Genomic DNA, 72,089 nt, shown 5'->3' with positions numbered 1-72,089 from the left:
AAGGCAATGATCAGTATTATTTGCAGATCATTAAGGTGAAAATAAAAAATAATTTGTTTTTAAAGTGCTCTAAGCTGCAAAAATGAAAGTAAGGTCCCCCCACCAAAAAAATAATAAAACTTAGTTACTCTGCTATAAACAGCCAGACTGCAAATAGTCCAATATGGAAAACCAATATATATATATTTTTAGGAAAGTTCAAAAAAGTTTAAATAAATCGTGGCCTTTGGTATCAACAGAAAAGTCAACCAAGCTTTGAAAGAGGTACAGTAAAAGTAGGACCCCAACCATATAATGGGACCTCAAGGAAAGTGAAGGACTCCAGAGTTGAGAGCTCCCCACACCAGCTTCTGGTGCTGGTTTCCTCAGAACAGATCTTTAGAATGCTGTTTGGCACAATCACACCATTAATGTAATAGGTGTAAGATAAGGAGCAGTCAAGGAATTCAGTGGTGAATGTAGAACAGAAACAAAACTGGAAAATACGACACTAAGGTTTTTTTTTAGGGTCCGTCCTGGTGTGGGAGATGGGCAGTGATAAAAATATGACAGACAAAAAAACAAACAAATGAATAAATAACTGCAGAGTTTGGGTATGTATAACTGATGAAAAGAAGAATCCCAAAACATAAATTCTTCTTTTGAACATATTCTGATTTTATTTATTTACAGACATTACCTCTTTCCATCTGTAACAAGAAATGTCCTTTGGGCCATAGCAGGATAAAAGTGGAAGGGAAATTATCTTGCTGCTATGACTGTAGACTGTGTCCGGAAGGGAAGATAGCTGACCAGATGGGTAAGCAAAGGAATATATTGAATATATCAATGATTTAATAAGTATAAATTGGGGCTAAATTTTTAATCAACCTTATGGTGACTAAAAAATCTTGAGCTTTACCTTAGGTTGTATAGTTTATCAATGAAGAAACTGAACTGTTTATTCATAGTTCAGTGAGATATTTGCAGCTACAATAAATCAGTTCACTCTAAACAGGAGGATCAGTAGATATCTGAGATTTGGATTGCCCCTTCTTAAGTTTGGTTTTATAGGAAACCAAAGTTTGTTGGTAGAGTTTCCACGATACTTCCTTTGTACCTTCATTTTGGAAGTAAAGGTGACTTTGCAATGGTAATGTTTTTCCACTGGCTTCTATTTGTTCTTAATTCCACCCTGATGTACTGATAGATAGATGGACAGACAGACAGACAGACAGACTGATTTACTTATATAATATCTATGGCTTCCTATCTGATATATGGATACTGTGTGGCTCATCACAACCCAAAACAAAACAAAACCACACTTCCCACCAGGCACTGGGCCAATCAGCCTCATGATTCAACACACATTCTATCCCACAGTTTGGGAAGATCCTGGGCTTCCCAGACTTCCCAGACTACAAAGATTAAAGGGCAGGTATCCCTCCAAACTGATATAGGAGAGTATTGCAAAGGGCTGGGGCAGATGGTGCACCTCCCAGGTCCCATCAGTTAACAACAGTTATTAGAGGAGACCTGGAGTGTGCTGACCTGTTGGGATAGGCAGAGACCCTTGGAAACGGTTGAATTCAACAATAATGTGGCCTGGTGACATGCAGAGCATTAAAGGTGAACCTTTAATTGCACCTGGAGAGCAACTGGGAGCCAGTGCTGCTCATGCAGCAGTGGAGTGACTCTGGTGAGCCATGGTGAATGAGAACTGTACATGCCTCTGCATTGTGGAACAGTTATGTTTCCAAATGGTCTTCAAGGGCAGCCTCATGTAGAGGGCATTCCAGTTATTTTGTCTGCAGCTCACTAAAGCTAGAGATAATAGGAAAAATTAGGGCATATTGAAATTGAACTGATGATGCTTCAAAACAATAGTGTTTCTATGAACTGTTTTGTTTTTGTCCTTTTTTCCGCTAGATTTAGATGATTGTTTCCCATGTCCAGAAGACCAATATCCAAGCAAGGATCGGGATAGTTGCCTTCAAAAAAGTATAACCTTCTTGACTTATCAAGAGCCATTGGGGATTTCTTTGGTAATGATTGCAGTCTCCTTCTCCTTCCTCTCAGCTTTGGTGCTGGGGATCTTCCTTAAACACCAGGACACTCCCATCGTCAAAGCCAACAACAGGAACCTCACTTTGACCCTTCTCATTGCCCTCCTGCTCTCCTTCCTTTGCACTTTGCTCTTCATTGGCCAACCTGACCAAGTGAAATGTCTCATGCGACAAACTGCTTTTGGCATCATCTTCTCTGTAGCTCTTTCTTGTATTTTGGGGAAAACAACCATTGTTGTTCTTGCTTTCATGGCCACTAAGCCAGGTTCCCAAATGAGGAAATGGGTGGGCAAAGGGCTGGCCAATGCTATCGTCCTATCTTGCTCCCTGGCACAATTCACCATTTGTGTAGTATGGCTGGCTATTTCTCCCCCATTCCCAGACTCAGACATGGACTCAGTGTCTGAAGAGATTGTCCTGCAATGTAATGAAGGCTCAACCACTATGTTTTATACTGTCCTTGTCTTTATGGGGTTCTTGACTGCTGTCAGCTTCACTGTGGCCTTCCTAGCTAGGAATTTACCTGACAGCTTCAACGAAGCCAAATTTATCACCTTCAGCATGTTGGTCTTTTGCAGTGTCTGGGTATCATTTGTTCCCACCTACCTGAGCACGAAGGGGAAATACATGGTGGCAGTGGAGATCTTCTCCATTTTGGCTTCAGCAGCTGGGTTACTGGGCTGCATCTTTTCTCCCAAGTTGTTTATCATTATTCTGAGACCTGATTTGAATAAGAAGGAGCAACTAATGAAATGAAACTGAGTTTTATACCACACCCGTTGACTGAAGCCAAAGTGGTAACTTTTATCATGTTGGTTTCTTGCAATTTGAGGTTCTGCATTCTTCCCTCTTATCAGTATCTCAAGGAGACATAGAAGGTGGTAGCTGTGACAATCTCTTCCAAAGTCACTTCAGAACCTAGAGAACTGCTCCTCATCTTTTCTTTCAAATCTTAGATAATTATTCTGAGCCATCATCAGAATAGAGGAAATAGCTAATCAAGAAGAAAGTGCTGCGTGAAAATCAATTTTTAATGTTATAATGTGCAATAATCTTAAAATATAAGGCTTTAATGTCCTGCAGCCCGTGAAATAAAAGAGAATGGAAATTCATCTGTTCAGCTTGTCTTCTACCCCCTTCTTTCCAAGGGTTTTCTTGTTTGTTTGTTTCTTTTAAATGATGATTGTGGCTTTATCTTTAGGGTGAAAACAATTATTGTAGACAACAAGTTCACTGTTGCATTTATTTGGGAGTATCCATGTGAGGTTTGTGTGTGGGAGAGAGACAGACAGAGAGATCTATAATTATATATATTGGCCTGGAACATATTGGTTTGACAGAAAGTTTTTTCTCTGGGTTTTGTGACTTGTCTTGAAAGTATTTCAACTGCCAAAGAATAAAATAAAATAAAGTGAGATAAATAAAATAAAATTAAAATTAAAAACTGTATATCTTGTGTGGTTTTCTTGTTGTTTATTTGTTTAGTCACATCTGAATCTTTGTGACTTCATCGACCAGCTCAGGCCAGAGCTTCCTGTCAGTTTTCGCCACCCCCAGCTCCCCCAAGGACGAGTACGTCACCTCTAGAATATGATCCTTCCATCTTGCCCTTGGTCGGCCCCTCTTCCTTTTGCCTTCCACTTTCCCTAGCACCAGCATCTTCTCCAGGGTGTCCTGTCTTCTCATTATTGGCCAAAGTATTTCAGTTTTGCCTTTAATACCATTATCTCATGTGAGCAGTCTGGCTTTATTTCCTGGAGGATGGACTGGTTTGATCTTCCTGCAGTCCAAGGCACTCTCAGAATTATCCTCCAACACCACAGTTTCAAAGCATCGATCTTCCTTCTCTCAGCCTTCCTTATGGTCCAGCTCTCGCAGCCATATGTTACTACTGGGAATACCATTGCTTTAAGTATGTGGACCTTTGTTGTCAGTGTGATGTCTCTGCTCTTAACTATTTTATTGAGATTTGTCAATGCTTTCCACCCAAGGATTAAACGTCTTCTGATTTCCTGGCTACAGTCAGCGTCTGCAGTAATCTTTGTGCCCAGAAATATGAAGTCTGTCACTGCCTCTATGTTTTCTCCCTCTATGTGCCAGTTATCAATCAAGCTGGTTGCCATAAACTTGGTTTTTTTGAGGTTTAACTGCAAGCCAGCTTTTGCACTTTCTTCTTTCACCTTCATCATAAGGCTCCTCAGCTCCTCTTCGCTTTCAGCCATCAAAGTGGTATCATCTGCATATCTGAGATTGTTAATGTTTCTTCCAGAGATTTTAACTCCAGCCTTGGATTCCTCAAGGCCAATTGTCGCATGATCTGTTCTGCATACAAGTTGAAAGGGTAGGGTGAGAGTATACAGCCCTGCCGTACTCCTTTCCCAATCTTAAACCAGTCCATTGTTCTGTGGTCTGTTCTTAATGTTGCTACTTGGTCATTATACAGATTCCTCAGGAGGCAGACAAATGACTTGGTATCCCCATACCAATAAGAACTGTGTGGGTTGAGAAGGGCGATAAAAAATGTCTGTTAATAACAATAATAAAAATAATAATCAGTAGAATTAATATAAAACTGTAAGGGAGGCTGTTTTGTTTTAACTGTTTTATTGCATTATAAGCTAAAAAATACGGAATTATTTTATTGGGTACAGTGGTATTGATACAGTATTAACTAGAAATGCTTAACCGTATGATAATTCATATATCTTAAACCTTTAATGATAAGAAAAAGTTCATGTCAATATTAATGATTAATGAACAAAATTTTGGTTAAATTGTACATTTAAAGATAAGTGTGGCATTGTTAGACAATTGCAAAATGCATTAAATCATTTTGTAACATAATAAATCTTCAGCAAAGAATCGTTACCTTGTCGTGGTGCTGGAGCTTGAGCACTTCAATGAGGCCATGAGCTAAACCATGAAGGGCCACCCAAGACAGGAAGGTCATGACAGAGAGGTCAGACTAAATGCGATCCCTGGGGAAGGTAATGGCAACCCACCCCAGTATTCTTGCCGTGAAAACTAAATGGATCAGTACAACAAGAGATACGTCGGTATACCATCAGAAGATGAGACTCCCAGGTCGGAAGATGGTCAAAATGCTACTGGGGAGGAACAGAGGATGAGTTCAACTAGCCCCAGACGTGATGACGCAGCTAGCTCAAAGCCGAAAGGACGGCTAGCGGCCGACGGTGCTGGTGGTGAACGGCGAATCCGATGTTCTAAGGATCAACACACCATTGGAACCTGGAATGTAAGATCTATGAGCCAGGGCAAATTGGATGTGGTTATTGGTGAGATGTCAAGATTAAAGATAGACATTCTGGGCGTCAGTGAACTGAAATGGACTGGAATGGGCCACATCACATCAAATGACTACCAGATCTACTACTGTGGACAACAGGACCACAGAAGAAATGGAGTAGCCTTCATAATTAATAGTAAAGTGGCTAAAGCAGTGCTTGGATACAATCTAAAAAAACGATAGAATGATCTCAATTTGAATTCAGGGCAAGCCATCTAACATCACAGTGATCCAAATATACGCCACAACCACAGATGCTGAAGAAGCTGAAGTAGATCAGATCTATGAGGATCTGCAACACCTACAGGACAACAAGCCTAAAAGAGATGTTATTTTCTTCAAGGGAGACTGGAATGCTAAAGAGGGCAGACTTTGGGCGAGCTGGGGGTGTTGATGACCAACAGGAAGCTCTGGCATGGGCTGGTCCATGAAGTCATGAAGAGTCGGAAGTGACTGAACAAATAAACAACAACAACAGACTTCAGCAATTCATGGAGCGAGAATTGCCATATGTACAAATGGTATTCTAGAGGTGATGGACTCACCCTTTGGGGAGCTTGGGGTGGCAATGATCGACAGGATGTTCTGTTGTGGGCTGGTCCATGAAGTCACAGAGAGTCAGATGTGACTGAACAAATAAAAAACAAAATTTTCTCTGAGAGCAGTTAAGGCAGGCAGAGAGCCAGCGTGTGCCAGAGCACCCAGTATCCAGCAGCTCTTAAGGAAAGGTCTCTCTGGACAGAAAATATTGCAAAGCTGAGTTGGAACATGACTAAATACACACTAGAACAGTCCAGGAGTCTAGGTGTCATGAAGGTTACTCAGCCATTCTGCAGTTGAAGCGCTGAGGTACTGGAAGCACATAAGACTCACCTACACTAGAGCATGAATCAGAGATTTGTGCATTTTTTTTTTTTCTCATGAGGGCTCAGTTAACCTGCTGACACCTTTTTTCTCAATTAGCTGAGCACTGTGTATCTATTTGGCTCTCCAAATTTCTCAAAATGTCCTCAGGATGGTTTCCATTTGTGATTGTTGACTGATTTCTCTTACACCTTCTCTGGCAGATAAGTGATGGAATCAGTCTCAAGTAACTGCCTGGTACCTGAATCCTGACACTGTGCTGACAGAAGCTCACAGAAGCTATCCTGCTTTTCCAAGTCAGAGAAGATCTTGACCTATATGGCCATTATATGGCATATTGCCCAGCTGTCAAAGTAAGCAATTCAGGAAAGAAGAATCACTAGGATTTCTGGAATGACATTTGCCGTTAGTGAAATAAGGGGAAAAGATTCAAAGCTATTTTATGGATCAACCTATTCCTAGTGTAATTCAGGCAGAGATACTATGAGTTCCATTTTTCACCCTCCCCCTTTCCCTGTACTAAGGAATCTCTTTTGTATCAGTCATGGTTGCTCCTCTATGTTCCTGGGATCTGTTAAACATGCCTTTGCATGTGCAAATCTTTAGATGAATTTCTCTGGTAGCTCCTTTACATATGGAATTCTTATAATTGTGCCAATAGGTTGTCCGTTATTAAATGCCCATAGAATTTATGTCCTTAGCTGAAATGGAATCATTATCTTACATTTCAAAGAAAAGCTGCAGAGCAGCTCTCTAAGTTCTGAAGTGAACTTGGAAGAGATCATCAGAGTTATGTGACTTTGATGTGCCAACAGAGAGAAAAATGCCGAACCACCAAACTGGGGTGGGGGGAAGATGCTGAAATAACAATTTTGGCTTCATTCAAGGGGTCTGGTATGAAAATCAGATTCATTTCTTTATTAGTTGTTCCTTCTTATTCAGATCAGATCTCAGAATAATGATATACAATTTTGGAGAAAAGATGCAACCCAGCAATCCAGCTGCCGAAGCCAAAATGGAGAAGATCTCCACCACCACCATGTATTTCCCCTTGGTGCTCAGGTAGGTGGGAACAAATGATACCCAAACACTGCAAAAAACCAACATGCTGAAGGTGATAAATTTGGCTTCATTGAAACTGTCAGGTAAATTCCTAGCTAGGAAGGCCACAGTGAAGCTGACAGCAGTCAAGAACCCCATAAAGCCAAAGACAGTATAAAACAGAGTGGTTGAACCTTCGTTGCATTGCAGGACAATTTCTTTAGCCACTGAATGCATGTCAGAATCTGGGAATGGGGGAGAAACTGCCAGCCACACTACAGAAATGGTAAATTGAGCCATGAAGCAAGATAAGACAATGGAGTTAGCCATCCTTTTGCCCACCCATTTCCTCAATTGGGAGCCTGGCTTGGTGGCTCTGAAAGCCAGAACGACTATGGTTGTTTTCCCCAATATACAAGAAAGAGCTACAGAGAAGATGATGCCAAAAGCAGTTTGTCGCATGAGACATTTCACTTGGTCAGGTTGGCCAATGAAGAGCAAAGTGCAAAGGAAGGAGAGGAGGAGAGCAATGAGAAGAATGTAGGTGAGGTTCCTGTTGTTGGCTTTGACGATGGGAGTGTCCTGCTGTTTAATGAAGATCCCCAGCACCACAGCTGAGATGAAAGCAAAGGAGACTGCAATCATTACCGAAGAAATGCCCAGTGGCTCTTGATAAGTCAAGAAGGTTATGCTTTTTGGAAGGCAATGATCCCGATCCTTGTTTGGATATTGATCTTCTGGACATGGGAAACAATAATCTAAGTCTATGGGTAAAAACAAAGCAAAATTGTTGACAGAACCACTGGTGGTTTTAAGCATGAAGAATTAATCACAGACTGGATCTACTAAAGGACTATGACTAAAGTATACACTAGTGATTAAAAAGTCAGGCCCCATTTATATTTATTAAAACACTGATATAATCAATATTTTCCTTTGCTTACCCATTTGGTCAGCTATCTTTCCTTCTGGACACCGTCTACAGTCATAACAGCAAGATAATTTCCCTTCCACTTTTATCTTGCTATGGCCCAAAGGACATTTCTTGTTACAGATGGAAAGAGGCAATGTCTGCCAATAAATAAAATCAGAATTCTTTCACATGAAGAATGTATTTTTTTGGGAATGTTCATCTCATCAATTACACATACCCAAACTCTTCATATCCTGACCCAAACCCTGGTGTTCCAATTTCCAGTTTTCTTCTGTTTTAAATTCACTACTGAATCCCTTAACTCAGTCTTCCTCAAAGCTCAGCAACGTTAAGAGGTGTGGACTTCAACTCCCAGAATTCCCCAGCCAGTATGTTGAAGTTTGGAGTTTAATTCACACCTCTTCATATTGCTGAGGTTGAGGATCACTGCCTTAACTGCTCCTTATCTCACACCTATTACTCTAATGGAGTGATTGGTCCAAAGATGGTATTCTAAAGACCTGATCCAAGGAAATCAGTGCCAGAAGCTCCTGTGGGAGAGCTTTTTTTAAATTTTTAAATTTATTTTTTTAAATAAAGCTTTCAACTCTGGATCCCTTGAAACACGCTTTCCTTAAGACACTTACCCCCCACCCCGCCACAGAGGGTGGGTGCGTTCCTACTCTTACAAAGAGCTCTTTCTATGCTTGGTACTATGTGGTAAAGTTGATGTCAAAAAAATATATGAAACAATTCATAATTAATGATAGTTAAAAAAACAGACTACCATGAAATCAATGCATTAAAGGCTCTTATATTTACTCTTTCCTAATAAAATTTATGAAATGGTGCTTCTTACATTGGACATGTTCACTTTTCCATCGATACTGAATGCGATATTTGATATTAAGTTGTGTGAACTTTTCATGGCAGCAGTCTGATTTTCAAAATTGAGCTGTTTTCAATCTGCGTGCTGCTAGCAGAGTAACTCAGTTTTCTGAGGTTTGTTGGTTTCTTTGAAGCTTGGAGCACATTGAAAACAAGTGGATGACATAGGGACCCTCCTCTGTTTCCCAAAGATGAATACTTTAGGGCACAAGCACCATAAAGAGTTCCTTTTTGTTCACAGACTCAACAATCTGGGGAATATGATTCTGTGAAATTATTGAGATAAACTGGGGTATGATGCCATTTATAAATCAACTTCAGAGTTCTCCCTTAGACCTGTGGGATCAGGTCAGAAAGTCATTTTCTGTGTCATATTCCTTCCCTCATTGATTGATATATGTTTTATTTAAAACCAAAAAAGATATTTGCCTCCCCACCCCTTTTTAAATGCACTTCCTCAAGGCAGGGATAGTAAATCCCTATAGCTGAGCATATCTGCCCATGTGGCGAAGAGGCAGTTGAAACCATCTCACACCTAAGTTTTATAGGGTTTCAGGTCAATCTACATTTTGCCCCAATAGATAAAACTCCCTGGGAATCCAGATAATTTTTTATGTGGAACATCTTCAGGCTCTAACACCATTCATAACATATGAAGTAGCCGGATATTGTGTCGCCACTATGAAGACAAAATCGGCTAAAGAAGTAATTATTCTTGTTTAAAATATTACTTCTAAATTGAAATATATTAATTAATAAAGTGTTAGGGTGTGTGTGTGTGTGTGTGTGTGTGTGTGGGCATTTTACTTATTAATGTTTTAATATTGGTAAAACATGTATTGACATAGTAATAGAGGAGTGAATTCTATACTATTCTGTGATGTATTTTATTCGTTGGTAGTATATTGTTATATTTCTTTCTTCACCTTGTTTTTGTCCTTTTAAACTTTGCTGGTCATTGACCAAATGAATATTATTTGGTCATTGACCCAATACATAAAGTGGAGTGAAATATTACTCCACTTGGATTAGCACAATTAGTTAGCTAGACAGACAGACAGACAGAATCTCCAGCATAACAGTTTTTTGTTTCATGTTTCAAACCAAGCTATTTTGCTCCCTATTTCATCTATTTCAGGGGAGACAATTACAAATTTAATTCTAAGGAGATGAAATAATGAACCATGTGTATGCCATTTCTTAAAATATTTTCATTCTGTTTCAATAAATTGTTTGCTTCTGTTAAGCTATATAACTTCCTTGATTGTCATTCTTTGCTAATCAGTTTGAAACACATCCTGCATAGCAAGATAGCTTTGCATTGGAACTAAAGAAGTATTGTAGGTATTGAAATCTTAAGCCACCTCTTTTACTTTAATAGTTTATGTTCATATCACACCCAAAAGAAAAATAATTAGCCTGAAGCTGCTAAATTGTTTAATCCAAGTGTCGTTGTTGTTGTTTTTTTAAATCATTCCGTGACATGGATCAGTGGTTACATGATTTCCTAAAAAGTGAAAAAGGAGACACACCTGATTAAATAAATGGGGCCAAATGGCATCCTTGGCAGAAATGGTGAGGGTCTTGTCTGGAGGAGCCATGGGGTCAATCTTTCCAACTTGGACTCTCAGAAAGGACTTGTTTGGGAATGTGACCCAATTGAAAATATCAAATCCAGTTTCTAATTCCCCTTTTGAGCTAAAAGAAACCTGTTCTCCAGCACTGTTGTTAAAGGAGACTTGCTGCAGAAAATGGTGGAGCTGAGGGAAGAAACAAAGAAATAGAAATATTAACTGGATTCCTTGAATTGTATGGACAAATCTCAGTTATTTCAGTTTGGCCTGTAATCAAAGGAAAGTAATTTTTTGTTTCAATCTACAATATTTAAAATAGGAGAAGAATTGTGTTCTCTATCACATGCATTTTCTACTCTATTGCCTAATATTATTATTTTTTTTAGTTGAGAAAATGTCAGGTGAGAATTCCAACACAAAATGGAGAAAGACAGATATCTGGCTGATTACTTTGCTTTGATCAACTGAGCATTTTAGAAACGGCGTATTTAGTTTGCTGGCATAAAAGGTAGAGAAGATAAAATTCTCCAACATAGAAAATTCTTGGCCAAGATGGCCTTTCCTTCCAACTAACGGTTAACCTTTTGAAAAAAATAAAAATAAATAAAATATAATTCAAGACAAATTAATATATAAATTTCCTTCATGCAATTCATTGACTCTCTATTTGAAATAACACTTGAAATTTGCTTTCTACTTGAAATAACACTATTCATATTTTCACAAGGTTTGTTGTCATCTCTCTTTTTTTCAGTCTTAGTTTCTCCAAAAGTAAGCTGGTGAAGAAGAATAATGCTATTGAGTAGCAAAGTAGCTTTCAAGGTTTTACATTTGAAATTGTCAAATAGAATGGATTGAATAATTCCTGTACATCCTATTTCATACATAAAATATTTTCTAATGTTCATATGTTATTAATTTTAGCTGTGTCTATATTTCAAAGAAATTCCTTTTCAAATTCTATCTGGTACTGCACAAACGACCTCAACATTGAAATAACGTTGGAAAAAGACAATAAGTTTTAACTTTTCTTTTCTTTCATATGACAATATCTCAGACTTCCACATAGCATTCAAAACTATTTGTAAAATATCTTTCATATGAAGTGCAAAAACAAAAACAAAACAAGACATCCTCCTACTCTGGTACTGTCTACATGACATGATGACTTGACATGATTACATTAGCCAACATTACCTGCCATGGGGCCTGAAGGAAGAGCTTCCATCTCCTCTCATCAATTATTTCACCCTTTTTGAGTTTGGAGGAGTGCATGGCCCTCAGAGCATGTGCCACAGCATAGACTGCATTGTAGATGCTGTAACTATGTCCACCCATGGTGGTATCAAACACAGAATTAGGAAGAGACTCCAGCTTCTCTTCTCCAGTGCAGATCCCTTTAGCATTGCCATCTATCATCTCATTAGAGAATGAGCATTCAAAAGCATCTTTCCAGAAATCCCTAATGAAACCATCTTCTTTTTCAAAGTTTGGGTTTCTCTTCTGCATAAATTGTGGGAATCCTGTCAGCTCCTTTGAGTGAATTGCAATGGAAAGAGCACCATGGAGAAAATCAATGGGCAACTCTCTTTGCATCAGAATGGAGGTGAATTCCATCTGGGCTGTCATGATCCAGACTTTGGCTTTTCTCTCCTTTGGAATATCTTCAGCATCTAAAACGTAGATCATTATTCTCAAAGGCAATATGCCTGTGATTTCAGCATTCAAGATAACTGCAGTGACTGTACTCCCCATGATCACTTTATATAATTTATCTGCCTTTTCCATCATTTCAGCAGCTTCATTACCATACATCATTTGTGGGATACATTCTATAAAATCAAAGCAGATTCCTTTTTCTGAAAACATGTAAAGACTCTTTTGAATGAAGCTCTCTCTATCTTCTTCATACAGAGAAATCCACCCAACCCAAGTCCATCCAAAATTCAGCAGTAAGTGTAGGATTCCTTTAAGCTGGTGGGTCTCATCTGGGAACATCCATTTGACAAAATGTTCTGCTGTTGCATTAGTTATCAATGGAGCTGTTCCATAAGTGACCTAAATGGAGGAAATAAGGGGGGGAAAGGCAAGAAGTGCAATATGTGTTTATTTAACCCAAACTCTGGGTTTCAGTGGGATACAGAAAGAGGGTTTCTTATAATCACAATTTTACAGCATGACATCTACCAGTACAGTACTGCTCCTCAAGCAAAAAGGGACAGCACTTTGGTGATATATTTCATATTCTCATCTTCCTGCCTCAAAAATGTCACGATTCTGGGATCTTTCTCATAAGTATTATCATGATGATCTGACACCTGAATTTAATAAATAGCAAGTGAACTTCCCATCTTGCTCCAAATTTGTGTCTCACCTGGGGAAATTTGTAGTTGCACAGAATAGTTGCAATGTTGAGACAGGTGTTAGAACGGGGTCCTCCAATGACAGCCACTGTATTGGTCTGGTCATTACATTTGTAGTTGGGAATACATTTATCTTTTGTAGATAGAAATTCCAGTGCTAAAAGGTAAGTTGATCTTTCCTCAGCATATTCGGTAGCGATGTGGAAACCAAGGCTGACATTGGGTAAAATCCCAGAACGTTCATTGATCTCCTTTACAGCAAATGCCAGAGCCAAAGTATGTTGGTAATTATGAGTGATGAACCTTCAGTGAGAGTTATAAAATTTGTCAATATATTTCTGCTTCAGAATTGGACACTTGCTACGTTTTAATTGTTATATAAAATAGATATTCACATAATGACAGAAATTAGCTCTTACTGTTTGCTCTGGACAACTGGAATTTGGTCTTTATCAAATAATAGCCCTAGATTGTATGGACTGGGAAATCCTGACCTAGTTAAAGATAGGTAAAATTGAGCTAAGGTAGCATTTGATTTCAGTTTTATCTGTATTTTGTCTTCATTTTCTAAGGGTGGGAAGCCAGTTCCATTTTCCCACCCTAGACTTGTAATAGACTGAAATATTTTCTCAAATGCAATTCATTTCTGGCTTCATTTCTGGGAGAGATGAAAGGGAAAAAAGCTCTGGATTTAGTCAAGCATTTTACGTTCAACAGAGGGCTTTGTTCAAGGAAGGTAGTTTCCTGTGGAAAAAAAAGTAATCCATATAGCTTATGGTTCAAATCAATAGTATTTGTCTCAATTTAAACTTCAGTGTTAGGACAGGCTAAGTTTATGTGATCTCTAGAAAATGGCTAAATATGGCCATTGGAAGTAGTCACACCAACCAAGGTTTTTCTGTTTGAACAGAAAAGTGAAAGAAAAATAATACAGCTTTTAGGTGGCAGTGGGGGAGGAGGAGGTTACTTACAGGTACTGATCAAGGACATCATGAGAAGGAAGGCTTTGAAAAGTGATCTCATTTGAAAGAAAGAAGACCTGATAAAGAATAGCAGCAATGATTAAGTCTCCAGACTGATAATACTTGTGAACAATTGGAAGAGGACCACTGAGACTGCAGTTGGAAACAGGAGAAATTACCATCATGTAAGGAAAAAAGACTAAAACCAGTGTTCTGAATATAACCATCTCACTATAATATATGGTCATTGTAGACACCAAAATGTAGCTCCAGTGTTACCATTCAGCAGAGATACTGGGTCATAATCAAGTAGCCTCAGATAAGTATTATCTAAAGAGAAGCAATGATGTATCACAGGTTAAACATGCAGCATTCTTATTCTCCCTACATGTCATTCTGCATTTTTGATCTAATGCTAATGCCATGTTTTATCCTGGGCTCATAGTTTTGTCCTGTTTACTGACATTCCCTTGAGACAGAAAAAAAGGACAATTATGATACTTAATTTTATAATTACTTGAGAGATAATAGCTTGCTTAGGACTTTCTTTGCAATGAGTCAAAAGGGAACATGTTTATCATATCTCTTCAGGACTGAAGGATTGCTATGAACTTTTGAAACTGAGACATGAAGCAGAAAATGGGGGAAACAAGTTACATTATCCCTCATGGTGTCATAGAGAGAGTGAGTGAGTTATGCATCTGTGTCCTTTCCCATCATGTCCTAAGTCAAATTCACCAAAGTTTTCAGCATTTGATATCATAGGGGCGTTAACTGGATTCCTAAGTTTCTTTCCATGCAAGTATCTGTTTCTATAGGACTGAAGGCCTATTGTGTCTTCCTCCAGATAGGACAGAGATGAGAGAGAAGAGAGAAGAGAGAAAGAGAGGGAGATTTAGAGGTGGGTAGAGATAGACACATAGGGATAAAGATTCCCTGAAAAACTGCATGTCCTTAGTAAGATGCGAATGAATGTGCAGGGATATGGGTATAAACAAGAGTAGAGGTAGGATTAGAAATAGAGATTCATGAAACATTTTCATGAGCCAATTTAGTGTAGTGATAAAGGAAATATGGCTAGAAACTTGGAGAATGTGAGTTCTAGTCCTGCCTTAGGCAGGAAGCCAGCTGGGTGACCTTGGGCCAGACATTCTCTCTCAGCCCTAGGAAAAAAGCAATGGCACTTCCCAAACCCTAGCCAAAAAAACTGCAGAGACTAGTCCAGAGAGTAGTAAGGAGTCAACACCGACTTGAAGAAATAATAATATTAAAAAAAATAAAATAAAATCATGTCCTTAATCCACAGAACACTGCTCCTTCAGGAGTTACAAGGATTACCACTGATTACCACTGATTACATTTTTTTGCCATTCAAGTAGCAGGATATCATCTATAAAGCTGTCTATATGTCAAAATCCAACAAACAGAAACTCCTTTTTTTTCCTCAAGACATCAGTGTTACTCCAGAAGAGATATGTGTTGGGTCTCCAAGACCTTGACACCATACATCAAAGAAGTATATGCTCCCCCAATGACGTATGCAGACCACAAGGCAATCTCAAGAATATGGAGTTCTTGCAAAAAACTATACTTCAGATGGGAAATGAATGATGAATTATTACTTCATGATACTGTCCTACAAAAATGTAAACAGGAATTGAATTTCTTCTTTGAAACTAATAGGACACCAGGAAACTACCAAACCACCATTTGGAAAAGAAAGGAAGCATATATGAGGGTCCTTTTAATTAAATTAGGAGCAAAACCAAAAACAGAATAAAATGAAGGAAAACATGAGAGGCATACATATCCCTGATTTAGAAAGAAGAGAATGACCTGGAGGAACCACAGTCATATAGATCAATTCACCAATTTAATATTAACTTTTAAATTGAATATGGTTGCATTTTATTTTATTTTATTTTTTAAAAATTATATGGACTCTGTTATTATGTATGATGCCCATGGTCACTAGATGAATTTGGTGGCTATAACCATTTTATAGACAGGCAAATGGATAAATAAAGAAGCAAAGTGTCATGTTCGCCATTGCAATGTTTGATTTACATCATAACGTTTCGCATGCCATGGTGCTGACATGCGTTCCAGTTGGGAGGGAGCTGCTGGGAGACCTTGTACCAGGCTGTCTATCTGTTTTCTTGGGGATGGAATGTGTTTGGGTTATCGTTGGTGTTCAAGGTCTTTTTACCTGTTGATTAGCAGAACTCGTTAGGGGCACCTGGGATGGGGAACTTGAAACGGTTGTACGGGGGGAGGGCTTACATTCGCACCGAGGGTTTTTAGTTTGTATTTGGCATGCTTCTGCTCATTCTCAGCTTTCAGTGTACTTGCACACTATTCTTAACTAAACCAGATTTGATTCAAGCTCCTGCTTGTGAGTCTGAGTGTGTTTTAGGATAGGCGACCATTACATAAAGCTGAGAATCTTTGTAATTCCTGTTACTCCTTCCAAGGCTACTCCTTGCGAGGAAATTAGTTAGCGATGACCGAATCATGACCAACATCTGAGGGGCTGGAACCGCAAGCTGGTCCAGCGCCAAAGAGCCCCCTTCCCCCTGAACTTTCATTCTACTTGAGGGGCTCCAGCTCAAGCCCTGAGCTGGGGGGATCCAGCGATGAGGGAGAACCCAAGGAAGAGGCGGCTGGGACTTCCTGGAAGTATCAGTTCCCATTGACTCCCAAGGGAGAGTCGACCAAAGTGGCCCCAGAGAAACGACCTGACACCCGACGAGGGGAAGGATCACTGACCCCCGAGAGGGTGAGGAGGTTGGAGGTGAAGGTGGAGTCAATGGAAGACCTGCTGAAAACCCTGTCAATTGTGATGGGTGACCAGTGAAGCCACGACTAGAGTCCTTGCTCTCCGCAGCCCTCCTCCCCTCCTCCTAGTGGACCGCAACTGGTGTGAGGCTGGAGGAGACATCACGATGGAGCCTCACCATGGAGAGGGTCCTCTGGGGTTTCCTGGGCCCCTACCGCTCAAACAGCAACTGGGTCCCCTCCAACTGGGAAGGTGGTGAATGTCTTTGCTGTCAAATTCGATGGAGACCCCACCAAACTTTCCTTTTTCATAACCAATGCGAAAAACTGCATGAAGCAATACAGGTTGTGCTTCACCTCCAAAGAGGCTAAGATATCGGCCATCACCACCAGGCAGAAGGGCAGAGCAGTGGACTGGTATGTCCAACTGACAGAAGCAGATGCTCCTGAGCTTGGGTCGTTCGACGACTTCATGTTCGCCTTGAAGCTGTTTTTTGAGGACCCCCTAGCCAAAGCCAGGGCTAAGGAGGTGCTCAAGGAACTCACCCAAGGACCCAGGTCAGTAGCTGATTATGCCCTTGAATTCAAAGCTTTTGTGGGCAAGGTTCCCGACTGGTCCCAATCAATACTCATCGAGAGATTCAAAGAAGAACTTAACCAAAACGTCCTCAGGCGGGCGCTGGGCAGAGATGATCCAGAGTCACTGTACGAGTGGATCTGCCTGGCCGGAAAGGCTGAGCATGCCCAGTGCACCTACATGCAGACCCATCAAACCAAGAAGACAACAACCCTATCGTGGGGACCCCAGAGCAGTGCAACCACTGCCCCACTGAGCCACCAAGCAGGGAACGAGGAGAAGGATTGCTGCTATGCACGAGGGCAGTGCCTCCATTGTGGGAAAGGAGGCCATTGAGCCAATGAGTGCCTGAAGCTCAAGTCCGGAGAGCGAACCACAAAAGCCATGGCTAAATCGCCCCGGCTGTCATGCTGAACGACTGCAGCCAAAGGTGCCACTGACCTGGAAGAAGCCCTGTGTCTCTATGCAGAGGTGGAAGAGGATGCAAAAGAGCCGGTGGGAAATGCCAGCCACCTGCCCTGAACTGCGCCCTGGGGAGGTGGAGGAAGATGGGCGTGAGGAAGCTATGGTGAGTGTTGATTGCCCCACCCTGGCAGTGAAAGTGAAGCTGGGCTCCCGCACCCGAACCACGGAAGTTTGGGCTCTGGTTGACTCTGGGTGTTCGAGATGCCTCATCCACCCGGATCTAGTGACTGCCCTAGACCTGCCCAGTTTCCCTCTCCAGCAGTCTTTAATTTTTACCCAGCTAGATGGGTCAACAGCGGGAGGGGGTCCAGCAACTCATTTCACTGAGACTGTAGCAATGCAAATGGGTAGCCACAAAGAGGCTTTAAAATTTATCATTGCTCCTGTGGGAGACCCCATGGTAATTCTAGGGATCCCTTGGTTTACTTGGCGAAACCCCTACATAAACTGGCAGCACCGAACCCTTACTTTTAGCAATGGGTTTTACCAAGCCCCTCCAGTGGGGAGACCCTTAACTGGGGGGGGGGGAGCCAGGGCTGCAATTGCAGCACCGCACCCCAACTTGGCGCAGCTCGAAGGGCTGCCAGACTGCTACCAAGACTTTGCAGATGTTTTTGGGGAAATGGAGGCAGACCAGCTACCACCCCATCGTAAAACTGACTGCGCAATCGAGTTGCTCCCCAACACGCAACTGCCTAAACCAAAAATTTACCCAATGACCAAGAAAGAACTGGAGGCATTGCCTGAGTTCATTGACAAAAACCTGGCACAAGGATTCATTGAAACTGCCAATTCCCCAGTGGGCGCGCCTGTGATCTTCCAGGAAAAGAAAGACGGCACCCTCAGACTCTGTACGGACTATCGGGGGTTTAATTCAGACTCCCTATGTAACAAATATCCATTGCCTCTAATGAAAGACACGTTAGCCCACCTATCAAAAGGGAAAATTTTCTCTAAACTCGACCTCCGTGAAGCCTACTTTCACATACGCATACGGGCTGGAGACGAGTGGAAAACCACTTTTAATTGCCCCTTGGGCTCCTTCCAGTACAAGGTCCTCCTGTTTGGCTTAGCCAGCACACCTGGCATTTTCATGCAGTTGATTAATGAAGTGTTACATGATCACTTATTGTAATGATTGCCCAGCCCAAATACTCAGACTCACAAGGGATTGCTAAATGACATCTGATTTACTTAGGAACTTAAGGCAAATACAGAGAAAGCTGAGAATGAGCAAAAGCGCGCCAAATACAAACTTAAAACTCCTCCAGTGCACACGTGTCCCGCCCCCGTTACAGCAGCCCCACCCGGTCCAGGTGCTAGAAAACGTCAGATGTGCTAGCCTGGGAAAGGGCTGGGGGAAACATGTAAAGTAAAACACCCTGGGGCAGTGTTGAACTGGACTCCAGAATGCCAAGCTTCATTCGAGAAACTAAATACTTTCTTTACTGTGGAACCCATTCTGTGGCACCCTGATCCTGAACGTCCCTTTGTTGTCCCAGTAGATGCCTCGGACTTTTCTATTGGAGCTATATTGTTGCAAAAGGACTCTGACAACATCCTGAAACCCTGCGCTTATCTGTCCAGAAAATTTTCTGAGACTGAGTGCCGGTGGCATGTTTGGGAAAAGGAGGCTTTTGCTGTTAAAGCTGCTCTAGACACTTGGCGCCACCTCCTTGAGGGGGCTGCCTACCCCTTCAAGGTTTGGACGGACCACAGGAATTTGGAGGCTCTCTGCACACCCTGCCGCCTCAGCCCCAAACAAATTCGCTGGGCTCATTTTTTTAGTTGGTTTAACTTCCAACTGAAGTTCATGCCAGGCAAGAGAAATTTTCTTGCAGATGCTTTGTCCCGCTTGCCGCAAGACTTTGACCAAACCCCTCAAGTAGTTGGTACTGTTCTCTCTTCACCACAATTGGGACTGGCTGCTGTCACCTGAAGCCAAACCCGTGCTCCACCTCCACAGAGCACCACCCCACCCCCACCCCGCAAACAACCGCTCCCTTGTCAATTACATTCAGACTTTCTGCAAGCAGTGAAATCTGACTCTTGGTTGCTGGCTAATCGAGACAAAGTATCCTTTAAGGATGATTTCCCATGGGTCGGCCACTGCCTTTATGTACCTGAAACTTTGTGAGCTTCTGTGTTGCAATGATCCCATGATGATAAATTGGCAGGCCATTTCGGGTTTGTCAAAACCCTGCATTTGGTGTGCCACCAATTTTGGTGGCCCTCGCTAAGGCGAGATGTCAAAGACTATGTTGCCTCTTGCCCTGTCTGTGCCATGTCCAAACGAAAAGTGGGGAAACCACAAGGTCTTCTCCAACCTGTTGCTAACCCATCTCGTCCCTGGGCCGAGGTCTCTATGGACTTTATCGTTGACCTCCCACCCAATCGAAAGGAAACTGTCATTTGGGTGGTAAAGGACTTTTTCTCCAAACAAGCACATTTTATTCCATGTGCCTCCTTACCATCTGCTCAGCAGCTGGCTCGCCTCTTTCTATGCCACATCTACCATCTTCACAGCTGCCCCTCCTGTTTGGTGACTGACCACGGGAGACAATTTACCTCCCGATTTTGGCGGGCATTTTTAAAACTGATTGGCACCGAACAGGCGTTGTCAACGGTGGCGCATCCAGAGATGGACGGATCTACTGAGATTCTTAACTCCACCCTGGAGCAATTTCTTTGCTCCTACACCAACTACCATCAGGACAATTGGGTCAAACTCCTGCCCTTTGCAGAAGTTGCTTACAACAACGCTGTTCAACAGAGTACTGGACAGCCCCCTTTTCGGGTTGTTTTCGGCCAGGACTTTGTTCCCATTCCTGAATTACCCCAACCCCCGTCTACCTCCTGCTTCGCCTATGATTGGGCTGCACAGCTGGCTGACTCCTGGCCAATCATTCAGCAGGCTCTGGACGATGCCCAGGCTTCCTACAAACATCACACTGACAAACTCCATTCTCCCCACCACACCTTTAAGGTTGGGGATCAGGTTTACCTCTCCACTAAGTTCATCAAATCCCCTCAGCCTTCAAAGAATCTTGCTCCTAAATTCATCGGGCCATTCCCCATTGTGGCTCTTATCAATCCTGTCGCTGTCAAACTAGAGTTGCCTCACAATTTAAAACACCCCTTGGGTGCTTTCTCAGAAATTCCAAGAGGGCAGAAACACTTTTGTATAAGAGTAGCAGAGCTTTGCTCCATAAAGGCAGCGAGGAAATTTCTTGGTGCGGCCACGTCTGACCAGCAGATTTGTGTACCATGCTCCCAGAAAATGAACTTTACCTCTGGTCAAGCAGTGGCCTATGGATTTTTGTTCCTGGCTCAGAAGGAACTTGGTAAGATTTACTTTTAATAGAAGGGGGGAAATCAAGCCACAATCATCAATCAAACCAAAACAAAACAAAACCGTCCCACATACATTTAATATTAATTCTACTTACTATTGTCATCATCATCATCATCATCATCATCATCATCATCATCATTGCTGGACATGTTTTATGGCCCTACTAAGCCCACAGAAAATACACAGTTTTTCTGGATTTTTTTTTTTTTTTTTTGGCCACTTGAAATACTTTGAATACAGGACACAAAACACAGATAAAAAACTACTGTCAAGCTGATATTTTCTAGGCCAATAAGTAACTAGATCTCTCTCTCTCTCTCACACACACACACACACGCACATGCACACACAGTACATGGAGAGTCCCAAATAAATGCAACAATGAATTGGATTTCTACAATGAGTGCTTTCACCATCAAGCTAAACCATCCATTAAAAAGAAAAAAAACACAGACTCAGCAGGGCAGAATGTGATGTCATCCTAGGTTGACAATTAAGAGTGACATCATAATTAAGGAAACAGACCAAGATGGGGCACTTGTCATCCTGAATAAGGTGAATTGCAGGGGGGAAGCTGAGAAGCAATTCTCCAACATCACCTTCTTCCAATGTCCCTCTTCCGTTCCCACAACAACATATCACCCAGGCTGTCATGCCTAATGGAGAACTGGAACTCATGGTTCCCCAGTTTCTAGCCTAGCACGTTACCCACTACACCAAACGGGCTCTCAAATTTTCAGATTTGGGTAAGGGATATTAGTGGGAATTTTCTTCTACATTAAAAAACAACAACAACAACTGGGAGGGTTATTCTTTCTGTTTTGGAAGGACTATTATGAAGCTCAATGGCTGCAGGACGCAAAGCATTTTTAATTTGAGATTAGTGCACATTATGAGGTTAAAAACTGATTTTCACTCATCATTGTCTTCGTCATTATCTATACCCTTCTACTCTGATTAGGGCTCAGAATAATTATCGAACATTTGAAAGAAAAGATGAGGAGCAGCTGACTAGGTTCAGAAGTGACCTTGGAAGAAATCCGCAGAGCTACTGTGAGACTCGGCTGAGCTTGCCATAACCTAAAGATGCAGCAGGCAGGTAAGCAGAGAGAACAAAGGCCAGGAAACCTGTCTAAGAGATCCCTTCAGGGAGCTAGATAAGAAGGAAGCAAGTTGTGAAGGAGACAAAGGGAAATGTCACCTGAACCAGACAAAGGAAGTTGGGCCTGAGCACATGGAAACTCACAATCCCATCAACCGCTACCAGACTTGAAAATTCACAAGGCACAAGAAGCTGCCAGTCTTGTGAATGAACAAGGCAAGGCTTTTGGGGATAAAAGGGGTCCCAAATCCACCCAATATTGAGTTGTCTTTGGATCCAGACTTGGTGGCTTCCGTCCCTCTAGCTAGTGCCTGGCAGCCTAGTTGGACAAATTGGTAAGTGTGGATGAGTGTGTCTGTGTGTGTGTCTGCGTGTGAGAAAAAGCAAATGTACCTTACAGCAAGTGAAGTTTTGCTCTTACTTTATATTCACTGTGTCTCTGTATATAACAAAGAAACTGTTGTGCCTCAGTGTTCTGTTGGAAGTGATTTGTGTGTGTCCCTAATTATTTCCTGGCTGTGGACAGGGATGTGTGTCTTGTCTGCTCAGGCTACATCTATCCGGAAAGTCCAGGTAGAAAGCAAGGGGGGCTGACAAGATCTGCATGCCTCAACAGGCTGTGAGCGTGTCAGTGACCATAAACTGAAACTGGCAGCAGAGTCTGTATCTACTGCCATGTCAACTTGTGTCATGTTCACCGTTGCAATGTTTGATTTACATCGTAACGTTTCGCATGCCATGGTGCTGACGCGCGTTCCAGTTGGAAGGGAGCTGCTGGGAGACCTTGTACTAGGCTGTCTATCTGTTTTCTTGAGGATGGAATGTGTTTTGGTTATCGTTGGTGTTCAAGGTCTTTTTACCTGTTGATTAACAGAACTCGTTAGGGGCACCTGGGATGGGGAACTTGAAACGGTTATACGGGGGGAGGGCTCACTTTCACACCGAGAGTTTTTAGTGTATATTTGGCACGCTTCTGCTCATTCTCAGCTTTCTTTGTACTTGCTCACTATTCCTAAATAAACCAGATTTCTTTCAAGCCATTGCTTGTGAGCCTGAATGTATTTTAGGATAGGCAACCATTACATAAAGCTGAGAATCTCTGTAATTCCCATTAACTCCTTCCAAGGTTATTCCTTGTGAGGAAATTAGTTAGCAATGACCGAATCAAGACCACCATCTGAGAAGCTGGAACCGCAAGAGGGTCCAGCACTGACGAGCCCCATTCCCACTCCCACTGACTTTTCGTTCTACCAGAGGGGCTCCAGCTCAAGCCCTGAGATGGGGGGATACAGCGAGGAGGGAGAACCCAAGGAGAAGGAGGCTAGGACTTCCTGGAAGTATCAGTTCCCCTTGACACCCAAGGGAGAGTCGACCAAAGTGGCCCCAGAGCAGCGACCGGACACCCGATGAGAGGAAGAATCACTGACTCCCGAGAGGGTGAGAAGGTTGGAGGCGAAGATGGAATTGATGGAAGATCTGCTGAAGACCCTATCACTTGCACTAGTCAATCCGGGAAGCCGCAACGGGAGCCCTCGCTCTCCATAGCCCTCCTACCCTCCTCCTAGCGGACCGCAGCTGGTGCGGGTTCGGAGAAGACATCGCGACGGGGCCTCACCACGAAGAGGGTCCGTTGGGGTTTCCTGGGCCCCTACAACTCAACCCACAATGTGGGTCCCTCCAACCAGGAAGGTGGCAAAGGACTTTGCAGTCAAATTTGACTGGGACCCCACCAAACTTTCCTTTTTCTTGACCAACCCGAAAAACTACATGAAGCAATATGGGTCATGCTTCACCTCAGAAGAGGCTAAGATATCAGCCATCACCCCTAAGCTGAAGGGTAGAGCAGCGGACTGGTATGTCCAACTGACCAAAGTGGATGCTCCGGAGCTCGGGTCGTTCAACGACTTCATCTTCGCCTTGAAGGTTTTTTTTGAAGATCCCCTAGCCAAAGCCAGGGCTAAGGAGGCACTCAAGGACCTCACCCAAGGGCCCAGGTTGGTAGCTGATTATGCCCTTGAATTCAAAGCTTTAGTGGGCTAGGTTCCTGATTGGTCACAATCAACCCTCATTGAGAGATTCAAAGAAGGACTCAAGGATTCAAAGAAGGCACTGGACAGAGATGATCCAGAATCCCTGTACGAGTGGATCTGTCTGGCCGGAAAAGCTGAGCATGCTCAGCGCACCTACATGCAGACCCATCAAACTGAGAAGACGGCAGCCTGGTCGCGGGGATCCCAGAGTGGAGCAACAGCTGCACCACCGAGACACCGAGCTGGAGGCGAGGAGAAGGAGCACTGCTATGTGCAAGGGCAGTGCCTCCATTGTGGGAAGGGAGGACATCAAGCCACTGAATGCCTGAAGCTCAAGCCAGGAGAGCCCACAACGAGAGCCCCGGTTAAATTGCCCCAGCTGTCGTGCCGGATGACCACAGCCAAAGGAGCCACGGATCTGGAAGAAGTCCTGTATCTCTACACAGAGGTCGAGGAAGAAGCAAAAGAGCCAGTGGGAAATGCCAGCCAACTGCCCTGAACTGCGCCCTGGGGCAGGTGGAGGAAGATTGGCGTGAGGAAGCTATGGTGAGTGCTGATTGCCCCACCCTGGCAGTGAAAGTGAAGCTGGGTTCCCGTACCTGAACCACAGAAGTTTGGGCTTTGGTGTCTCAGGGTGTTCAAGATGCCTCATCCACCCAGATCTAGTGACTGCCCTAGACCTGCCCAGTTTCCCTCTCCAGCAGTCTTTAATTTTTACCCAGCTAGATGGCTCAACAGTGGAGTGGGGGGGGGGGTGCAGCAACTCACTTTACTGGGACTGTAGCAATGCAAATGGGGAGCCACAAAGAGGCTTTAAAGTTCATCATTGCCCCGGTGGGTGATCCCATGGTAATCCAAGGGATCCCTTGGCTAACTTGGCAAAACCCCTATATAAACTGGCAACACTGAACCCTTACCTTTAGTGATGGGTTTTATCAAGCCCCTCCAGTGGGGAGACCCTTAACTGGGGGGGGGGAGCCAGGGCTGTAATTGCAGCGCTGCACCCCATTGTACCGCAGCTCGAAGGGCTGCCAGACTGCTACCAAGACGTTGCAGATGTTTTTGGGGAAATGGAGGTAGATCAGCTACCACCATCGTAAAACTGACTGTGCAATTGAGATTCTCCACAACACGCAGCTGCCTAAACCAAAAATTTACCGAATGACCAAAGAGGAAGTAGAGGCATTGTGTGAATTCATTGACAAAAACCTGGCATGGGGATTCATTGAGACTGCCAATTCCCCAGTGGGTGCGCCTGTCCTCTTTCGAGAGAAGAAAGACAGCACACTCAGACTCTGTACAGACTATTGGGGGTTTAATTCAGTCTCCCTATGTAATAAATATCCTCTACCTCTAATGAAAGACATGTTAGCCCACTTGTCAAAAGGGAAAATTTTCTCGAAACTCGACCTCCGTGAAGCCTATTTTTGCATATACATACGGGCTGGAGAAGAGTGGAAAACTGCTTTTAATTGACCATTAGACTCCTTCCACTACACGGTCCTCCCGTTCAGCTTAGCCGGTGTGCCTGGCATTTTCATGAAACTGATTAATGAAGGGTTGCATGTTCACTTATTTAAGGGGGTCCTGGTCTATCTGGACAATGTACTGATTTACTCCGAAACCGAAGAGGAGCATGAAGGCCTTCTTAGACAGGTGTTAGAAAAACTGAGAGCATCCAAATTGTATGCCAAGCTCTCCAAATGTGAATTTCACAAGACCCAATTAGTCTATTTGGGCTATCGGGTCTCTGACAAGGGAATCGAGATGGACCCTGAAAAAATCAGGGCCATCTTAAATTGGGAACGCCCCCGTACCTGATGCCAGCTGCAAAGTTTTTTTGGGTTCAGTAACTACTACCGCCAGTTCATTAAGGGGTTTGCTGAAATTGCCTTGCCCCTTACCAACCTCCTTCGCACGAAAGGTTTGGGGGAGACACATAAGGTAAAACACCCCGGGGCAGTGTTAAATTGGACTCCGGAATGCCAAGTTGCATTCAAGAAACTAAAGACCTTTTTTTTACTGTCCATTCTGAGGCACCCTGATCCTGAACGCCCCTTTGTTGTTCAAGTGGACACCTCTGACTTTTCTATTGGAGCTATATTGTTACAAAAGGACTCAGATGACATCATGAAACCCTGTGCTTATCTGTCCAGGAAGTTTTCTGAGACTGAGCACCAGTGGCGTGTCTGGGAAAAAGAGGCTTTTGCTGTCAAAGCTGCTTTACAATCTTGGTGCCACCTCCTTGAAGGGGCTACCCACCCCTTCAAGGTTTGGACAGACCACAGAAATTTGGAGGCTTTCTGCACCGCCTGCCACCTCAGCCCCAAACAAATTCACTGGGCTCAATTCTTTAGTCATTTTAACTTCCAACTAAAGTCCATCTCCAGCAAGAAAAACTTCCTCGCGGATACTTTGTCCTGCCTGCCACAAGACTTTGACCACACCCCTCAGGTCATTGGCACCATTCTCTCTTCCCCACAATTGGGTCTGGCTGCGCTCACCCGAAGCCAAGCCCATGCTCCACCCACACAGAGCACTGTGCCAACCTCTCCCGGCAAGCCAACGCTCCCTTGTCAATTGCAATCAGATTTTCTCCAAGCGGTGAAATCTGACACTTGGTTGCTGGCAAATCGAGACAAAATATCCTTTAAGGATGATCTGGGAATGGCTCGGTCACCGACTTTACGTTCCTGAGACTTTACGAGCTTCAGTGTTAAAATGTTCCCATGATGATAAATTGGCGGACCATTTTGGGTTTGTTAAAACCCCGCATTTAGTGCGCTGCCAATTTTGGTGGCCCTCTTTGCGGCGGGATGTCAAAGACTATGTTGCCTCCTGCCCTGTCTGTGCCCAGTCCAAACGCAAAGTAGGAAAACCACAGGGTCTTCTTCAACCCGTGGCTAACCCATCTCATCCCGGGACTGAGATTTCTATGGATTTTATTGTTAACCTCTTCACCTAGTCAAAAGAAGACTGTCATTTGGGTAGAAAGGACTTTTTCTCCAAGCAGGCTCATTTTATTCCTTGTGCCTCCTTGTCATCTGCTCAGCAGCTGGCTCGCCTCTTTCTATGCCACATCTACCATCTCCACGGCTGCCCCTCCCATTTGGTGACTGACCATGGGACACAGTTTACCTCCCAGTTTTGGCAGGCTTTTTTAAAGCTCATTGGCACCGAACAAGCATTGTCAACGGCATTGCATCCGGAGACTGACAGATCTACTGAGATTCTTAACTCCACCCTAGAGCAGTTTCTCCACTCCTACACCAACTACCATCAGGACAATTGGGTTGAACTTCTGCCCTTCGCTGAAGTTGCCTACAACAATTCCGTTCATCAGAGCACTGGGCAAACCCCTTTTCAGGTTGTTTTTGGCCAGGACTTTGTTCCTATTCCTGAACTGCCTCACCCCCACCCCCCAGCCCCAGCTCAGCTTATGATTGGGCTGCACAGCTTGCTGACTCCTGGCCGATCATTCGGCAGGCTTTCGATGATGCCCAGGCATCCTACAAAAATCACGCTGACAAACGCTGTTCTCCCCATCCCACTTTTGCTGTTGGGGATCTGGTTTACCTCTCTACAGAGTTTATCAAATCCCCTCAACCTTCCAAGAAGCTGGCCCCTAAGTTTATTGGGCCATTCCCCATTGTAGCTCTTATCAATCCTGTGACTGTCAAACTTGACTTGCCTCACAATTTACAACGTTGTCACCCTGTTTTCCATTGCAGCTTGCTCAAACCGGCTCGCTCCTCTCCTCACTGGCATCCCCAACCTCCCCCACCTCCGCCGATCATGATTGATGTCCAACAGCATTTTGAAATCAGAGGAGTCATCGACTCCCACATGCTTCGCAACTCCATGCAGTACCTAGTTCACTCGAAGCACGCTCGACACGTCAATGCTCCTGCTTCAGTTCGCCACTTTCACCTTGCTTATCCTTTCAAGCCTGTGCCTTGATTGTGCTTTTCACTATTGTTAATTTTGCTTTCTTTTAGGGGGGCGATATGTCATGTTCACCGTTGCGATGTTTGATTTACATTGTAACGTTTCGCATGCCATGGTGCTGATGCACATTCCAGTTGGGAGGGAGTTGCTGGGAGACCTTGTTCCAGGCTGTCTATCTGTTTTTTTGAGGATGGAATGTGTTTGGGTTATCGTTTGTGTTCAAGGTCTTTTTACCCATTGATTAACAGAACTCGTTAGGGGCACCTGGGATGGGGAAGTTGAAACGGTTATACAGGGGGAGGGCTCACTTTCACACCGAGGGTTTTTAGTTAATATTTGGTACACTTCTTCTCATTCTCAGCATTCTTTGTACTTGCTCACTATTCCTAAATAAACCAGATGTCTTTCAAGCCATCGCTTGTGAGCCTGAGTGTATTTTAGGCCAGGCAACCATTGCAAATTTAGGTGTTGATATGAGGGAAGAGGGTAGTTGTTGTTCAGTTGTTATGTGATGTCTGACTCTTGGTGGCCCCATGGACCATAGCACACCAGACCTTCATGTCCTCCACTGTCTCCCAGAGTTTACTCAAATTCATGTTCATTGCATCGGTGATGCTATCTAACCATCTCATCCTCTGCCATCCCCTTCTCCTTTTGCCTTCATTCTTTCCTAGCATCAGGGTCTTTTCCAGTGAGTCCTCTCTTTGCATTAGGTGACCAAAGTATTTGAGCTTCAGCTTCAGTATCTGTCTTTCCAATGAGCACTCAGGGTTGATTTCCTGTAGGATTGACTGATTTGTCCTCCTTGCAGTCCAAGGAACTCTCAAGAGTCTTCTCCAGCACCACAGTTCGAAAGCATCAATTCTTCAGTGCTCAGCCTTCTGTAAGGTCCAAATCTCACAGCCGTACATCACTATTGGGAAAACCATAGCTTTGATTGTATGAACCTTTGTCAGCAAGATTATGTCTCTGTTTCTTAATATGCTGTCTAGGTTTGCCATAGCTTTCCTCCCAAGGAGCAGTCATCTTTTAATTCCATGGCTGCAGTCACCATCGGTGGTGATCTTGGAGCCCAAGAAAATAAAATCTGTCACTCCTTCCATTTCTTCCCCTTCTATTTGCGAGGACGTGATGAGGCCAGATGCCATGATCTTAGGGTTTTTTTTTTTTTTTTTTAATGTTGAATTTCAAGCCAGCTTTTGCACTCTCCTCTTTCACTCTTCAAGGGGCTGTTTAGTTCCTCCTCACTTTCAGCAATTAGTGTGGTGTCATCCACATATCTGAGGTTGTTGATGTTTCTCCCAGCAATCTTAATTCTAGCTTGTGACTAATCCAGCCCAGCATTTTTCATGATGTACCCGGCATATACGTTAAATATTCAGGGTGACAAAATACAGCCTTGCCATACTCCTTTCCCAATTTTGAACCAATCGGTTGTTCCATGTCTGGTTCTAACTGTTGCTTCCTGACCTGCATATGGGTTCTCAGGAGACAGGTAAGGTGGTCCAGTACTCCCATCTCTTTAAGAATATATGAGGGAAGAATGCAGAACCCCAAATGGCAAAAAAATGAACATGCTGAAAAGAATGAATTGGACTATATTCATGGGGTCTGGTAAAAAAATCAGTTTCATTTCTTTATTAGTTTTTCCTTTTTATTTAAATTGGGTCTCAGAATAATGATATAGCATTTGGGGGAAAAGATGCAGCCCAGTAATCCAGCCGCAGAAGCCAAAATGGAGAAGATCTCCACCGCCACAACGTATTTCCCCTTTGTACTCAGATAGGTGGGAACAAATGACACCCAAACAGTGCAAAAGACCAACATGCTGAAGGTGATAAATTTGGCTTCGTTGAAGCTGTCAGGTAAATTCCTAGCTAGGAAGGCCACGGTGAAGCTGACAGCAGACAAGAACCCCATAAAGCCAAGGACAGCATACAGCATTGTGGTTGAGCCTGCATTACATTCCAGGACAATTTCTTCAGCCACTGAATGCATGTCAGAAACTGGGAATGGGGGAGAAATTGCCAGCCACACTGCACAAATGGTGAATTGTGCCAGGGAGCAAGAAAGCACAATAGTGTTGGCCAGCCTTTTGCCCACCCATTTCCTCATCTTGGAGCCTGGCTTGGTGGCCATGAAAGCAAGCACAACAATGGTTGTTTTCCCCAGTATACAAGAAAGAGCTACAGAGAAGATGATCCCAAAAGCAGTTTGTTGCATGAGACATTTCACTTGGTCAGGTTGGCCAATGAAAAGCAAAGTGCAAAGGAAGGAGAGCAGGAGAGCAGTGAGAAGGGTAAAAGTGAGATTCCTGTTGTTGGCTTTGACAATGGGGGTGTCCTGGTGTTTCAGGAAGATCCCCAGCACCACAGCTGAGATGAAAGCAAAGGAGAGTGCAATCACTACCAAAGAAATCCCCAAAGGATCTTGATAAGTCAAGTAAGTTATGCCTTTTTGAAGGCAACTATCCCGATCCTTGCTTGGATATTGATCTTCTGGACATGGGACACAATCATCTAAATCTGGAAAAAAAAAAGAAACCAGAAACAAAACCTTTGATAGAAACATCATTATTTCGAAACATAATCTGTTCAATTTCAATGGACCCTGATTTTTCCAGTTTTCTCTAGCTTTAATCAGTTCTCAGTTGCTTTCCTGTTGCAATTAAAGTGTTTTAAAACTGTACATTTCACTGGGCAAAGTTATTGGTGGGACCACCTCTCTTCAACAGTATCTGCCTGTCTCAAAAGTGACATAGCTGTGCATGCTCCAGGTCTCCTCTGTTAAATGATGTCATCTGATGGTACCTTGGATATGCACCTTCTCTGTAGCTGCCCCAGCCCTTTGCAAGAGTCTCCCAGGGATCCCTGCCCTTTTAGCCTTGTAGTAGGCTAGGAAGACTTGGCTGTTCTCCAAAGTGTTGCAATAGTCAGGAGGCTGATTTGTCCAGGACCTGGTGGGAAGGGTGGCTTTGTTTTCATTTGTCTTTTTATGAATTGCGGTGAGCTGCCTAGGTAGCCATATATGTTCCATAAGTCAATCAACCTATCAATCAATACATCTGGGTGGAATAGGAAGTAAAAACAAGTAGAAACCAATAGGAAGACATTACCATTGTAAAGTTAGCTTTACTTCCATAAAGAAGGTATACAATAAAGGAAGTATTTTGAATAGTCTACCAACTAACTTTGGCTTCCTGTAAACTCTTTAGAATTTCTAAAGGAGACATAAAAAGGGACAATCCCAATCTAAGAAATCTATTGGACCTACTAGTTAGAGTGACCAGATTAGTTTTATCATCAAATATCTTACTGAACTACGAGCAATTAGTTCTAATACTACATTGATGAGCTATACAATTTGTTGTGAAGCTCAAGATTTTCAGTTACCATAATATTGATTAAATATTCAGCCCCCGTTTAGTATTGTTAAATTATCAATACATTCAATATATTTGTTTGCTTACCGATTTGGTCAGCTATCTTCCCTTCTGGACACAATCTACAGTCATAGCAACAAGATAATTTCCCTTCCACTTTTATCCTGCTATGGCCAAAAGGACATTTCTTGTTACAGATGGAAAGAGGTAATGTCTGTAAATGAATAAAATCAGAATTCTTTCATATGAAGAATTATGTTTAGGGATTCCGCTTTTCATTAGTGACCTCTTCATTTCTTCATCTAAGCCTTGATGTTCCATTTTCCAATTTTCTTTCTGGTTTAAATTCTCCACTGAATTTCAACTTTTTCTGGTTTAAAATTTCCACTGAATCCCTTGACTGTTCCTTATATCACACCGATTGCACTAATCGAGTGGTCGTGCCAAGCACAGCATTCTAGAGATCTCTTCTGTGGAAATCAGTACCAGAACCTGGTGTGGGAAAGAGTCAGTGGTGTATGCTCTCCTTCCAGTTCCATTGTTTTGGTTGGGGTCCTACTTTTACTATACCTCTTTCAAAGCTTGGTTGACTTTTCCATTCATACCACAGATCATAGTTTATTGAAACCTTTGTGAGGATTTCATAACAAAAATCTGAATTTCAAAACTGAGCTATTTTCAATCTGGTTGCTTATAGCAGAGTAATTAAGTTTTTTGGGGGACGGGGGATTGTTTGTACCTTGCAGTTTGAGCACATTAAAAACAAATGAATTTTAGTGTTCTTTTTAAATGATTTTCAAATAATACTGATTTAGGGATATGGTTCCCTGAAATTATTAGGCTTGAACTGGGATATAATGCTATTTTTAAGTTAAAGTTAGAATTCTGTCTTAAAAATGTAAAAACAGCTAAGAAAGAAGGTTTTTTTTTCCTGTCATATTCCTTCCCTCATTGATTGATGTTTCATTTTTAGAAAAAAAAATGCTTCTGCCTTCCCCTTTAATGAATTTTATAGATACCATGCAATAATATTTGGATTAGCACTGTACTTTGATGAGAGAGAGAGAATCTCCAGTAGAAAATCTTTGTTTTTGAATCATATATTTCCATATATTTTGATAAATATTCAATGTAAATGTATTTCAAAAAGTGAGTTTTTGCAGGCTATTTCATCTATTTCAGGAAAGACATTTAAATTCTAGATGGTATGCAATCATATAACTCCACTTGGATTAGCATTACTAGTTATCTAAATAGACAGGCTCTCCAGCAGAAACCCTTTGTTTTTGGGATATATTTATATATTATATCTCTTAGGAGATAAAAACATGAAGCATGCATATGCCATTTGAATATATATATATATTCATTCTGTTTCAATAAATGGTTTGCTCCTGTTCAGTTATATACAAAGTGTCATATTTTACTAATGTAGTAAGAAACAAATCCTGCATACTAAAATAGCATTGCATTGGAACTCAAGAAATGATGAGGATATTTAAACTTTAAGCCACCTCTTTTGCTTTAGCAGTTTATGTTTGTATCACATCAAAAAGAAAAAAAAAATATTACTCTGAGGTTTCTAAGCAGCTTAATAGTTTAATCCAAGTGCTATTGTTTAATCAATTATTTTCATGGGTCAGTGGTACTATAATGTCAAGAAAAGGGAAAAAAAACAAGACACACCTGGTTAAATATGTGGGGCCAAATGATATCCTTGGCAGAAAGGGTGAGGACCTTCTCTGGGGGAGCCAGGGGGTTGATCTTTCCAACTTGGACGGTCACAAAGGACTTGTTTGGGAACGTGACCCAACTGAAAATATCAAATCCAGTTACCCATTCCCCTTTTGGGCTAAAAGAAACCTCTTCCCCAGCACTGTTGTTAAAGGAGACTCGCTGCAAAAAGTGGTGGAGCTAAAGGAAGGAAAAAGCAGTAGAAGAAACAGGAAAGTTAACAGGGTTCCTTGAAAAGGTAGGGACACATCAGAGTTTGTTTCTTGCAACCTGGCCTATGCTTAATGAGCCAATTTGGCCAATGCTTAAATTTTGGAAGACAACTATGTTCTCTGTCTCCTGCATTTTCTATCCTGTTGCTAAACTAAAATATTTCAGTTGAAAAAATTTCAGATGAGAATTCCATCACAAATTTGAGAAAGGGAAAAATCCAACAGATCACTTTGCTCTGATTATTGAGCAATCCAAAATGTTTTACACAACCTGATGACCTTCCTGAATTTTTCATTAGCAAATGTTACCTGCCATGGTGACTGAGGCAACAGCTTCAATCTGTTCTCATCCAATATCTGACCCTCTTTGGGTTTGGAGGAGTGCATGGCCCTCAGAGCATGTGCCACAGCATAGACTGCATTGTAGATGCTGTAACTATGTCCACCCATGGTGGTCTCAAAAACAGAATTAGGAAGAGTCTCCAGCTTCTCTTCTCCAGTGCAGATCCTTTCAGCATTCCCATCTGGAATATCTCTGGAGAATGAGCACTCAAAAGCATCTTTCCAGAAATCCCTAATAAAGCCATCTTCCTTTTCTAAGATTGGGTTTCTCTTCTGCATAAATTGTTGGAAACCTGTCAGCTGCTTAGAGTGAATTGCAAAGGAAAGAGCACCATGGAGAAAATCAATGGGCAACTCTCTTTGCATCAGAATGGAGGTGAATTCCATCTGGGCTGTCAGGATCCAAACTTTGGCTTTTCTCTTCTTTGGAATATCATCAGAATCTAACACATTGATCATTACTCTCAGAGTCACTATGCTTGTAATTTCAGCATTGAAGATCACTGCAATGACTGTACTCCCCATGATCACTTTGTATAATTTATCTGCCTTTTCCACCATTTCAGCAGCTTCATTACCATACATCATTTGAGGGAGACATTCCATAAAGTCAAAGCAGATTCCTCTCTCTGAAAACATGGAAAGACTCTTTTGAAGGAACCTCTCTCTGTCTTCCTCATACAAAGAAACAAACCCAACCCAGGTCCATCCAAAATGCAATAGTAAGTGTAGGATTCCTTTAAGCTGGTGGATCTCATCTGGGAACATCCATTTGACAAAAAGGTCTGCTGGTATATTATTCATCAGTGGAGCTGATCCATATGTGATCTAAATGGGGGAAAAGGTGGGGGGGAATAGAGGCAAAAATGGATTTCTACAAAGCAAAATGTGCAATATGTGTGTTTGTTCATTGGCACTGTTGCTTAATTTTTGAAGAGAGTCCCCGAGTCTTAGTGTAAGTCAACCTTGTTGTTTGGGTAGAAAGGGCATCAGAGCCTTCCTTAGCGGTTTAACACCTTGGCATCAGGAAGTTTCATACTGTGATGAAGAAGAACAGTGGTGGTGATTTTCACTGCAGATCAAGAATGGGTTGTATTCTTGTCTGACATTTTATGCTACTTCTGAGAAGATTGATCATGGGATTCAGCATCTGAAAGTAAGAAATAGCTTGTGAACTCCCATCTTCCTTTATTTTTGTTCTCACCTGAGGAAGCTTGTAGTTGCACAGAGCAGTAGCCATGTTGAGACAGGTCTTAGAACGGGGTCCTCCAATGACAGCTACCATATTGGTCTGGTCTTTACATTTGTAGTTGGGGATAAATTTATCTTTTGTAGATAGAAATTCCAGTGCTAAAAGGTAAGTAGTAATTTCCTCAAGATAGTCGGTAGCAATCTGGAAACCAAGACTGACATTGGGTAATATGCCAGAAAGTTCATTGATCTCCTTTACAGCAAATGCCAGAGCCAAAGTCTGTTGGTAGTTATGAGTGAGGAACCTTCAGCGAGAATAATAAACTATGTCAATATATTTCTGTTTATGAATCAAAATCAGAGAGTTGCTACTTTTAATTGTTATATTTATATGTTCATACACAAACAAAATGTTGTATTATTGTTTGCCCTGGACACCTGGAATTTGGTCTTCAGCAAATAATAGCCCTGGATTGTATAGACTGGGGTGTCCTGACCTAGTTGGGGTTAGGTACAATTGAGCTAAGCCAGCACTTCATTTCAGTTTCATCTGTACTTTTAATTTTTGTACGGGTGGGAAGCCAGTTCCATTTTCCCACCCTAGACTTGTAGTAGACTGAAATAGTTTTTCTAATGCACTTGAGGGTTTCCTGCTTCATTTCTGGGTGAAATGAAAGGGGAACATAAGGTCAGGATAAACCAGAGGGAATCTGCAAAGCCTAGATTAGTCAAGATTTCTACTTTCAAGAGAGGACTTTTTTGAAGGAAGGAAAAAAAGTAATTCATATAGTTTATGGCTCAAATCAATAGTATTTGATTTGTTTAACCTTCAGTGTTAGGACAGGCTAAGCTTCTGTGAGCTCTATAACTGAAAATGTCTAAATACGGCCATTAGTCATACCAACTGGACGTAGTCATACCAGTCAACTAGCAACCAATACATTTCAGCAGATAAGTGAAAGAAAGAAAGAAAATACATCATTTAGCTGGTAATGTGGATGTGGAGGAGGTGGAGGTTCAGGAGGATACTTACAGGTACTGATCAAGCACTTCACGAGAAGGAAGGCTTTCAAAAGTGATCTCATTTGAAAGAAAGAAGACCTGATAAAGAATAGCAGCAATAATTAAGTCTCCAGGCTGATAATACTTGTGAACAATTGCAAGAGGACCACTGAGACTGCAGTTGGAAACAGGAGAAATTACCATCATGTTAGGAAAAAAGAATAAAACCAGTGTTCTGAATATAACCAGCTCACTATAATATATTGTCATTGTTGACACCAAACACCAATGTTACCACTCAGGTGAGATGCTGGGTCAAAATCAACCTGCCTCTCATACTTTCAATATTATCTAGAGTGAATGAATGAAGTTTCACCAATTAAATGTGCATCCTTCGTATTCTCTCTACAAGTAATCCCGTATTTTTGAACTGATATTAATGCCATGTTTTAACCTGGGTTCATAGTTTTGTCATGGTTACTGACATTCCCTTGAGACAAAAAAAAAGGGAGAATGATGATACTTAATTTGATAATTACTTGGGAGATAATAGCTTGCTTACAGTAGGACTTTGTTTCCAATATGTCAAAAGGAAACATGTTTATCATATCTTTGCAGGACTGCAGGAGTGCTATGAACTTTTGAAACTTAGAGATGAAGCAGAGATTGGGAGGAGCACCATATGCACAAAACAATGAAACTTTGCACATTTTTTTCCAAAGATGCTTCCATGTCAGACAGATACACATCTATAACGTGGTTCCAAAGTTTCTTGATTCAAACACCATTTAAAAAGAAGGCAAGTTAATTTGCTGAGGTCATTTTGTCAATCCTCTGCTTAATGCAGGTTCTGCTATGAAGAATGACAGTATAATATGATTGGTTCAGGTCAAAGATGGTTTGACAGAGGGAAACAATCTTAAAGTCATAGCATGAATCAGTGAGTTAAGATGTACTTGTGCTGTCCTTAAACAGCATGTCTCTCACCCTCTCCCTATCTTTTTTTTGTTTAAATAAGAATTTTATTAAGTTTGAAAGATATAATAAAAACTACAAAAAACACAGAAAACTACAAAAAGAATAAAAACTATAAAGAGTGTGAAACACAAGAAGAAATAATTTTAGAGATTACATAAACTGGGAGATCATGAGTTCTAGTCCTGCCCAACTGCGTGACCTTGGTACTATTTATTTTCCTGGTTCCCATTTTCATGGGAATCTAATGCACAGCAAGAGAGATAAGTTTTCATTGTGAAAACACCTTAGTCTGACAACACATGGACAGGCTCAACCAGATTTTAACTGGAAAACTCTGAACTAGGCCAAATCCAAAAATGCTAGAGAATTCCTGGAAGCTTGGCACTCAGACAAAGCAGCCATCAACAGACACATAGAGGTAAACAACTTGTATACGCCATTCAAAAAAGACAATAGAAAAGTCAAAAGACCCGAACACCTCCTTGCCAGCAATCGACACCCAGTATGCAAAGATTAACACCAAGATTAACACCATATGAACAATCAAACAGAACATTATACCTTAATCAAGGGACTCTTAACTCAGCCAATCAACCCATCAGCAAACAACAGCCCAATCAAGGAACTCCCAAGGAGAGAACAACACCCCCACCAACACAAGCGGGACAAACCACAGTATATAAACAGAGAGCAAGGCCCACTCCCTTTTTGCACTGAAGATGCTGCTTGGTCTGGCAGTGAAATGTCTGCAAGAAAACAACAAGGCTCAGAGAGCACCAAGGACTCCAAAGAGCACCTAATAAGGAAAGGAAACTGATTTTTCTACCAGAGCCCCTGAATAAAGCCAACTTGGTTACTTTTACAACATTGGTTTCTTGCACTCTGGGAATCCACAGTCTTCCCTCATCTTTGCAGAGCAAGGTGACACAGAAGGCAGTAGCTCTGGTGATCTCTTCCAAGTTCACTTCATAACATAGACCGGTGATCCAACTAATCCTGAGTGTAGCATCTTGGTTACTCATCATCTCTACCATCTTTTCTAAACCATGGTTTGAAAAGGATTGGATGTTAGTGAAAGAACAAGTTATTTGTGCTGATAAGAATACAGTGGTGTGTAATGTCATTCCAACACATGCAAATAATAATAGTAACAACAAGAACAACATCAGAGGAAGAACAGATCTTTACCCTATATAACTATTCCATTAGACAGAGCCAACCATTTGTTTGAGGACAAGTTTCCTGTCCTCCAACCAGCCAATTTGGGAGTTTTCTGCACCACTGCTTGATCACAGTTCATTGTGACTGCACTTTGCAGACTCCAGCGAGTTTCGGAGATTTTCACCTATCTTGCTCAGGATCTGAGTTCGTGGCACACATGGTGCTTCCAGCTGACTCCAGCCTAGTTCTGAGTTTCAAGTCTTGCTCCAAGTCTCCTGTCCAGAGAATTCAGCCTAGTCCGGGGCTTCCAGCTGAGTCCAGCCTAGTTCCAAGCTCTGCTCCAAGTTTCCTGTCCAGAGAATTCAGCCTAGTCCTGGGCTTCCAGCCGAGTCCAGCCTAGTTCCAAGCTCTGCTCCAAGTCTCCTGTCCAGAGAATTCAGCCTAGTCCGGGGCTTCCAGCCGAGTCCAGCCTAGTTCCAAGCTCTGCTCCAAGTTTCCTGTCCAGAGTTTCCAGCCTAATCCGGGGCTTCCAGCTTCCAGCTGAGTCCAGTCCAGCACAAGTTCCAAGCCTTGTTTTTGAGACTTCATTTATGAGTTCCCAAATTAGTCCAGAAACCTCAGTCGAGACTACCCTTGCTCTGAGTTCGAGTCCTGTGCCAAGTCTTCAGTTTATCCCTGTCTGCTGCTCGTAGTCCTGCTTCCAGGTCCAGGGAGCCAGTCACCTAGTGTCCGTGCTGTTCCAGTGTTGATCCAGTTCGAGAACTGCTATCTCCAGCTCATAGAGTCCAGTCTCACCTCCAGTGGAAGATCCTCTCCGTCATCTTGCTGTGCCCAGTTGGTCTTCGTTATCCAGTCTTCGTATTTCAATGACTTATTTATTGTAAATAGTTATTTAATAAAGAATCTTTATTGAGAACCTGTCTGGTGCGTACTCTGAACAGGACATCACAACTGTTACAGATGAAATCTGAGCCCCTTTTACACTGAAATGAAAGTTCCAATAATTGTCTCTGTTTTCTTCCCACCTCGTGATACAAAGGGCTAGACACCCTTTTTTTCAAGTGGGATGTTCATATCTGGAATCAGACTGTTTACTCCTTGCCTTGGGAGAACCAGCAGTCCCAAAGACATAGTAAAGTATGAGCAGCTTAGCTTAAATTTTATGACTCTTGGTGATTTAGGTTACCTGGCTGATACACAACTCATGCAAAGGCCTCTTGCAATATCTGGTGGCCAACAGGAGAGTGGTGCCTATAAGTGGGAAAGTATCTAGGAAAGGAAGCTTATAGTAATGCCCCTTCTCTGCTTATTTTGTCAATGAAGTCTAATTATGTCGTTTCCTACAGAAATATAGACTGAATCCATACTTAGATATTAGAACCTATAGAACATCCTTCTTCAGTTACTCAGGTTATTTATTTGAGTTTCAATTAAGATTAGGTTAAACATATATGTTTGCACGTATATCTAGAATGTCTAATTACAGCAAAGCTATGAATTTGCCCTCCGCAAAGGATCGTTACCTTGTCGTGGTGCTGGAGCTTGAGCACCTCAATGATGCCATGAGCTAAACCGTGAAGGGCCACCCAAGAGGGGAAGGTCATGACAGAGAGGTCAGACTAAATGCGATCCCTGGGGAAGGTAATGGCAACCCACCCCAGTATTCTTGCCGTGAAAACTAAATGGATCAGTACAACCAGAGATATGTCGGTATACCATCGGAAGATGAGACCCCCAGGTTGGAAGATGGTCAAAATGCTACTGGGGAGGAACAGAGGATGAGCTCAACTAGCCCCAGTCGTGATGACGCAGCTAGCTCAAAGCCAAAAGGACGGTTAGCGGCCGACGGTGCTGGTGGTGAACGGCGAATCCGATGTTCTAAGGATCAACACACCATTGGAACCTGGAATGTAAGATCTATGAGCCAGGGCAAATTGGATGTAGTTATTGGTGAGATGTCAAGATTAAAGATAGACATTCTGGGCGTCAGTGAACTGAAATGGACTGGAATGGGCCACTTCACATCAAATGACCACCAGATCTACTACTGTGGTCAAGAGGACCACAGAAGAAATGGAGTAGCCTTCATAATTAATAGTAAAGTGGCTAAAGCAGTGCTTGGATACAACCCCAAAAATGACAGAATGATCTCAATTCGAATTCAGGGCAAGCCATCTAACATCACAGTGATCCAAATATACGCCCCAACCACAAATGCTGAAGAAGCTGAAGTAGAGCAGTTCTATGAGGATCTGCAGCACCTACTGGACAACACGCCTAAAAGAGATGTTATTTTCATCACAGGAGACTGGAATGCTAAGGTGGGCAGTCAAATGACACCTCGAATTACAGGTAAGTATGGCCTGGGAGAACAAAACGAAGCAGGACATAGGCTGATAGAATTTTGCCAAGACAATTCACTCTGCATAACAAACACTCTCTTCCAACAACCTAAGAGACGGCTTTATACATGGACTTCACCAGATGGACAACACCGAAATCAGATTGATTACATCCTTTGCAGCCAAAGGTGGCGGACATCTGTACAGTCGGTAAAAACTAGGCCTGGAGCTGACTGTAGTTCAGACCATGAACTTCTTCTTGCACAATTTAGGATCAGACTAAAGAGATTAGGGAAGATCCACAGATCTGTAAGAGAATTTCATCTGGAGGGGTCCAGGAAGCAGGCCTTCTCCAGTAGCTCCTGCCCTGTGGAACATGCTGCCCCCGGTGGTGAGATTGGCCCCATTGTTCCTGGCCTTTCGGCAGAGTCTGAAGACCTGGTTCTGTCACTATGCTTGGGGTGGAGAGGGGAAAAGATCTACATGGGGATGGTTGCTATACACCACACCTCCCACACTTGCACTGCTTTAGATTCTTCACCACTATGACTCTTTATTTTTACTTCTATTTATATTATTTATTACTATATTTTACTCTCTGTATTTAGGGTTATGGTTTTTATTGATTGTTGTAAAGCGCCCAGAGTCCCCCGATGGGAAGAGGTGGGTGGGGATAAATTAGATAGATAGATAGATAGATAGATAGATAGATAGATAGATAGATAATGACTGAAATTTCCATTTGAATTCAGTGATTTTCTCCCTTTGAAAACCAAGTACAGGAAGGAAGGAAACTTTCTAACTCTTCTAATTTAGTTTTTTTTTTTTCCCCTGCTACTACTATTTTGTCCATAATTCCCAGTTACAATTCCCTGTGTATCACAGATTGGGATATGCATCTGAGCATGTGTAGCTCTGTACAATCATTATCAATTATCCAATATTATTTTCAATCTCTAAGGAGTTACAGAAAATATTACAAAATAATGTATTTCAACAGCAACAAAAATACAATATTCTCCACACACACACACACACCCGGGGGAACAGCTGGAGGGCAAAGACGTTTTATTTTGATTTTTAAGGCAGTCCACTTCTGATGAAAGAGCAGCCTCCTGGAATAATATATATCAGGTTGACCTATTTCACATGCCTAATTCTAATAGAGTGAAGAGGTGGCCGAGAGATAAATTGGTCTGCAGGATGGTATTTTTCTTTGCATCTGCAACAATGTTTTTCTTGTATGTAGAATGTGAGACACCTCTTGGTAAATGCTCTGTAGGAAGCCAGCCGCTTATTAAGCACAAGCAGTACCATTCAGAAGATTTAGTCATTGGTGGCATTTCTTCTCAAATTTACATGATGTCTGAAAAAGTAACATTCACAAGGAATCCATCAGATGAACTGGTTGATGATTTCATGTATGTAATTACTCGTTCTAAGCAATGCAAATACAGTAATAAAGTCTGTGGCATGGCTGAATTACGGTGGGGGATGAATCCTAGATTGCCTTTGCTGTATTATTAATTCTCTTTCTTCTTAATATCACTATTCTTACTTCAATTATCATCTGATTTTTCTTACACAAGATATTTTTCAATGTGTTTTTATTCTGATAGCTTCCAACACACTCCTTGATATATATTTTAGTAGACATTAGGTTAATTTTAGCACATTTCTTGTTCATGTGGCTATAAGTAGGTGAAGTACAAAATAAATAATGTATGCAATGGCACCCCATTGCTTCATAATAGTGATCAGCTGTAGAAGGTTGCATGAGTGCAGTTAGTCCTGCATGCAGCTATTGTATCAAATTCTTCTCAGAAATTTCCAGTGTCTTAAAGTATAATAGGGTGACAATTGAATTTCCTTTTTCAATACACTGAGAAAGAAAATTGTGGGGAAGAAGAAAAAGGAAAACAAAGAGGAGGTGGAAATGGTGGAGCAGAAGATTAGGGTAGGAGGTAAAATTAAATCAGGACCCCTTAATTAAAGAAAACTTTGTTAATTATTGTTGATTATTCCATTTTGCAGTTCAGCCCTGACCATCACCACGACAGTTAGGGCCATCTCCAATGGGTGAAAAGAAGTGGAGTGTTACAGCCCAGTATTCCAGGGAGAGTTTTATATCTATTGTTACAAAACTTTGCCCTCTGTCTTGAGACTGGTTGTCTTAGACAGATATTCGAAGAACTGGCTTGCCTAAATGCCAAGGTACCTACCTGCTTCAGTGCTTATGGGCTGTATAATCTAATCTTGTGTGATAAAAAACATAAATGAGGATGCAGCCAATTCCAGATTTGGAAATGTATGTTCTAACACTTATTTCAGGTTCCATATGCAAAACTACCAGCACATCTTGGCTTTGGAACTTGCAATCAAAGAAATCAATGAAAATGCCTGGATCTTGCCTAATATCACCCTCGGTGTCCACGTCTCCAATAGCTATGTCCTGGCAAGATGGATCTATCTCGCTTCCATGGAGCTCCTCTCTACCAAGGGAAGGTCCATCCCGAACTACAAGTGTGATCTCAAGGACAATGTAATATCTGTGATTGCAGGACATAATGCTTACATTGGCCAGTTCATGTCAAATATTCTGAGCATTTACAAGATGCCACAGGTAAGATGTTTTCTTAAAAGATTGCTATGCTAAAGATTTGTTGTCTGGACATAGAAAATGGTAAAAAAGGAAAAGAATTAAGAAATAGACCACAATGTAAGATGCCTTGAGCAATGACATAATATCACAGGTAAGGCCTATCCCTGAAAGAAAGGAGTCAAGTCCCACAAATCATTCACACATTTAGGCAATCATTTGTGGTTTGCGTGTAGTGATAAATAAAAGAGAAATAAAGACTACCCAATAAACTCACCTGGGAACATGTTGACTCTAAGTATAATTAAATGTAGATCTAGTCCAAATACCATGTATGGATATTCCTTTCTTAATGCGAGTACACATGGATATACAATGGAACATATCAGTACATTTTCTCATCTACTTCAGGTTAATTTCATGAAGGACTAGATTTATGTATTCACCAAAATATCAAGCATGTTCAATTTTTTAGTTGTCAGAATGGAGTTTTATCCCTTAATTGATAAATTCAATTGATATAGTTAAGTAAAATAGGAGAGTATTATTCAACTATTCTTCAGCAAAGGATCGTTACCTTGTCGTGGTGCTGGAGCTTGAGCACCTCAATGATGCCATGAGCTAAACCGTGAAGGGCCACCCAAGACGGGAAGGTCATGACAGAGAGGTCAGACTAAATGCGATCCCTGGGGAAGGTAATGGCAACCCACCTCAGTATTCTTGCCGTGAAAACTAAATGGATCAGTACAACCAGAGATATGTCGGTATACCATCGGAAGATGAGACCCCCAGGTCGGAAGATGGTCAAAATGCTACTGGGGAGGAACAGAGGATGAGCTCAACTAGCCCCAGACGTGATGACGCAGCTAGCTCAAAGCCGAAAGGACGGCTAGCGGCCGACGGTGCTGGTGGTGAACGGCGAATCCGATGTTCTAAGGATCAACACACCATCGGAACCTGGAATGTAAGATCTATGAGCCAGGGCAAATTGGATGTGGTTATTGGTGAGATGTCAAGATTAAAGATAGACATTTTGGGCGTCAGTGAACTGAAATGGACTGGAATGGGCCACTTCACATCAAATGACCACCAGATCTACTACTGCGGACAAGAGGACCACAGAAGAAATGGAGTAGCCTTCATAATTAATAGTAAAGTGGCTAAAGCAGTGCTCGGATACAACCCAAAAAACGACAGAATGATCTCAATTCGAATTCAGGGCAAGCCATCTAACATCACAGTGATCCAAATATACGCCCCAACCACAAATGCTGAAGAAGCTGAAGTAGAGCAGTTCTATGAGGATCTGCAGCACCTACTGGACAACACGCCTAAAAGAGATGTTATTTTCATCACAGGAGACTGGAATGCTAAGGTGGGCAGTCAAATGACACCTCGAATTACAGGTAAGTATGGCCTGGGAGAACAAAACGAAGCAGGACGCAGGCTGATAGAATTTTGCCAAGACAATTCACTCTGCATAACAAACACTCTCTTCCAACAACCTAAGAGACGGCTTTATACATGGACTTCACCAGATGGACAACACCGAAATCAGATTGATTACATCCTTTGCAGCCAAAGGTGGCGGACATCTGTACAGTCGGTAAAAACAAGGCCTGGAGCTGACTGTAGTTCAGATCACGAACTTCTTCTTGCACAATTTAGGATCAGACTAAAGAGATTAGGGAAGACCCACAGATCAGCTAGATATGAGCTCACTAATATTCCTAAGGAATATGCAGTGGAGGTGAAGAATAGATTTAAGGGACTGGACTTAGTAGATAGGGTCCCGGAAGAACTCTGGACAGAAGTTGGCAGCATTGTTCAGGAGGCGGCAACAAAATACATCCCAAAGAAAGAGAAAACCAAGAAGGCAAAATGGCTGTCTGCTGAGACACTAGAAGTAGCCCAAGAAAGAAGGAAAGCAAAAGGCAACAGTGATAGGGGGAGATATGCCCAATTAAATGCAAAATTCCAGAGGTTAGCCAGAAGAGATAAGGAATTATTTTTAAACAAGCAATGCGCAGAAGTGGAAGAAGACAATAGAATAGGAAGGACAAGAGACCTCTTCCAGAAAATTAGAAACATTGGAGGTAAATTCCAGGCAAAAATGGGTATGATCAAAAACAAAGATGGCAAGGACCTAACAGAAGAAGAAGAGATCAAGAAAAGGTGGCAAGAATATACGGAAGACCTGTATAGGAAGGATAACAATATCGGGGATAGCTTTGACAGTGTGGTCGGTGAGCTAGAGCCAGACATCCTGAAGAGTGAGGTTGAGTGGGCCTTAAGAAGCATTGCTAATAACAAGGCAACAGGAGACGACGGCATCCCAGCTGAACTGTTCAAAATCTTGCAAGATGATGCTGTCAAGGTAATGCATGCTATATGCCAGCAAATTTGGAAAACACAAGAATGGCCATCAGACTGGAAAAAATCAACTTATATCCCCATACCAAAAAAGGGAAACACTAAAGAATGTTCAAACTATCGAACAGTGGCACTCATTTCACATGCCAGTAAGGTAATGCTCAAGATCCTGCAAGGTAGACTTCAGCAGTTCATGGAGCGAGAATTGCCAGATGTACAAGCTGGGTTTAGAAAAGGCAGAGGAACTAGGGACCAAATTGCCAATATCCGCTGGATAATGGAAAAAGCCAGGGAGTTTCAGAAAAACATCTATTTCTGTTTTATTGACTATTCTAAAGCCTTTGACTGTGTGGACCATAACAAATTGTGGCAAGTCCTTAGTGGTATGGGGATACCAAGTCATCTTGTATGCCTCCTGAAGAATCTGTATAACGACCAAGTAGCAACAGTAAGAACAGACCACGGAACAACAGACTGGTTTAAGATTGGGAAAGGAGTACGGCAGGGCTGTATACTCTCACCCTACCTATTCAACTTGTATGCAGAACACATCATGCGACAAGCTGGCCTTGAGGAATCCAAGGCTGGAGTTAAAATCTCTGGAAGAAACATTAACAATCTCAGATATGCAGATGATACCACTTTGATGGCTGAAAGTGAAGAGGAACTGAGGAGCCTTATGATGAAGGTGAAAGAAGAAAGTGCAAAAGCTGGTTTGCAGCTAAACCTCAAAAAAACCAAGATTATGGCAACCAGCTTGATTGATAACTGGCAAATAGAGGGAGAAAATGTAGAAGCAGTGAAAGACTTTGTATTCCTAGGCGCAAAGATTACTGCAGATGCTGACTGCAGTCAGGAAATCAGAAGACGCTTAATCCTTGGAAGAAGAGCAATGACAAATCTCGATAAAATAGTTAAGAGCAGAGACATCACACTGACAACAAAGGCCCGCATAGTTAAAGCAATGGTGTTCCCTGTAGTAACATATGGCTGCGAGAGCTGGACCATAAGGAAGGCTGAGCGAAGGAAGATCGATGCTTTTGAACTGTGGTGTTGGAGGAAAATTCTGAGAGTGCCTTGGACTGCAAGAAGATCCAACCAGTCCATCCTCCAGGAAATCAAGCCAGACTGCTCACTTGAGGGAATGATATTAAAGGCAAAACTGAAATACTTTGGCCACATAATGAGAAGACAGGACACCCTGGAGAAGATGCTGATGCTAGGGAGAGTGGAAGGCAAAAGGAAGAGGGGCCGACCAAGGGCAAGATGGATGGATGATATTCTAGAGGTGACGGACTCGTCCCTGGGGGAGCTGGGGGTGTTGACGACCGACAGGAAGCTCTGGCGTGGGCTGGTCCATGAAGTCACGAAGAGTCGGAAGCGACTAAACGAATAAACAACAAATTCAACTATTGGAAAACAACAGAAGAATTGTAATCAAAATATATGGATCCCTTTTTTATTAAAAATATATCTGGTCACTCATTGATTTAGTTTAATATATTCCAAAGTTTTTTCTCGATGATGAATATGGTTTGTGTCAGAAACCTTCAAAACAAAGGGATAGCCAACATTGCTTGATATTCTTGGTATTAGAAGCATACTAAAGGTAGACATATTCTAACTATATTTCATCCAGGGAGGGACAGACAGGAATTATTCAATTTTCTAGAAAGCTGCATATTCCTAATCCCATGGAAACTTATTTCACTGAACCATGTGTTTAAATCCAGCAAAATCCAGTACTTCATATGCATCCTTGCAGTTCATATATTTTTGAGGCTTTAGAAAGTCACCATGTTAAAAGAAAAAATAAACCATCCCCATAGAACTTATCTCCACTCTGCTCTAGTTTGGAGAATATTAATATTTTTATCAGTACACATACTGAAAAATAGAGAGAAGTATGTTGATTTGGAAATATAAAATGTATGCTCCAATTTCTTCCTTTTTCTTAGCTCATATATGGTTCAGCTGCAGGAATGGATGAGGACATAGAAGCTGCTTTCTTCCATCAGTTATTTCCAAATGAAGACCTTCAAATTATGGGGATCATCCAACTGTTGCTTCACTTCCAGTGGAAATGGATTGGGCTCATTGTCCAAAACCCTGAAAAAGGAAAGAGGTTTATACAGAATAGGCTTGATATATTTTCCAAGAAAGGAATCTGTTTTGACTTCATGGAAGAAATGCCAAAGGAATCTGTTACCAATGACATTGAGGTTCAACTTAATGGCTATGTTATGATGTACATTGTTATTATGAGAAGTACTGTCAACGTTGTGATCATATATTGTGAAAATGAGGACATGCCTGTTTTTAGAATGTTTCCTTATATTTCCGAATATGAGGACATGCCAATGAAGAGAAAAGATAAAGTGTGGATAATGCCAGCACAGATGGAATTCACATCACTCCCCTTTCAAAGAAATACGGGTCTGGAATTCATCCATGGGGCACTATCGTTGGCAGTTTCCTCAAAGGAGATATTAGGGTTTAGGAAATTTATTCAGATGAGAAAGCCGACTTCTGAAGAAGAAGACAGTTTGACAAGACTGTTTTGGGAACATGCATTTGAATGTTCTTTCGCAAATGCTATGTTAGATGAGGACAGTGGCAAGGCATGCACTGGTGAGGAGGCACTGGAGACCCTTCCTGAATCCGTGCTTGAAACTAGTTTAACTGGGCAAAGTTACAGTGTCTACAATGCCATCTATGCACTGGCCCATGCTCTGCAAGCCATGCTTTCATCCAAAGCCAAACGCAGAAAAAAAGGAAATGCTTGGGATCTCAGAACCCTAAATCAAGAGTTGTGGCAGGTAAATTGCAATGAATGTAAATATCCCTTTATCCAAAAGCCAGTCATATAAGTGTTCAGCTGCTGTTTTGGGATGTATAGCTAACACAGTTCCAGAACAATAGAAAATAACCAGGATTTCATGAAAGGTGAAGTTAACACTGTTGCTTCAGCTGACATAGATGATAATATTGCTTCCTGCAAGCATGGGAATGCTAAAGAAATTCTCAACATAATGTAGAGGAGGGCAGAGATGCCATTGACAAAGGATACAAAGGTCATTAGAAGGACTGTTAAGAGAAAGTAAATAACAACTCAGCCCTGGGAAAGAAGGGAGTGTGAGTAACAGATCCTAAGGCAGAGTTTCCCTGCCTTAGAGGGAAACTCTAGCAGGCTTTCAGGTTTCTGTTGTCATACCCTACAACAATAAAACTAGATATTTTGCAATATGTTTCCTGACTGGTCTGCCTCAAGAGGCTGACATATAGATTAAGAAAGATCTTTCATTCATACTTGCTCATTATTTCCAATCTTTTAACATTCCTACCAGTTATTTCCGTTTAGCTTCATAGGTATCTGAGAACTGTTTCATTCAACAACAGTGCTGGAGAAATGGTTTCCTTTGATGAAAGAGGAGAACTAGCAACTGGATTTCATATTGTCAACTGGGTCACATTCCCCAACCAGTCGTATCATCGAATCAAAGTTGGAAACATCGCTCCAATGGCTCCCCCAGACAAGCTTCTTACTATTTCTGCAGAGGAAATAATCTGGCCCACCATGTTTAACCAGGTAGTTTTGGTGCCAATATCAAACCATGGGGAATAATGTATTTTCTTTTTTTATTATTATTATTTTCATTTTCAGACAGATTCTTCAGGAGTTACAGGCACAAATTGACACTTTCTTAAAGTGACTCATTAACATGATCACCATAAAGTTAGAAATCTTATACAAACACACAAATACATGCAGAAAAAACCCTGACCTGAACTGAATATCTTAGGGTGAATAAGACAATTTTCAATCCATGTCACGAGAATGCAGTCCTCTTCCTCCCCCTCCTCCTCCTCCGCCTCCTGATTTTGTTTTAATATAATATGTGATATTATATTTAAAAGGTATAGGCATTTTATTACTGTTTAAAAAACTATATACCTGAAGAGAAAGTAGCTAACCTCTACTGGGTTAGCTTCTACAAGGTGGAGGATCCTTACCAGCCCTTAAAAATTACTGAGATACATGATATTAATATGGCAGGACTGTGTTTTCATAAAATGCCTGAAATATCTCCAAAAGTTTTTGACCTGGGGAGTTCTCAATTTCATCACATTAATTTTATAGTTTTTCCTCAATTGCTAAATACCTTGACTGTACATCCCCAATTTCTTGGAGATATATTACCTTTTAAAAAGCATCTATCTTCTTTCTGACTAAATCAGTTCATGTAGAATAGTTTTAGCAACATTCAAACTTTGAAAATTAATATAGGTAGAAGTAGAAGTAGAATTAAGATTAAAAGGAGAAGGAGAGAGAGGGAGAGAGAGGGAGAGAGAGGGAGAGAGGGGGAGAGACATAGTAGACAAGGACCCTAAAACTTCGATGGAGATAGGTGTAGTGACAGCAACATCAAGGTGGAAGGAGTATGAGTAGCGGGAGAAATAGGAGGGCCGGAAAGAGGAACTAGAGAGGATGTGGAAAGTTGACAACCATTAAAAGAATTCCCCATTCTGACCAATTTTGTTTACCATAATTTTCCAAAAATCTCTGCCAGTTTTGTTTTTTTTTTAAATACCTTGTTTCTTACCCATTCCTAGCTGAACCAAGAGGTTTCTGGCATTCCAAGCCTTCAGGGATTTTCTTTAAACAAGCTTCTTGTTGGTCTTGGCCACTTTCAGTTGTGCTAGCTTTTCATGTTGGTTTTTTGTGATTCCATTGCCTGCAGTCCAGTTGATTTTTTCAGAAAGCAGGAAGCTCCTGAGGTTTCCTCACCGTGCCCAGGTACTCCCTCTCAAATACCTGACCTGCTCCACCAGAGCTGATTATAGCTCCTTCTCCAACAGGCAAAGGTCTTACAGGTGGAAGTGCCCACACTATTGTGGGTCCCGCACTCCCACTCTTGTCTCCCATGGCTCCTCCCTGGAGGACACAAGACTGAGGTCAGGTCATCCTAATCCTTTTGGAAGTAGGACAAGGGTGGCAGGTCAAGGAAAGGGGTGGCAGGCACTCAGACTGCCCCCAGCAGTCTCAAGTTAAAAGGAGCCCCACTGTGACCTCTTCTCTTCCTGTGAAAGTTGTCCAGTGTATTTGTCCACTTCCTGTGCACAGTTCCTTGTATTTGACCACTCCTGGTGCAAACCACTGCTTCTTCCGGAGACTCTAATTCCCATTCAGTTTTTGTTGCTTTTGTTGTTTTTTACTTATCTGATATTCTGGTCACTGTCTGCATCTAGGTTCAGAGTTTCTTCCTCTTTGTTGGCTTTTCCTTTTTCTGCACTGATTATTTGGTCCTTAGATTCATGTAGTGGGCTGCTGTCTCAACCAGTGAAGATCAGCTTTTTATGATTTCTTATACATCCATTCACTTTTGTTCACAGCTCATAAAGGAGAAACACACAGGCACGTTCCCTCCCTGCCTATTAGCAGCTTAAGGCAACTTCAGTCAATTGAGACAATAGGGAAAAAGGAATTTGAGCAGAACCTTGGGGGATGGTTCAGCTCAACACAAAAGGGACACAATCACTCTGCCAAAACCAAACTCCCCCTTGCTTTCTAGACATCTCAGGTCATCTCTGTTAAGCTAACAGGAAGGCCAGGTGCAGCTTGGAACTTGGAATGACCCCACACATCCAACACACCTCCCTAGCCAAAACAGATTTTTAGACACAGAGTGCCTTACACACACTTTTATTGGTGCCCTCATGTGGCAGCAGGAAAGGGACAGGGGATCAAGCACACAACAATACTTATCCTGACAGGGCACTCTGATGTCATCTCCAGTTGCAGCTCAAACATTGTGAATCCCACTGCTAACACCAATTTCTGTGGAATGAAATGCAGGACCCAAAGCAAATAATCAAGGCTGAACGGCAGTACTTATTAAACAGTGCACACTGGAGGAGTGCTCACCAAGATGGTGGGTGCCTCCCTTGCAGGCTGAAGGAATGCACTGATATTTATACATTAGAGGAAAAGGAAATAATGTAAACCTACATATTGATATGATGATGCAGGCATACGTACATTTTCATAAGCAATAGATCTGAAGTTACTTTCTGCTCTACTTACCTACTCAGAAGAAAGCCATTGTCTTAGTGGGAAGAAGGGAGGGAACACACTTCTTGAATACAGAGATTAGTGGGTTGCTATGGGAATGTTAAACAAAGGGATTGCCCCTTCATCAATCAATGGAGAGCTACCTGATTTTATTGCAAGGAGCAAGTAAGATTTGATGAGGTAGCAGGTTGATGACATACAAGTTCTGGAACAACAATGATTTTTTGACTGCTGAAAAGTAATTTCAGCTTTCAATTTTTAATGATCAATAGATGTGGCCCCTTTCTGTTTGCAATGACAAGTGCTCTTCTGGTTATAGCAGGATAAAAGTAGAAGGGAAGCCATTCTGCTGCTACGATTGCCTTCGTTGTCCTAAAGGAAAGATTGCAAACCAAACAGGTAGGTGATATCCATTATATAGATTTTATTCCTGATACTTTCTTTCTATATTCCACTATGTGCTTCATTGATAATAGAAAGCCCTTTGATTGCATTGATCACATCAAGCTGTGGAATGTGCTCAGAAAAATGGGAATCCAAGAACATCTCATTGTCCTCATGAGAAATTTATATAGAAGTCAGGAAGCCACGGTACAGACAGAATGTGGGGAAACAAACAAAGCTCCAGGTTGGCAATGGAGTGAGGCAAGGCTGTATACTCTCCCCTTATTTATTCAACCTATATGCTGAATATATATTAAGGGAAGCTGGATTAGAAGTAGATGAGCATGGTTTTCAAATTGGAGGAAGACAAATCAGTAACCTTCACTATGCTGATGACACTACTCCAATAGCCAGAAATGCAAAGGATCTGCAAGCTCTAGTGATAAAAGTCAAAGAGCACAGTGAAAAAATGGGACTAAACTTAAATATAAAGAAGACCAAACAAATGACAACAGGTACAACTACCTGTGAGTTTCAGCCAGCTTCTGACTCAGAGAGCAAAACTCATTCTGAGTCAGAAGGGGAAACAGAAACTTACCAGGCAGAAACCAGGAAAGCAAAACCCAGAAGTGACTCAGCAGTGTGGGAGAAGTTACAGACAGAGATTGGCCAGACTTTGGAGGAGGATTTGAATCCACCAATCAGTGCACAGAAAAGACATGCAGAAAAGTGTGGAAAGGAGGAGGCAGCCCAATTGGCTGCAGAAGGAAACAGGTGCATGAAGGATAGGCATAAAAGGCAGACATGCATAGAGCAAGCTGCTGGAGACAACTGATCTGTAAATCTCTCAGCCCCAGCAGAAGAGTCCTTACCTGTGTCTGAAACCTCATCTGTAGCCAGAGAGGAGTCAGCACCTGTGTTTCCCAGTGTTGAGGACATGCCTGCTGTGCAAGTTGCCATAGAGGATCTTCTTCCTGCTGATTCTTGCAATCTCAGCCCTGCATCCAGTTCTGGACCTCGACACTGCCATCCAGCGGATTCCCAGTGTGTTCCAGCCTTGTCCCTAGCTCTCAGCCTAGTCCTGGATCTCCAGACCAGTTTCATCATGCTCATCTGGTATCCTTTTGCCATCTCTATTCTGCTGCTTTTATGTTTATAAAAGGGTTAAGGCTGGATTAACCAAAGGCCACTCCCTTTGGGACATGTCCATGATATTTACCCACAACTCTTTTAGATATTTGGGGTGTTTAATGTGTAATATATACATACCTAGCTGTACATTTATTCATTGTGCATAAATGAAAATCCGCTTGAACTACCTTATGTGTTTCAGGGTATTGGATTCCAACAAATCATACCTATTTATAACTTTGTTACATTTAATGCAGGCCTTCACATTAAAAAACAAAACAAAACATAACTTCATTTGGAGTAAATCAAATCACATTACTTAACTCACAATTCATCTAACTCAATATTCCTTAAACATTTTGCTCTCCAGACCCCTTCCCGCTTTTATAAATTATGCAGGACCCCAAAAGAGCTTTCATCTGTATCAGTAATATTTACTGATATTTACAGTATCAAAAATTAAAATTGATGCATTTGTAGAATATTTATTTATTGAATCATATAAGATTAACTATAGAGAATAACAATATTAATCCTATTGGATATTAGCATAATTTTTTTCATGAAAAAACATGTATATTTTAGTGAATTTAAAAAAAAAATGAGAAGAGTGTCATTGTTTTAATTTTTTATAAATATCATTAATATCTGGGAAATAATTTTGATTTCATGTAACCTGAGGGGGGTTTTGGGATTCCCAGGGTCCTTGGACCATACTTTAAGAAATGCTTATCTAACTCATACAATTTTAATAGACAGAGAACAATGTTTTATTTTTCAGATGCAGATGACTGTCTTCATTGTTCAGAAGATAAATTTCCAAACAAAGCTCAAAATCTTTGTATTCTGAAGAGTGCAAATTTCTTGTCCTATGAAGAGCCATTGGGAATCGCCTTGGCCACTGTTAGTCTCTCCTTTTCTTTCATCACAGCCTTGATGTTCGGAATCTTCATTAAACAGTGGGACACCCCCATAGTCAAAGCCAACAACAGGAACCTCACCTACACTCTTCTCATTGTCCTCCTGCTCTCTTTCCTTTGCAGTTTGCTCTTCATTGGGCAACCTAATTGGGTGACATGTTCCTTGAGGCAAACTGCTTTTGGCATCATCTTCTCTGTAGCCCTTTCTTGCATATTGGGGAAAACAACCATTGTGGTTCTTGCTTTCATGGCCACCAAGCCAGGTTCCAAAATGAGGAAATGGGTGGGGAAAAGGCTGGCTAACGCTATTGTCCTTCCTTGCTCCCTGGTGCAAGTCATAATTTGTGCTGTGTGGTGGGCAATTTCTCCCCCATTCCCAGATGCAGATCTTTACTCCATGGCTGAAGAAATTGTCCTGCAATGTAATGATGGTTCAACCACCATGTTTTATACTGTCCTTGGCTTTATGGGGTTCTTGACTGCTGTCAGCTTCACGGTGGCCTTCCTAGCTAGGAAGTTACCTGATAGCTTCAACGAAGCTAAATTTATCACCTTCAGCATGTTGGTCTTTTGCAGTGTCTGGATATCATTTGTTCCCGCCTACCTAAGCACCAAAGGCAAATACATGGTGGCGGTGGAGATCTTCTCTATTTTGGCTTCTGCAGCTGGATTACTGGGCTGCATCTTTTCCCCCAAATGCTATGTGATTGTGCTGAGGCCAGACTTGAACAAAAAGGAACAACTAATAAAGAGAGAAAAATGAATTATGGTTCTGTTAATTATAAATTCTTTTAGTGCTGGCTTTAGTCTGGTGGAGAAGTAGCTGCTCACAGGTTTTCCTGAAAAACTGGATGAGAAACAGAGTGTAAGTAATGTGTCTAAACTATAATGATATTTTTACAGATAAGGCAGCTGGGCAACTTATTTCCTAGAACACCAAATTTCTCATTAAAGGATAGAAGGGAAAGGTGATTTCAATATCAGGAGATATCCCAGAGAAATGAGTCTTTGTGGAAAAATTAGAAACCTCAAGGCTGTGAAAGAAAATATCAGCACCATCATCATCATCATCATCATCTTCATCTTGCTCTTATAAATAAACATAATACAATAAGTAATACACAATACAATAAGTAATACACAACTTATTTTAAAAAATAAACATGAAGGAAAATGATTTGAAACAAAAATTCAGAGATATGTGTATGTATTTCTGAATAAATATTGCAATAAATGGTAACCATATTTCATTATAATCATACTTAACTAATCTGCATCAACATATTTATCCTTGCATGTTGAAAAATAAGGCTCTTGTCCAGATGTTTTGTACTGATAGACATAGTAAACTTTATTCCCCCCTACACCCATTTATTGCTTCTATCCTTCCTTTTATATATTTTTTCTTTACCTTTAGACTTTTGTGAGATAGATATAGATGATATAGATATAGATATACAGGAGATAGAGATAGAGATAGATAGGGATTAATGTATTTTGTATGCTTTTACCTAAATGAGGAGTTGAAAATAAAATCCCAGACATACACACACACACACACACACACACACACAAACCCATGCACAGAATGGAATACATGCACACTATGTTTACCATATTATCAATGTCACAGAAATATCCACTTGATAACTTTCCTATACAGTCAACACATGGGCCATATTTCCCAGAGCAATATTTCTGTTACCCTGCCAATGCCAAAACTAAACATCCACTATCCATATCAACTTTAAATACTACAAAAGTTGGCAAACACCAAAATGTTAATCATGGGCAACTGAGAACACCCAGAAGGGGAAAAATCCCTTTTTGGGTATTCATCTGTGGAGCAGGGCCATAAGCAGGCTAAAGAAAGTGAAGTACAATATTGAGTTCCATGGTAAATATCATTTGGATTTTTACATGAGAAGAAGGTCATTCTCAGCCCCATAAATGGAGGATCATATAATATATAGATCATTAATTAAAATTAAAACATTAAAGTTTGTAAAGGTAAACATTTAGAATATACTGAAAACTGACAGCAGTCTCTTTTCAATGCAGTGGAAAATAAATAAATAAAAAAAGGGTGGGAGGGAATAAATTTTAGAAAATAATAAATTTCAAAATTTCAGATGACATTTAGTGCCCCCACCCAGCTTTATTAAACAGACCCTGATCACATTTATTTTTGTGCATATGATAAAATAGCAAGGATTTATAGCACCAATTAAATTCCACATTAAATAGGAAGGAGTACTCTGATTGATATGACAACCCTTTCCATTTCCAATGTCATTGATCAAGAGGCTTTGTTGCAGGGCCATAAAATATCAATTGTGGACAAGTGATTGGGTTGATTGGGTGGAGGGTCATGTCAGTCACCAAGCTGGAAACAAATTTATGGCCCACATCATGTGACTATGTTTTAAACATCATTTGAAATGAGTGAAAAGAACCAAGCAGCATTTTTTTTTTACTTTGCAATAAAACACTGTTGAAAACAATGACTCTCCCAGATTTTAGAACTTTCTGTTCTGAAATTTATCCACTTTGTCAATGTAGCCCGATTAAAAACTTGTCTCTGATGATATTTCCTTTTTATTTGCTTATTCACTAGGCACTACACACTTCTCCAATCCCAAAGGACTCTGAACAGCTTACCAAACCTGGTCCCATTAAGGATGGTTAAAAGCAAATGTCAGGATAGAATTAAATGACAAATGCAATAACCCAAGTGCTGAAAGAGCTCTAAAAAACAACCAATAAAGGGGGTGGGGGGGGTGGGAGCGTATAGCATGATGGGTCCACTAATCTTTGGCTCTTTGAAAAGTCATGTTTGAATGTACTTCCTAGAATCCAGCAGGGTGGGCGGTAGTGTAAGTTGGGTAGTTCTCTTGTTGCAGAGAATTCCATCTTTACAGCTACAGAATGAGCAAAATGTTTCTTGTTTGGCATTTGTTCATTAGAATTTTCTTTTTTTTTTCTTTTTTTCCCTCTAGCTTCTACATTGTTTTTAGATATGACCCCTTTTCTTCCTAGCCCATCAATATTGTCATTCTGTTTTCTACTCAAAGTCCCTAAGGAGTTTCACTGAACATCCATCAATTTCCACTATAATTACCCAAGAAGTCCTAGTAATGTAGCTTCTTCTCAAATCCTTGAGGAATTCCAAGGGACAATTTAGAAGAACAGCTCCAGATTGAAAGGTGCTATTAATTGTGGGACCAGAGAGCCAGAGATGCAACAGTCTGCTTTTTGAGAAAAAATATACATATGTGGGCTGTTCTAATTACTGAGAGTTTTTTCATGTTTCATTGTTGCGGATGGAACTTGTTCCTATGTGGTGATATACATTTTCTTGAAGAAGATGTTATTTTTCATGGCAGTAATGGCAGTGTTACTGCCAGGGATTACATGCCTTATTCCTGCTCCTACAGCATGTGCTGTGGGGAAGCCTCACCTTATTAAGCACAAGTATTTTCTCTCAGGGGATTTCATAATGGCCGGCATCCTATCTCAGTTCTACATGGCATCTGATCCAATGAGTTTCACAAGGCATCCATCTGAAGAACTGGTTGATGAGCTCATGTAAAGACTTTCTCTTCTTAACGGTAGCATATCTCAAGCCAGATATCTTTCTCTAATGTGGTGCCTGGACCGAGTTAATTACTGTTATTACTTGTAGCACAAGCTATTTCTCCTGTTTCTTGATGGTTAGTTCCTTAATTATTAAGCAATATTGATTGATCCCTACTGATATTTCTTACCTGGAAAATAAATAATAAACACCCCACACACAAACACACACAAACAGTTACGACAGATCTCACCCCAGTGTTTTATTCAATTTCCATATTGGGCTTTTCTCATTTACTTAGTGTGGAATGAATTATCAGTGCTGTACTATCGAATCACCCTTTGTAGCTAATTGATCATCAACTTTTAGTGATTTAATTGTTTCTCTGAGTATGAGGGAACAATGGTGCTGTGTAGCACTTTGAATTTGTTTCCAGACAGCTGCAGGGAGCAGAAATGTAGGGCCCTGTCTGCCCTAATGAAACAGCAACCTCTTTTCCCAGGATTAAGGAGCCCTCTGGAGGTCTTTCATGATCCCAGAAAAACAGTGACACACAATGTTTGCCCTCAAGCATGCTTCAAAACTCATCCCCCCCCAAAAAAAAAAAAAAAAAACACCCAAGGGGAAGAGGGAAGAGCTAAAGGTACAAGACTAGAAATAGGCCTACTGTAAGAATTGCAAAAGACCATAATATCGTTATTATTAATGCTCCTTCAAGCAATTCATCTGTTTCCTGCTGGACACTGTTTATAATGAATGAAAGGAATCGTAACAGCCAGCCTCGATCCACTGAAAAAATATATATATTTTTTTATGTTTTGCCCAAGAGCATTTTCCCTTTCATCAAAAATCATGTTTTAGGACACTCTGAAATATCTTTGCAGAATATTTCAATTATTATACAAGTATCTCATTAGATTTCATCCTCTTCTATTAGAACATTCTACATTTGCTGGTCAGGTAATTTAAAAATGACTCAAATGATTCAGGGCATTTGGAGAAATGGAAAAAGTTTCTGACTGCTAATGCATTTTCATGATTTCCTGCACGGTACTATACAGTCTATTTTTCTGTATACTGTTTAGCTGAATTATAACTAAAGTATATGAAATGCCATATTCTTTAAGAGAAGAAATGTGATCTGGGATGTATCTCTCATTGCAGATTTTTCCTGCAGAACTACCAACATATCCTGGCCTTGGTTTTTGCTGTAAAGGAGATCAAGGAGAACAACCTCATATTATCCAACACGACTCTGGGTATTCACATCTCTAACAGTTATTTCATGGCCAGATGGACCTACTTTGCTTCAATGGAGCTTCTCTCAACACGGGGCAGGTTCATCCCCAATTATAAGTGTGATGCCAAGGACTGGGCAGTATCTGTTATTGCAGGACCTACCTCTCACATCTGTCCCTTCATGGCAAACATTTTGAACGTCTACAAGATGCCCCAGGTAAGATTTGCTTTTGGAATAAGTGTAATGGGCTGTGAAAATCACCTTGAGGAAAAGAAGGACGAGCCGCAGCCTAGACAATGGTCTGATAAATGAAACCAAACCAGAAATGTAATTTGAGAAAGCATCTCAGAATTGGCCCTCCCTAGTTCTCTGGAATGGAAAGGCAGGGGAGGGGGGAATCACTTTCTGACTTATAAGATTGATGTCAACCCTTGCAGGTAGTCCTGGCCAGGAAACCAAAGTCATGAACACTAATACAACTGTTATTGTAAGGTTACAGTAAGAGAATCTCGCAGGTCTGAAAGCACTTTCCCCCTCCCTTGTTACATGTACAAAGTTATGTCTACAAAATAACAACAAATAACCAATAAGTAATTCTTCTTTTATATTCCATTTTGTGATTTGGAAATAAAGTGTCAATCCAAAAAGGGATGAGCAAAGTATGTGGTGGCTGGATGGCATGGATATTTTTTGGTACTGAACCAGGTTTATTCCTCATTCTGAATCCAAACCTATTAATATACTATGATTCCTTGAGTTATTGAAAAATACACTGTATAATAATGTCAATACATTTTCATCAATACATCTTCTCAACCATGTATTTATATTCAAATCAATGGATTATTATTTGGGAATAGTTATCTTGACATTTGTACTGCAGAATGACCTTCCTTCCTTCCTTCCTTCCTTCCTTCCTTCCTTCCTTCCTTCCTTCCTTCCTTCCTTCCTTCCTTCCTTCCTTCCTTCCTTCCTCTCCATGAACATTCCATAGTAGTTCAAATAATAAAAAAAAATGTAGTACAAATGGAAGAAAACCGCATAGAAGTTAAATAAAATGCTCAATGGATGAGTTATCATTAATTCCCTTACACCACATCCAAACACAGCTGTTTTAGTGGACTGTGAAAAGCTTGAAGGGAGCTTGGGAAAAGAGGAGAACTGAAAGGTTAATACAGTAACTGGCTGACTCACCACACTATATTATTTATTTATTTATTTATTTAATTAATTAATTAAATTTCTCTGCTGCCCATCTCATACACAATGACTCTGGGCAGCCTACAAATACTAAAAATAGTGAGTCACCAAAACAATTCAATATAAATACAAAAAAAAAATACAAGTACAAAGTCTAACATAAAAAATATAGCATATAAAATATGCAATTCAGGATGGGAAGCTCTTAATTTTGTTTTTACTCCCTTGCAAAAGTCCAGGAGAGTGGGGGCCTGTCTTACCCCCAGGGGTAGTTTATTCCAAAGGGTGGGTGCCTTGGCAGAGAAGGCCCTCTTCCTGGACCCCGCCAATCAGGCTGTTTCTTACATTATTACATATTCTTGCTAATATTTGCTACTAATTGGTAAACACAATCAGAGTATTGAGAAATTTCAAGAATTTCTTCTCCTTCTCCATCTCCTGAAATCAGAATAATCAATGAGTTAATAAATCCTAAGTGAACATGGGCAATTCCATCAGATGGAATGTGATATCAGGATTTCCATGGCACATTCCATGGAATGTAGCAGCATTGTGGGGCATTTTATCCCTGAATTTAGTGACTTAAGTCTCTTTAAAGCATAAGGCACCATTTTTGCCTCTCCCAAATTCTGATCATGGGAAAAGTGATCCAAAGATTTGGCACCAGTTGCATTTCAGGTCACAAAACATTTGTTACCAGTTAGCTGCATATTTTCTACTCAGGTTTGAAAGTGGGGAAGAAAACTGTTTGATTTGTATGATACTTGCTCCTGAAATTCAGATAAGATAATACAGAATGTAAGAGGCAGATGCATTACCAAAATGTGAAATAATTTAAATGAAAAGGAAGAAATTCATTCATGTGCCCTTCTAGTACTTGTGGGATTGCAATGCATATCCATATTTGCATGCAAATTGGTATGCATACAGATTATGAGATGAGAACTAAGCAAAACTGGAAGAGGTGTAGGGTCATATTGAACACCAAACAAGGTTCTTGCATTGCTCATCCTATCTCATCTGCATCCCACCATGACTTCATTGTTTCAGTTATTCTGCTGTTTCCTATCAGGAGAAGACTAGCTAAATGCTGGGACGGGTTTGCTTCAGGACCAAGAAGCTTTTGCCCTTAAAATTTGGGGACCATTTTTAGTATAACATTTCCTGAATTAATGCATTTCTGAGGCCTCCAGCTTTGTACTTATACTACAATTACAGCTATTGAGTGAAAATTCTGCACATCAATTCTTTTTGAGTATCATTAGGTTAATGATTGCAAGGAAGACCATAAATTAAGAACGGAATTTTCAAACATAATGAATATTTCATTTTCGAAAACCATGTTCCTTGTGTTTTCCACATTTAGCTCATATATGGATCTTCTCCAATGATAGATGACAAGATACAAGCTGCTTTCTTTCATCGTTTTTTCCCAAATGGTGACCAACAGATCATGGGTATTCTCCAGTTGCTTTTGTACTTAAGGTGGACTTGGATTGGGCTAATTTTCCAACCTAATGAGAGTGGAGAGAGGTTCATACAAAATGCTGTTACTTTGTTTTCCCATAAAGGTATCTGCTTTGACTTCATGCAAGAGATGGCCAAGGAAACATTTGCTAATGATCTTGCAGGTGCATATAAAGAGTTTAGTAAAATGTACGTGATTATCATGAAGAGCACTGTCAATGTTATTATCCTATATTGTGAAAACCAGGTCACTGCCATTTTTAGAATGGTGCCCTATTTAATAGAATATGAAGAGATGCCAATAAAGAGAAAAGATAAAGTTTGGATAATGCCAGCCCAGATGGAGTTTACATCAGTTCCCTTTCAATGAATGCTGGTTATGGACTCTTTCCATGGTGTTATAACTTTTGCAGTTTCTTCTAAGAAGATCTCTGGATTCAATAAATTCCTTCAGATGAGAAACCCAACTTCAGAAGAAGAAGACCATTTAATGAGAGTGTTTTGGGAAAAGGGTTTTGAATGTTCTTTTCCTCAAGATGAGTTTGATGAAGATACTGGATGGCTGTGCACTGGAGAAGAGAAGCTTGAGAATCTTCCTAAGTCTGTCTTTGACACCACCATGACTGGGCAGAGCTACAGCATCTATAATGCAGTCTATGCGGTGGCACATGCTTTGACAGCCATGTTTTCATCCAAATCCAAATACAGAGCAAGGGCAAACAGTGGGAGACTGATTATTCTCAATCAAGAAACATGGCAGGTAATAATAGAATGAGTGAACACTTCCCTTTGCTCTTATCTCTAATGCAATGGGCTGTAGCACTTTGGGTATAACCATTGAGAATACTGGAGTGATTATTTTGTTTCTCTTGCCACTCCATTTTCCTCATAGTTTCAGGACTGAGTGAAACTTTTGTAATTGGGAATATCTGGCTATTTGTACACTGCCAAGAGTCGCTTGTTTGTGAGGTGGGTAGCAATATAAATTTGAAAAATGAATAAATAAATATTGCCACAATATTATAGAAGAAATGATTAAGATGCAGCAGCAGCTGCGTGGTTGGCAGAGGTTCAAAATATCTGTGGAAGGGAAGAAACATAGATGAGAGGTGGAGGAACAGTAATTCTATTATTGTGCCCAGTCATATTAAATGGATGACCCATAACCTAATACCACTGCAAATTCCTCCTCCTCCTCCTCCTCCTCCTCCTCCTCCTCCTCCTCCTCCTCCTCTCTCTCTCTTTCTCTCTCTTTCTCTCTTTCTTATTAATTGTCTTCCTTTGTTTCTGTTCAGCTCCATCACTATTTGAGAACCATCTCATTTAATAACACTGCAGGAGATAAAGTTTCCTTTAATGAAAATGGGGACCTAGAGACTGGATTTGATATTTTCAACTGGGTCACATTCCCAAACCAGACCTTTGTTAAAGTCAAAGTTGGAAGGATAGACCCAGTAGCTTCACCAGATAAGATATTCACCATTTCTCCACAGGAGATCATCTGGCCCAACGTGTTTAACTAGGTATTTCAAACTGTGCACATTTATTCCCTTCTTGTTTTCATAATTATAGATTTGAATAGATCCTGTCCTTCAAGTTGTCAGGTTTAAAACTGTGAAGATGAAGAAATAATGACAAGAGGTTTTGAAATACAAAGACTTAAACCTCTGAATAGTAAGGGTTAAAATAATTTCCTTATATCTCCTCATTAAATCTTTAAGTTTTTTAGCAGAACTTAATCCAATGCTTAGAGCCTATTTCTGCTGGCATTTCAAGGTTCCCTAGTTTAAACACACACACACCCACACCCACACACACACACTTAAAAGGGCATTAAAGTAATTAAAGCTATATATAATTCACAAGGCTTTAACAGTGAGTGCTGAAATTTTAATGCCTACTATATATGCTGGGAGATTTCCATACTAAAAAGAGGGTATGTTTGGGAAATCCAAGATTTATTTCCCAAAAATGACACTGATTTTATTCAAGCTGGATTTCCAGATTGTATGCAATTGGAAGTTACCTTTCAATTTTAAAGGGGGAATAACTTTACAGAACATTAGTGTTGTGAAAAATGCAGTATGAACCAAGCTGGCATCTCTTTTCTTGAGGACTTATTCTAGTTGATGGCTGTTAGGTGCCTCTGATCATATTCTACCTCCTTAAGTACCTGAACATCGACTAGCTGTTTTTTCTACAGTCCAGGAATTGATGGATTACCAATTAAGATATTTCAACAATCAGATGCAGCAGTGGAAGCACTTACTTTTCTATGTCAAGAAGTCTGGAAGGCAACAGCCTGGCCAACTAACTGGAAGAGATCTGTATTCAAACAGAATGTGGAAATTATCAAATAATTTCATTAATTTCACATGCTAGCAAATTTTTTGCTGAAACTAATTCAACAACGTTTGCAGCCTTACATCGACAGAGAACTACCAGAAGTCCAAGCTGGATTTCGAAGATGACGCGGTATGAGAGATATTGCTGACGTCAGATGGATCTTGGCTGAATGTAAAGAATACCAGAAAGATGTTTACCTGTTTCATTGATTATGCAAAGGTGTTTGACAGTGTGGACCATAACAAGTTATGGTTAATATTACGAAGAATGGGAATTCCAGAGCACTTAATTGTACTCATGTGGAACCTGTACATGGATCAAGAGGCAGTCGTTAGAACAGAAAACGGTGATAATGAGTGGTTCAAAATTGGAAAAGGTGTGTGGCAAGGATGTATACTTTCACTGTACTTATTCAATGTGTATGCTGAACAAATAATTCGAGAAGCAGGAATGTATGTAGAAGAATGAGGTATGAGAATAGGTGGAAGACTCATTTCACAACCTGCAATATGTAGATGATACAACTTTGCTTGCTGCAAGTGAAGAAGACTTGAAGTACTTGCTGATGAAGATCAAAGATTGTGGTCAGCAATACAGACTATACCTGAATGTGAAGAAGATGAAGATACTCACAAGTGGACCAATAAACAACATCACAAGAAATAGACAAGAAATTGAAGTCATCAATGATTTCATTTTACTCGGATCAACACTCAATGCCAAGGGAAGTAGTAATCACGAAATCAAATGATGCTGGGAAAATCTGCCGTCAAAGACTAAAGTTTTCAGAAGTAAAGATGTCAGTTTAAAAACAAAGGTGTGTGTGATTCACGGCATGCTCTTCTCAATTGCCACATATGCCTGTGAAAGTTGGACATTAAAAAAGGAAGATAGAAGAAGAATTGATGCATTCAAATTGTGGTGTTGGTGAAGATTATTGAAAAACCCTGGACTGCCAGAAGAACAAACCAATCAGATTTAGAAGAAATACAGCCAGAATGTTTCCTAGAGGTGAAGATAACTCGGCTTAGACTCTCATACTTTGGGCAAATCGTCAGGAAAGACCAATCACTTGAAAAGGACATCATATTTGGTAAAGTTGAGGGCCAGCGGAAAAAAGGAAGACCTTCAATATGATGGATTGATACAATTACAGCAACAATGGATGCAAACATTGGACAGACAGGCATATAGCGCAAACCAAACAGCATTTCATTCTGTTATACAGAGGGTGGCCATGAGTCGTAAACGACTCAACGGCAACTAACAAAAACAACAACAACCAGGTGCCTCTGAAATGGGTTCTCTGCCTAGGAACTATATGAATAAATGTTCACCATCTTGACATTATAACTCATCACTGTTTCACAGATATTCAAGCCATTGTTTTTATCCCATCCTTTCAGCTACTCCATTGCCTTCCTATTCTCCTTCAACCTTGTTGAACATTGTATTTATCCCCCTAATCTTCCCTTTCCTGCATGTCCAGATTTTCAGAGTTTCCATCTGCTAATCATTATACAGTAGTTGGGGAGCAGTCAGCCCCGGTTTGGTCCAGGAGTGATGGTTTAGTTCTTCTTACAATGGATGGTGTTCTAGGTAATAATCTGGAAATTTATAATTTGCAGCTTTTTTTTTTCTTGCTCATCTTCAATGTCTACATTTCCACAGCTGGCAGGACCATCACTTTTACTGACTGGCTTATCATAATTGTCACTGAAATATCCCCACCTTTCAACTTCTTTTTAAAGTTGTCATTGGTTTCTTTCCTAGAGTTAATCTCTTCTATATGTCTTCTGCATACTGTCCATCTTTATCTGTTCTTGAGTCCTTGGAGAAAAACTTCTCAGCAACCTTTCCTTTGTTGCTGTCTGTTGTATGTGCAAACAAGCATGCAGGTAGATGTTACCTTTTTTCTCTTAAATTTTTAACCCAGAATTTTCATTTTCATTTTTACATTCATACTGAGGGCTGAACCACCCTTTTTCCTTGCTCCACCAACAGGATGGGCCAACTAACATTCTGGGTACAGAGGAATTAATAAGATTTTCTCAGCCTGTCCCTAGGGTTCTGGGAAGGCTCTTTCTAGTCACATTTTCTTTCCCTGCATCAAAAGCAATGTTTCCTCCCATCTGCTTTATCTCATATAAATACTGGTTTGCTCCGGCAAGTCTCCCCCCACATCATCCTCAGGCTCTGCTTTCTTTCTTCACTGGTCTTTCATACCAGGATTCTGGGCTGCCTGATTGTATTTTTTATTATATGGTGGGTTGTGTTCAGCAGTGGAATGGAGAAATAATGGTTTAAAAAAACGAATTAGCAGAGGAATAGTGAATGCTGGATACAGAGATAAATACTGTGGGTGGGTGGGTGGGTGGGTGGATGGATGGATGTTCTGCCAAGTTCCCCTTCATGCCCCAAATGACAGGAAGAATGAAAAAACTGCTGCTCTTAGTTTGCTGTTCTTCCACCCGTCCTTGAAAGACATTGGTGCTTACTTTCCTGGCATGGATGAGAAGGAAAAAAGAAACGGGGTGATCCCATGTCAGGGACCATGTTAACCTTGGTCCACACAAAATGCCTGTGGCCAAAGTAGAGAAAGGAAATGAAACTCAGGGGATAAAATATAATTCATCTCTATTTCCAGCTAATTTATGCATGGGAAGCAAGTTCTTCTGGACCTCTACTTTCACATAGCCAAATGATGGTACCTTTGTGACTCCAATTCTTTCTGTTCCTAACTTCCGTTTTGATTCTAGTTCTCATTCCCTACAAAACTTCAATTCATTAAATAGAATTGCCTTAAAACATAAGGATATTTTGGGACATCTACATCCTACACTCATTATTTAAAAGTGAAATCCCCATTGAGATAGAATTTTTTGAAAGAAAACATAGGACTTTTAATAAATCCCGGTTTCACTTCTTTATAGGTTCTACCTCTTTCTCTCTGCAATGACAATTGCTATTCAGGCTACAGTAAGATGAAAATAGAAGGGAAGCCTTTTTGCTGTTATGATTGCCTTCCGTGCGCATAAGGGAAAATTTCAAACCAGATGGGTAAGAGTTGTCTTGTGCAAAACTATTCTGGCTTCTTAACTGTGATTCAAGATACTAATATTGAAGAATAAATAGATAAATATGAGATATTATGTAATACACATTTTCCACCCCCACCTAAACCTAAACCATTTTTTGCTTTTATTTTATTTTTTTCAGGAAATTGCTGAATGATAAAAGATTATGACACAAATCATTATTAGATATTGTAAAAAGGAGAGTCCTTACCACAAAGCAATATATAAATCTCAGAAGATTTGGCATACTTACGCATGCTGCTAAATATAAACAGGCATTACTTAATTAGGAATAAATGAATCCCGTTAATCAACTCTCAGTCCCACTACCTTCGTATTTCTAGAAACTGACCATGATGTTTTCTTTTTCCAGATGCAGTTGATTGCTTCCAATGTTCAGAATATGAATATCCAAACAAAGCTCAAAACCTTTGCATTCTAAAACAAACAACGTTTCTGTCTTACAGTGAGCCACTGGGAATCACTCTGGCCACTGTGAGTCTCTCCTTTTCTTTCATCACAGCTCTGGTGCTGGGAATCTTCATTGAACAGCAGGACACCCCTATAGTCAAAGCCAACAACAGGAACCTCACCTACATTCTTCTCATTGTCCTCCTGCTCTCTTTCCTTTGCAGTTTGCTCTTCATTGGACAACCTAACAGGGTGACATGAGCTTTGAGACAAACTGCTTTTGGCATCATCTTCTCTGTAGCCCTTTCTTGCATTTTGGGGAAAACAACCATAGTGGTCCTTGCTTTCACGGCCACCAAGCCAGGTTCCAAGATGAGAAAATGGGTGGGGAAAAGGCTGGCCAACACTATTGTCCTATCTTGCTCCCTGGTGCAAGTCGTAATTTGTGCTGTGTGGTTTGCAATTTCTCCCCCATTCCCAGACTCAGATCTTTACTCCATGGCTGAAGAAATTGTCCTACAATGTAATGAAGGCTCAACCACTATGTTTTATACTGTCCTTGATTTTATGCGGTTCTTGACTGCTATCAGCTTCATGGTGGCCTTCCTAGCTAGGAAGTTGCCTGACAGCTTTAATGAAGCCAAATTTATCACCTTCAGCATGTTGGTCTTTTGTAGTGTCTGGATATCATTTGTTCCTACCTATCTGAGTACGAAGGGCAAATACATGGTGGCGGTGGAGATCTTCTCTATTTTGTCTTCTGCAGCTGGATTACTGGGCTGCATCTTTTCCCCCAAATGCTATATCATTATCCTGAGACCTGATCTGAATAAGAAGGAGCAGTTAATAAAGAAATAATCCTGAAGAGGCAGTTCAGTTTGCTCATTGATTCAGTGGATTACAGCCTTCCCCCTGCTGCATCCAAAAATGCAGGGGTCACTACATGATGGCGTTTGTTGATCCTGGAATCAGTACCAAAAATCTGAACATGTCATTGTCATCATCATCATCATCATCATCATCATCATCATCATCATCTCAATACAAACTACAAACTTCTATCAAATATCTCTGACACATACACAAGAGGAAAATTCATACGGAGAGGTCTATGACCAGGAAAGACCTACAACGTTCTATCAAATGCCATGAATTCTGGTTCCTCTGAGGACAATTGCTACTAAGAGGAACAGGTTCTTAGGTAGAATCAACTCAGATTTTGAAAATATCAGAAGCTTCACTGAAGTTAGAGAAATTAGAGGGCATGACTTTGTAAATAAGATATGAGAACCTTGTCATTAGCCTTCTACTGGGGAGTTGAAGACAAACTCCGTTATTGATGAAGAGTATTTCAGACTTACCATTATTCTGAGGACTGATTTAAATAAAAAGGGATGATTAATTAAAAAATTAAACATTTCTGTGCTTTATGGATATTATTATGCTTGCTTATTCAGTGCCAAATAGCCCTTCAACTGATAAGCTTTTAAACATTTAAAGTATTACATTTCATCAATAAGGAAAAAAAAAATAATTATTATTATGCTTTCATATCGTATAAACTCATCTTACTCTACATTTAGTTTTCATGGTATATATAAGAGGGTGTTGTCAGTGAGGGAAAACTGTGAGAGAAAGTAACATATCTGTAAAATATTTACAAGAGAAATGCTTATACAGAATTAGGAATGTGAATTTCTAAATATTATGCTTATTGGTAAGGGAAAAACAGTCAGATGATGTAGTGCTTAAGGCACCAGGCTAGAATCTGGGAGACCATGAGTTCCAGTCCTGCCTTGGACACGAAATCAGCTGTGTGACCTTGGGCCGGTCCCTCTCTCTTGACCCTAGGAAGGAAGAGGCAATGGCAAACCACTTCTGTAGTCTTGCTAAGAAAACTGCAAGGGAAAGGGAAAGGGAAAGGGAAAGGGAAAGGGAAAGGGAAAGGGAAAGGGAAAGGGAAAGGGAAAGGGAAAGGGAAAGGAATAGCAGAACTGCTACTAGGGCCACTTTAGAAGGTTATCCATGGTAGTAAAATACTAGGGCCAATCTGGATGCCCAAGATTACATATTTATGGAATTGCATCTCTGGGCTCAACTTCATTTCATCACCTCTGAGATCTTGGGGGCTGGGACTTCTTTTTCCCCAATAAATCACATAACGTGCATTTTGGGTTTCTGCTTGCAAAATGTCCCCATTCACCAAGTATTGTTAATATGTTTTCTACTACAGATTAAGGTTACTGTGGTAACTAATCATTTTGGCCGGGTGAAGAGGTTGAATTTAATTGTCCCCTTTTCACGTGTTAATGGTTGCATTGCCTAAGGGAGGAACTTGCCTGAACTTTTTTTTAGTTTCAGTTTCCCTTCTGTGTAGGCTTGCAGAGAATACGCAGCTGAGAGAAATCTCTCCTCTCAGCAAACAGCCTTTAAATATGTTTTGCTTTCTGTAAATAAAATTATTTTTATAGAAATGCCTAGTGTGTGACTTTTCCGATCTCTCCTGGGCCAAATGCTTTCTAGCATTCTGCCAACAAGTATGACCCTTTGTTATAGTGCTTCAGAAGGCCAGGTCTTAGCAGGGCACTAATGAATAAAGTAGCCAGGTTCTCCACAGTATAGACATAGTTCTGCATGATATGGGACTTTTCAAAAGCAGTGCTTAGAGAGTCAGTAGCTCCCAGCTGCATGAGTTCAACTTCTGACATCTCTGATCTACGGTTAAGGGAAGGAGAGGAGAATGAAAGAGAAAAAAATGTGTTTTCCATTCCCATACACATTTGCCTTTCCTTTGCAAATCTTCTATTGATGCCCAAGCATATGTGAACTAATGCTATCTTAATTACTGAGTGCCTTGATGAATGTGCTCTTTGACTTATTTCCCTTTTGAACTGGTCAGTTAGGCCTCTTTCCTTCCAACCCACATTAGGAATTAACAGCTGAAACTCAGCAGCACATCACCATTCTTTTGTAGGAAACAAGTTTCATAGTTGGCAATCACTTGACTAGATCCTCAAAGTTTCTCTCAGGCATGCCATAAAATTGCCATGATTGTCTAAGCCTCCACTGCTCTCACCAAAATGTGGTGCTACCCAGTTGACACCTCACTGAAAAATTAGGCTAATTATAAATTCTACATAAGTTCAATCAGTGGAGGACTCATCTAGACTCAGGGTGATATCTAGTTCACGCTGAGCACAGTAGGTAATATACTTGTTTGGGTATTCCTAAGATATTTGTCTGGGTGTTAGGCCTGGACTTATATGGGACCAGTGGTTTGGTGAATTCTGTCCCTCCTACTGGGATAGCTGGGTCATTCCCTGGGCTAAATGATCCATTTCATTTTCACTTGGTTCTGATACTAGAGCAAAACTGATTCATGATTAATGAGGTTGCTAGATGTTTTGTAGCTGTTGTGTTAATCCTTGCCCGCTGGATGACAAGTGACATGCTAAAACAATGTGAATCAAAATAGGTAACCAAAATCTCAGGCTTCATATTTAGGCTTGTCAATGAATCACCAATGTCCAGACAATTAACTCACAGCTTAACTTCTCTGTTTAGACTGGAAAAAGACTTCCATAAATGACTTGACTGGATTAGATTCTTTTGCTAACAGGAATGAAATCTCACATACAACATTTGAGTGCCCACAACAGTACATTCTGAAGAGTTGAAATTCAAACCTTCTTCCGCCTGTTCTTCTAAATCAACAGATACTTTGCAGGTGACTTAGGCAATTAAAATGGTCTAGGTCATCCATGCAATGGCCATCTCTAACCTGGGAACTGCTGTTTCATCATAGCATAGAGTTGGAGACTCCATGACCTCTAGAAGACATTGGTTGTCTTTCACTGATAGATGTCAAGGTTCAGTCTGAATTAGAAGTTCACAAAGATCACAAAAAAGCCCCACAATATTTTTCTCCCTGACTTACATCTATCCAGGCATGGGCTTGGGGAGGACAGTACAGGTAGTCCTCATTTACTGACTGTAATTGGGACTGGGAACTCCATCATTAAGTGATGTGGTCATAAGGTCTTTAAATCATGAGATTTATGAAAGACTTATGACAGCAGTTCTTGCACTCCCCATTGTCATCGTTAGGTGAATCCCATATGGTCACGGCATCCTGTGGTCATGTGATCACCATTTGTAACCTCCTGCTGGCTTTCCCATTGACATTCTTCTTGGAAGGCAGCAGTAAATGCTGCAAATGATGATCTTGTGACTGCGGGAAGCTGCAGTGTCATAATTGTGAGCCAGTTGCCCAACACCAAAATCATGATCATGTGACCGTGGGGATGCTGCAACAGCCTCAACTATAAGGACCTGTCATAAGTACCCCTCGCTCAGCATCATAACTTTGAATGGTTGCTGAATGAGTGGACATTAAACGAGGACTACCTATAAACAATTAAATGGTTATTGATATTGCAGGATATTAAGAGATAAATGGATACGATTGCAACTTAGTGCTCTCATCAGACTGGCTAAGTTGTGGCACACATCTCTTGATTGTGAATTAATAATTATATGCAGTAAATGAATGAAGAGAAACAAGCCATCCTTTTTACTCTGTATTTTAAGAAGTTCTTCCTGATTACAAAATCTCTCTTTTGAAATTTCCTCACTTTCTAAACTGGGATCAATTGGGGATTAATCTTCATCAGTAATTACAAGCTTTTCTGGAGAAACTAATTACAGACAATTACAGATTCTCTTGCTATTT

At 40.9% G+C, this 72,089-nt stretch overlaps 2 protein-coding genes and 1 pseudogene across 2 annotated transcripts; 2 read left to right on the top strand and 1 right to left on the bottom strand.

The window, feature by feature from the left end:
- Positions 1 to 29,895: 29,895 nt before the first annotated feature.
- LOC134497000 (vomeronasal type-2 receptor 26-like) lies at positions 29,896 to 39,038 on the bottom strand (the record flags this gene model as incomplete). Its single annotated transcript, XM_063302715.1, has 7 exons — positions 39,013 to 39,038; positions 36,110 to 36,253; positions 35,090 to 35,381; positions 33,853 to 34,713; positions 33,284 to 33,511; positions 32,168 to 32,225; positions 29,896 to 30,740 (listed from the first exon to the last, which is right to left on the bottom strand). Coding segments are annotated over exons 1-7 (2,454 nt in total), but the record flags the coding sequence as incomplete, so codon positions are not given.
- Positions 39,039 to 39,283: 245 nt separating this feature from the next.
- LOC134496999 (vomeronasal type-2 receptor 26-like) lies at positions 39,284 to 54,802 on the top strand. The gene is made up of 7 exons (XM_063302714.1): positions 39,284 to 39,482; positions 41,809 to 41,980; positions 42,891 to 43,182; positions 47,490 to 48,350; positions 48,893 to 49,120; positions 51,877 to 52,003; positions 53,901 to 54,802. The coding sequence occupies exons 1-7, from the start codon at positions 39,284 to 39,286 to the stop codon at positions 54,800 to 54,802; spliced, it is 2,781 nt and encodes a 926-aa protein (XP_063158784.1).
- A 2,625-nt stretch (positions 54,803 to 57,427) lies between these two features.
- On the top strand, positions 57,428 to 68,215 carry LOC134496998 (vomeronasal type-2 receptor 26-like; annotated as a pseudogene).
- The last annotated feature ends 3,874 nt before the right edge of the window (positions 68,216 to 72,089 follow it).

Source organism: Candoia aspera, chromosome 4 (assembly GCF_035149785.1).
Source record: "Candoia aspera isolate rCanAsp1 chromosome 4, rCanAsp1.hap2, whole genome shotgun sequence".
Taxonomy (NCBI): Eukaryota; Metazoa; Chordata; class Lepidosauria; order Squamata; family Boidae; genus Candoia; species Candoia aspera.
The sequence above is the reverse complement of the archived record's forward strand: the minus strand, read 5'-3'. Positions and strand labels throughout refer to the sequence as shown.

Excerpts from the sequence above, each read along its gene's own strand:
- LOC134496999 (XM_063302714.1), top strand. The coding sequence starts at position 39,284 with ATGTTCATATCTGGAATCAGACTGTTTACTCCTTGCCTTGGGAGAACC. Across the intron at positions 39,483-41,808 it reads TGGTGCCTATAAGTGGGAAA|AATGTGAGACACCTCTTGGT; the intron begins GTATCTAGGAAA and ends TCTTGTATGTAG. Across the intron at positions 49,121-51,876 it reads GGCCCACCATGTTTAACCAG|ATGTGGCCCCTTTCTGTTTG; the intron begins GTAGTTTTGGTG and ends AATGATCAATAG.